The sequence below is a fragment of the Diceros bicornis genome, chromosome 4 (assembly GCF_020826845.1).
Source record: "Diceros bicornis minor isolate mBicDic1 chromosome 4, mDicBic1.mat.cur, whole genome shotgun sequence".
In the NCBI taxonomy this organism is placed as follows: domain Eukaryota; kingdom Metazoa; phylum Chordata; class Mammalia; order Perissodactyla; family Rhinocerotidae; genus Diceros; species Diceros bicornis.
In genome coordinates this window covers 9,260,175-9,332,263 of record NC_080743.1, presented here as the reverse complement: position 1 = coordinate 9,332,263, position 72,089 = coordinate 9,260,175, and the positions used below count along the sequence as shown (strand labels likewise).

General features: G+C 38.6%; 1 protein-coding gene across 1 annotated transcript; it reads left to right on the top strand.

Moving 5' to 3' along the window:
* The first annotated feature begins 20,578 nt into the window (after positions 1 to 20,578).
* Positions 20,579 to 50,437, top strand: PTGER3 (prostaglandin E receptor 3). Its single transcript, XM_058537072.1, has 2 exons — positions 20,579 to 21,533; positions 49,880 to 50,437. Exons 1-2 carry the CDS (start codon positions 20,640 to 20,642, stop codon positions 50,147 to 50,149), a joined length of 1,164 nt encoding a protein of 387 aa, XP_058393055.1. The 5' UTR covers positions 20,579 to 20,639; the 3' UTR covers positions 50,150 to 50,437.
* The last annotated feature ends 21,652 nt before the right edge of the window (positions 50,438 to 72,089 follow it).

Sequence of the window (72,089 nt, the reverse complement as noted above, 5' to 3'; positions counted from 1 at the left end):
TCCGTTTATTTTATTTATTTATTTATTTTTTTGTGAGAAAGATTAGCCCCGAGCTAACATCCATGCCAATGCTCCTCTTTTTGCTGGGGAGACTGGCCCTGGGCTAACATCCGTGCCCATCTTCCTCTACTTTATGTGGCACACCGACACAGCATGGCCTGACAAGCAGTCCATTGGTGCGTGGCCAGGATCCGAACCCGGGCTGCCAGCAATGGAGTGCATGCACTTAACCACTGCGCCACAGGGCCGGCCCTGTATCTCCCTTTAAATGTCAGTCAGTTTCACCATAGCTAAATTCTCAAACTATCTGTTCACCAAAACCAGTATTATATTTCACATCGGTAAACAGCATTATCAGTAACTTGGGTATACTCTTAGATTTCTCTTTTGCGACTCCACTCCAAACAAAATCTGATTTACCTGGAATTGATCTGTCTCTTAACCCTCAAACCCGCACTGCTCCATTACTGCTGCCACTGCTTTGGTGTGTACACTAAGACATTGCAGTAGTCTGCTAAGTGGTCATCTGGCCTTCAGTCCTGTATGGCATATAGTAGGTTTTCCATAGTATGTGCTAAATGAATTTGTATCACCAAGCAGTGATCCTTTCATCACTTTGGTACCAGAATGGTCTTGTTAACAAACAATTCTGTTCATGTCATTTCTTTGCTTAAAATCTTTCAGTGCCTTTCCATGGCTTGCAGAATTAAACTAAAATCCTTTTATATGTCATAAAAAGATCAGGATTTTTTTTTAAGTATTCACACCTTCCTTTCCCCTACCCCCCACTCCCCACCTCCAGCTTACTTGGGCACACAGCCTGCATACAGTAGCCACATGAGCTATGCTGAACTACTTGTGATAGATTTTTATCGTTGTATAAGTTTTCTATGCCTAGAATGCCCTGCACACCCCACTGCCATCCCTTTCTCACTTGGTCTTCATGACTCAATTCAGACCACTAGGATGCCATCCCTGGTTCCTCTTGAGTTTCCATAGGAATTAGGTGAATTTCTTGAAAGGCCTTGTCTTTCCCCAATATTCCTAACCTGTAGAACAGTCTCTGTCGTTATAGCAAGCACTCAGTGTTTGACAACTGTTAGTTTTTTAAGAGGTTTCGATCCATTGTGTTTTTCCCAATACTAAAAAGAATAAATGCTTATTCTTTACTGGAAAACGTTTTTTGACTGCTGGAGAAGTTTTTATTCTGAAGTTACATATTTGCAAGATAGAATAGAATGAAAGCCAGTTATCAAACTTAAGTCGTAAGAAGAAACTTTTTTTTCTATTCTTTAATAATTCCATTTCTTCACAAGCTGAAAGAGGTTTGGAGTTATCAGTCCAGCTATGCTTCAGTGTAGTATAGAATCTCTAGAAATTGCATGTAAATTGTTCATTGTCCTCAGTGTTCTTTTTAAAGTATGCCAACCTGTGTTTATTGCAAACAACTAAGATAGGGTTGGAAACAAAGATCAGCCTCACCAGCATACATTTTGAAATCTCCAAGGACAGAAGCACTAAAAGTTATTACACTGGAAGTAAGACTTTCGGTCAATTTTTAATTTATTCATAACATGCCTCTGCAACAATATTAACCTAAGTAACTTCACTATGAATTGGTAAGTTGAGTTCCTTTAGAGTGTGTGACCCTTGAACTAAGTGCAATGGGGTGCATCGTTTGCAAAATCAGCAATGAATTACAAAATAGTTAGCCTCACTATTCTGGTGTAGCAGCAGATAATAGAGTTCAAAATGGTTCAGTGTATATTAAAATACTGTCATAAATCTACTTAGGTCTTTAGAACAATAGGCATATTATGCATATTTGGTTTAGTTATAACCAAATTTAGTGAGTATAGTTGTATTAAGGCTTTAAAAGCTTTTATAGAAGAAAATAGCGTTGAATATATTATTGCTTGATAACTACACCAGTGGAGTACATTATATTGGCAAAAATGATTTGGGCATTTATGTGGACTTATATATACATAGCACTAGCTTTTAGGAGGAACATGCATATTATATTAATTCTTAATGACATTATTACCTCTGTAATCTACCAGCTCAAACCTGCTGAAAATGTTGCCTTTTCAACAAATCAATTTTGAGCAGGGAAAATAAATCATCTGTATACTTGTAGTTTGAAAGATGTGGCTATTAGAACTCCAGAAGAGTTTTAATATTATACTAGTGACCGTGTTCAGAGAATAGGAAATATTTGCACCTTTGATATGGTGGGTTGCAGCTGCAAGATTGTATTGACCCTATATCACACTTAAAATTGTCATTGTTATTGATTAGAATCATTAGAATCACCAAAAAGGAAAGGTCAGAAAGTGGTTAGTTCATTCTCTACCATCGATGAAGACCGCATCAGTACTTCTCAGGCTGTGTACCTGGTGCTCCAGAACCTGGAGTACTAAAACCCTAGGATGGGGAAGTGGTGAGAGAAGATTGGGACATTTCACTTGTAATAGTTATATTTTTATATTTTCCCCAAATTGGTGATAGAAATGGGTTTGAATTCAGGCTTTTCATAAAGCAATGTCTATCAAGGTCTAACTAAGGCAGGTACCTGACCCATGATAAACTACGTTTTGAAGCAAATGATGACTGGCATGGGAAATACAACATGTTGGAGCTGTGAGTTTGGTAAACCAATTGGAAAGTAGCAAACCTCTGATGCCTCTACGTTTGAAAGACTTTATATGTCAGGAAGTGGGGAAGAAAAGGAAATGTCAAAATTTATTATAGGTAATTTAGATAGTAAAAAGTTGCAGGGATTACAAAGACGTATTTAACACACTGAACATTTTTGGCAAATCATTGCGTTGCGTGTCAGTGCCATTTTGATTGCTGGGGCTTTTGGAATCAATATGGTGTCTTCATTATTGTCAAATCTTTTTTTCATCGTTTAATGAGTTCATACAGGCCTTTTACGGGTAATTGGCAGTATTAACATTTAGAACATACTAAAGAATTATTTTTATTCAATTAACAAATGTTTGTTGAGTCTACTGCATGCTAAGCAGTGAACTAGTTGATTAAATGGTGAAACGGCAAAGTATTCTAGTGGATGTTACATTGAAGCAAGTATTTATAAAATAATTACAAATTTTGCTTAATACTACGAAAAAAATAAAAAGTAGGGGTGGGTGTAAACTACATTAGATAGGGTGGTGAGTAGGAGACCTAAAAGTCAGGCAAATTATTCTTGTGAGCATAATTTTTAAAACATCTGTGCCAGAGTTGCTTGAGTCTGAAGCTGGTGTACGGCTTAATGAGAAAATGGCATAAGATAAAGTTGAGGTAGAGGCCTTATCAGGCAAGACTTAGAGGCATAGAAAGGAATTTGAATTGTATTCTACCAGTTGGAGAATAATGAAAGGTTTGAAGTAGTTAGTTTTAATATAAACAAATTTGGCTGCTTCTTGGAGAATAGATTAGAAAGTCGTACTTGATGGGAAGAGAAGATTTGTGAGAGAAGGCTTGCTTAAGCAGATTAAAGTTAATTTGTGTAATGGAAACAGTATAGCACTGAATTTGGGGGTAAATACATGACTAAAAGCGAAGTTTTGTGGGGTTTAAAATATGGAAGTAAAATTACAAAAATAACACAAGAGGAAGAAGGAGGCAAGTGATTTAAATCATAAGATTTGTTCCTCAAGAAATGGTAAAAGTTCTACTGTAAGATAGACGTTAATAGTGATGTCAAGGAAGCATATTTAATCTCTACAGTAACCACTAAACAGATACAACAGAAAGTTAATAGAAGAGAAAACTAGGATAATGAAAATTTATTACAAACAAGGTTTTCTTTTTTCCTTTTTTTTTATTGAGGTCGTAACAGTTTATAACATTTTGAAATTTCAGTTGTACATTATTATTTGTCAGTCACCATATAAATGCGTCCCTTCACCTCTTGTGCCCACCCCCAACCCCCTTCGCCCTGGTAACCACCAAACTGTTCTCTCTGTCCGTGTGTTAGTTTATTTTCCACATATGAGTGAAATCATACAGTGTTTGTCTTTCTCTGTCTAGCTTAGTTTGCTTAACATAATACTCTCAGGGTCCATCCATGTTGTTGTGAATGAGACGATTTTTGTCTTTTTTTATGGCTGGGTAGTATTGGATTGTATATATATACCTAACATCATCTTTATCCAATCGTCAGTCGATGGACACTTGGTTTGCTTCCACTTGGCTGTAGTGAGTAATGCTGCAGTGAACATAGGGGTGCATAAGTCTCTTTGGCTTGTTGATTTCAAGTTCTTTGGATAAATACCCAGTAGCGGGATAGCTGGATCATATGGTATTTCTATTTTTAATTTTTTGAGGAATCTCAAAAATTTGGATTTTCCATAGAAGCGGCATCAGTTTGCATTCCCACCAGCAGTGTGTGAGGATTCCCTTTTCTCCACAACCCCTCCAACATTTGTTATTTTTTGTCTTGGTGATTATAGTCATTCTCATGGGTGTAGGGTGATATCTTAATGTAGTTTTCATGTGCATTTCGCTGATAATTAGTAATGTTGAATATCTTTTCATGTGCCTGTTGGCCATCTGTATTTCTTCATTGGAGAAGTGTCTGTTCATTTCGTCTGCCTGTTTTTTGATGTGGTTGTTTGTTTTTTTGTTCAGTTGTGTGAGTTCTTTATATATTATGGAGATTAATCCCTTGTCGGATATATCATTTGCAAATATTTTCTCTCAGCTGGTGGGTTGTCTTTTCATTTTGATCCTGGTTTCCTTTGCCTTGCAGAAGCTCTTTAGTCTGATGAAGTCCTACTTTTTTATTTATTTATTTTTTTGTTTCCCTTGACCGAGTATACATGGAATTCGAAAAGATCCCTCTAAGGCCAATTTTAAAGAGTGTGCTGTGTATATTTTCTTCCAGGAGTTTTATAGTTTCACGTCTTACCTTCAAGTCTGATCCATTTTGAGTTAATATTTCTGTATTGTGAAAGATAATGGTCTACTTTCTTTCGCATGTGGCTGTGCAGTTTTCACAGCACCTTTTTTTTTTTTTTGTAAGGAAGGTTAGCCCTGAGCTAACACCTGTTGCCAGTCCTCCTCTTTTTGCTAAGGAAGATTGGCCCTGGGCTAACATCCATGCCCATCTTCTTTTGCTTTATATGTGGGATGCCTGCCACAGCATGGCTTGATAAGCGGTGCATAGATCCATGCCTGGGATCAGAACCTGCGAACCCTGGGCTGCCAAAGTGGAGCGTGCAAACTTAACCACTACACCACCAGGCTGACCCACAGCACCATTTATTGAAGAGATTTTCCTTTCTCCCTTGTATGTTATTAGCTCCTTTGTCGAATGTTAATTGTCCCTAGATGTGTGGTTCTGTTTCTGGGCTTTCACTTCTGTTCCATTGATCTGTGTGTCTGTTTTTGTACCACTACCATGCTGTTTTAATTATTATAGCTTTGTAGTGTATTTTGAAGTCACGGATTGTGATGCCCCCACCTTTGTTCTTTTTTCTCAAGATTGCTTTAGCTATTTGGGGTCTATTGTTGCCCCATTTGAATTTTAGGATTTTTTGTTCTATTTCCATGAAGAACGTGATTGGGATTGCATTGAATCTGTAGATTGCTTTAGGTAGTATGGGCATTTTAATTGTTTATTCTTCCACTCTTGTGCATGCGCTATCGTTCCATTTGTTTATGTCATCATCGATTTCTTTCAATAATGTCTTTAAGAGTTTTCATTGTATAGGTCTTCTACCTCCTTGGTTAAATTTATTGGTAGATATTTTATCTTTTTTGTTGTGATTGTAAATGCAATTGTATTCTTGAGCTCTGTTTCTGTTAGTTCGTTATTAGAGTATAGAAATGCAACTGATTTTTGTAAGTCGATTTTGCACTCTGCAACTTTGCTGTAGTTGTTGATTATTTCTAATAGTTTTCCAATGGGTTCTTTAGGGTTTTCTATATATAAACTCATGTTATCTGCAAACAGTGAGAGTTGCACTTCTTCCTTGCTTATTTGGATTCCTTTTATTCCTTTTTTTTGCCTAATTGCTCTGGCCAAAACCAGGATACTATGTTGAATATGAGTGGTGCGAGTGGGCACCCTTGTCTTGTTCCTGTTCTCAGAGGGGTGGCTTTCAGTTTTACCCTGTGGAGTATGATGTTGGCTTTGGGTTTGTCATAAATTGCCTTTATTATATTGAGGTACTTTCCTTCTTTATTGAGAGTTTTTATCATAAAGGTTTTGGCTCTTGTCAAATACTTTCTCTGCGTCTATTGAGATGATCCTGTGGTTTTTATTCCTCATTCTGTTAATGTGGTGTATCACATTGATTTGCAGATGTTGAACCATCCATGTGTCCCTGGTATAAATCCCACTTGATCGTGGTATATGATCTTTTTAACATATTGCTGTATTCAGTTTGCCAGTATGTTGTTGAGGATTTTTGCATCTATATTCATCAGTGATATTAGCCTGTAATTTTCCTTCTTTGTATTGTCCTTGTCTGGCTTTGTTATTAGGGTGATGTTGGCCTTGTAGAAATGTGTTAGGAAGTGTTCCATCTTCCTCTCTTTTTTGGAGCAGTTTGAGAAGGATAGGTATTAAATCTTTGAGTGTGTGGTAGAATTCTCCAGAGAAGCTATCCTGGACTTTTATTTTTGGGGAGGTTTTTGATTACTGTTTTAATCTCTTGTGATTGGTCTATTCAGATTCTCTGTTTCTTCTTGATTCAGTTTTGGGAGGTTGTTATGAGTCTAGGAATTTATCCATTTCTTTTATATTGTCTAGTTTGTTGGCATATAGTTTTTCATAGTATTCTCTTATAATCCTTTGTATTTCTGTGGTATCTGTTTTAATTCCTCCTCTTTGATTTCTAGTTTTATTTATTTGAGACTTCTTTCTTTTTTTCTTAGTCTGGCTAAGGGTTTGTCAGTTTTATTTATCTTCTCAAAGAACCAGCTCTTTGTTTCATTGATCCTTTCTACTGTTTTTTTTTTTTTTTTTTTTGGTTTTAGTTTTATCTTTTTCTGCTCAAATTTTTATTATTTCCCTCCTGCTGACTTTTGGCTTTGTTCTTCTTTTTCTGATTCTGTTAGGTGTAGTTTAAGATTGCTTATTTGAGATTTTTGTTGTTTGTTAAGGTGGGCCTGTATTGCTATGAATTTGCCTCTCCAGACTATTTTTGCTGCATCCTATATGAGTTGGTTTGGTGTATTTTCATTTCATTTGTCTCCAGATACTTTTTTTGATTTCTGCTTTAATTTCTTCAGTGATCCATTGGTTGTTCAGTAGCATGTTGTTTAGTCTCTTTAGTTGTTTTGTCACTTTCCTAGTTTTTCTCTTGTAGTTGATTTCTAGTTTCATAGCATTATGGTCAGAAAATATGCTTATTATGATTTAAATCTTCTTAAATTTATGGAGGCTTGCCTTGTTTCCCAACATATGGTCTATCCTTGAGAATGTTCTTTGTGAATGTGAATGTGTCTTCTGCTGTGTTTGGATGGAGTGCTCTATATATGTATATTAAGTCCATCTAGTCTCGTTGTTATTTAAGTCCACTATTCCCTTATTGATTCTCTGTTTGGATGATTTATCCATTAATGTTAATGGGGTATTAAAGTCCACTACTATTATTGTCTTGTTGGTAATATCTCCTTTTAGGTTTGTTAATAGTTGCTTTATGTACTTTGTTGCTCCTGTGTTGGGTGTATATATTTTTATAAGTGATATGTTTTCTTGGTGGAGTATCCTTTTTATCATTATATTTTGCCCCTCTTTGTCTCTCATTACGTGTTTTATTTTGAAGTCTGCTTTGTCTGACATAAGTAAGGCAACACCTTTCGTTTGCCATTAGCTTGGAGCATCATCTTCCATCCCTTCACTCTAAGCCTGTGTTTTTCTTTAGAGCTGAGATGTGTTTCCTAGAGGCAGCATATTGTTGGGTCTTGTTTTTTAATCACTCTGTGTCTTTCGATTGAAGAATTCAATCCATTTACATATAGAGTGATTATTGATATATCAGGGCTTAATGCTGCCAGTTTATTGCTTATTTTCCAGGTCTTCTGCATTTCCTGTGTTTCTCGTCCCCTGTGTTTCAGACTGCCAATTCAGTTTGCTACTTCTCTGTGATGGTTTTCTTAGTTTTTCTCTTATCATTTGTGTCTCTGTTCTGATTATTTGTTTAGTGGTTACCATGAGGTTTGTAAAAAAATCTCATAGATGAGATAGTCCATTTTCTGATAGCCTCCTATTTCCTTAGACTAGGTCGATTCCATGCCTGTCCTCTTCCTCTTCTAAGTTATTGTCACAACTTATTCCATCTTGTGTTGCGAGTTTGTGGTTAAAATGATGAGATTATATTTATTTTTGGTGTTTTCTTTCCCTTTATCTTTAATGTTATAATTAAGTGTTTGCTAACCTATTTTGATAGCAATTTTTCTGATTTTGTCTACCTGTTTTTCTTCTTGCTCAAGGCTTTGTATCCCCTTTCTCTTCTTTTTTCAGGTATGAGGGCCTTCTTGAGCATTTCTTGTAGTGGGCGTCTTGTGGTGATGAACTCCCTTAGCTTTTGTTTATCTGGGAAAGTTTTTATTTCTCCATCATATCTGAAGGATATTCTTGCTGGATAGAGTATTCCTGGCTAAAAGTTTTTGTCTTTCAGAATTTTGAATGTATCATTCCACTCTCTTCTAGGCTGTAAGATTTGTGCTGAGAAATCTCCTGAAAGCCTGATAGGAGTTCCTTTGTACATTATTTTCTTCCGCATTGCTGCCCTTAATACTTTTTCTTTGTCATTTTCTTTTGCCAGCTTTACTACTATATGCCTTGGAGAGAGTCTTTTTACATTGATATAGTTAGGAGATGTGTTGGCTTCATTCACTTCTATATCCAGCTCCTTCCCCAGGTTTGGCAAGTTCTCAGCTATTATTTGAACAAGCTCTCTGCTCCATTTTCCCTCTCTTGTCCCTCTAGAATACCTATGATCCCTAATTGCATTTCCTAATTGAGTCGGATATTTCTTGGAGAATTTCTTCATTTCTTTTTAGTCTTAGTTCTCTCTCCTCCTCCATCTGGAACATTTCTGCATTTCTGTCCTCTAGATTGCTAATTCTGTCCTCTATATTGTCAGCTCTGTTATTTAAAGACTCCAGATTTTTCTTTATCTCCTCCATTGTGTTTTTCATCTCCAACATTTCTGATTGGTTTTTCTTTATAGTTTCTATCTGTTTTGTGAAGAAGTTCCTGATTCCATTGAATTGCCTATCTGTATTTTCTTGTAACTCGTTGAGCTTTTTTATGATAACTGTATTGAATTCTCTGTCATTCAGATTATAAATTTCTGTGCCTTTACGATTGATTTCTGGGTGCCTGTCATTTTCCTTCTGGTCTGGAGATTTAATATATTTTTTCATACTGCTTGACGGCATGGATTTGTGTCTCCACATAGTGATAGTATCTGGTCACAGCTTCTACCTGCCATCACGGGCTGGGGGTCAAGAGCTATATATTCTGAGCCCGCCACAATCCCCAGCCTCTGTAGCTGCTGCTTTTCTAAGGAATACACAGGCAGGTGCTCTGGCTGACTGGCTGAGCTAGAATGCTGGGCAGGGGGAAGGGCACTTTCTTTCACCTGCCCAATATCAGGGGCTTCTCACTCTTCCCTCACTGTCTCCTCTCCTGGGGTGCCAGCTTGATGAAGACACCCCCACAATAGTTAAGTCACACCTCTATGTTCGGCTTTCCCCCAGGCTGTGAGGGAATCTGGAGAGTGACGGTGTTCTCGTGGAGAGCTGCTCCTATACCCCCCTCCTCTCAGAGCCACGCACGGTCCCATGGTCACTGCCGGGGAAGTCGAGGAGCTCTCCTTACCTCCTTCCACTTGCTCCAGGGCATCCAGCACCTCCACCTTCAGACGTATGGCTGCATGGGTCTCTCAGACATCTTTTGTGTTGTGTGAATGTCTTCTGTTGGTATATAAATGTCCTTTATGTTGTATCTTAGGGGGGAGGTTCTAAGGGGAGAGCTCACTCTACCTTGATGTGGATGTCACCTCACAAACAAGGTTTTCTTAAAAAGAAATTTAAAAAATAAGTGAAATACATCACTCCAGTTAAACTATATAAGTAAATAAAAATTGATTACACGTTCCAATTAAATTATAGATTACCATACTGGATTAAGATAAAATCACAAACCCCATTGTATCTTTATAAGATATACATTCAGAATGAGACCACAGGTTGAAAATAAGGTTGAAAAATTTGCCATGCAATATTAACCAATACGTAATGTGGCAATGTTAATATAAAATGCAACAAACTAAGCTAGTAAATATTAAAGAGGTACAGAGAAACAGTTCATAATGATTGAAGGGTCAATTTAACAGTAAGGTAATAATCATAAACCTGTATGTACCTAGTAATGTAGATAGAACTGAAAGGACAAATAGAGCTACATAGTTAGAAATCATGTACCTTTCTCAGAAAAAAAATGAGTATATAGAATATCTGAACAACACAACCAATTTGACCTAATAATTGTAAAACACTGCAGCCAACAACTGCACATGGAACATTTACACATAGAGTATGTTGATATATATTATTCTCAAAAGATTTCTATGACAGAAAATAAATTCTGTGACCACAGTGGAATTAAATTAGGAATCAATTACAAAACCAGAAAGTAAAAGTTTGGCATTAAGCATCTCTATGTGTCAGAGGAGAATTGACAATGAAAATTTTAAAAATTCTGAATGAATGATAATGAAAAAATTATCAGTGTCTGTGCTGTTCAGCTGAAGCAGTGCTTAGAGGGAAATGTGTAACTGAAATCATATTAGGAATAATGTTTAGCCAATCTAAGTTTCCATTTCAGCAATACAGAAAACATATCAAACACAAAGTAGAAAATGAGAAGTAATAAAAATAAGGGCAGAGAACTTAGGCTTCAAGCCAAGATTTACCCTTCCACTTGAAACAAACTAGACAAAATATTTTAAATAGCATTTTTCAGAACACTGGACATAAGGCCGTGGAGGACAGGAAAACAAGCAAGGCAAACCCTATTGAATGCTGCCACCCTACTCCCCTGAGTTTCTAAGACATATCATGGGAATTCCCTGGGTGGAGACATGTAATCTCCTTGAGAGGGAGCAAGGAGGACAGGAAGGGCAAGGCCGCTAAGGTTCATATGGAGAGTACCAGAGAGGAGAGGTGCATGCATGTGAAGATCCCTAGTGGGTCCTTCAAGGCTTCAGATAAGTCCTGATCAACACATGCCTTTAAGGGAACCACCACAAATGCAAGAAGCTCTTAAGAACCCCAAGCACAGAAACAAAAAAAATTACAGTATAACTGTTCATAATCAAATTGCTTAAAGTCTGTGATAAAGAGAAAAAAGCAGCCAGAGTAAATGATGTTAATACAGAACAGTGGTAAGAACGATGGCCAACACTGTCAGAAGCAGTGCAAACGAGAAGATGGTGCAATATCTTTAAAAGTACAGTCGCGCCGTATAACAACGTTTCACTCAACAATGGACCGCATATAGGACAGCTTTATAAGATCAGTCCCATAGAGCCTAGGTGTGTCATAGGATACACCATCTAGGTTTGTGTAAGTACATTCTATGATGTTCGCACAACAACAAAATTGCCTAATGACACATCCCAGAATGTCCTTGTTAAGCGACACATGACTACTAAAAAACATTATCAGCCTGCTATTCTGTATTCTATATAATCTTTCAAGAATATAGATGAAATACAAACTTTTTCAGCTACTCAAAAGCTGAAAGGATTCACCAAGAGAGCTCTAATACAAAAAATATTAAATGATGTTCTTTTGACAGAAGAAAACAGATAGAAATCTGGGTCTACACAAAGCAATAGCATGGAAAATGCTAACTGTGGGTAAATATAAAATAGTGTTTTTCTTACTATTTAAATCTTTTGAAAAGGTAATTGTTTAAAGCAAATATATATTATGAGACTTAAATGTACAAGTAAAATATACAGCAACAATAGCACAGATCAAGAGGGGAGAAATGGAAGTGTACTATTGTAAGGTTGTTATACACAAAGTGCACATATCTTGAAGGTTGTCTGATAATTTAAGGTATATACTGTAAACTCCAAAGCAAACACTGAAGATAACCAAGAGTTATACATAATAAGCTTATAAAGAAGGAAAAAGATAGAATCATAAATAATCCAAAAGAAGGCAGAGAAAGGAAAACAGGAAACAAATGGGACAAATAGCAAACAAATAGGATTGTAGGTTTAAACCCAACCGTATTGATGATCACGTTAAGTGTAAATGATCACCCCCAATTATAAAGCAGTGATTGTCACATTGCATAAATGGAGCAAGACCTATATGTTCTTAGAAGAAACCCATTGTAAACATAAAAATACAGATAGGTTAAAAGTGAAAGGATGGAAAAAGACTAATAATGCTAATCAAAATAAAATTGGACTGGTTATACTAATTCCAGAAGAGTAGATTTGAGAGCTAAGAATACTAGTGATAAAGAAGGTCATTTCATAATGACAAAGGACTCGATCGCAAAAGCATAACAATCTTAAATGTTTATTCATGTATTAGGCTTCAAAATATATGAAGCAAAAATTGATAGAACTGCATGGCAAAAATAGGGAAATTTCTACACCTCTCCATAATTGATACAACAATTAGAAATCAATAAGGATATAGAAGATTGGAAAAACACTATCAAAGAGCTTGACCTAATTGACATTTATAGAACACTGTACCAAACAAAGTACACATTCTTTTCAAGTACACGTGGAACATTTATGGAAATAGGCTATCCAGGGCACAAACAAGTATGTATTGTGGGATTCCATTCATATGAAGTTCAAGAACAGACATTTAGCTGTTGTGATAGAAGTCAAAATAGTGATTACCTCTTGGGGCACAGTGCTGGTTATTGATTGGGTTGGGGCACAAGAAACCTAGGTTGCTGGAATTCTATGTATCAATCTGGATAGTGGTTACAATTGTGTGTGTATATATGTTTAAAAAATCACTGATCTAGATATACAATTAAGATTTTTGCATTTCACTGAATGTTATCTCAAAATAGTACTCACCTAGAAATACAAATAATCTAGTAAAATAGAATAAGAAGATATGGAAAGAATACACACCTATATAACAATTTTAAAGAACTTTACTTTTAGAATAATTTTAGATATACAGAAAAGTGGCAAAGATAATACAGAGTTCCATTTGCCCCCCTCCAGTTTTTCACATTGTTAATATTTTACATTATCATAATACATTTGTAAAACCAAGAAACCAATATTTGCACGCTACTGTTAACTGAACTCCAGATTTTATTAGAATTTCACCAATTTTCCCACTAATGTCCTCTTTCCATTCCAGGATCCAGTATAGGGATAACTACATTGCATATAGTTGTGTCTCCCCATTCTCTTCTGGTCTACGACAATTTCTCATCCTTGTTTTTCAGGACCTTGACAGTCTTGAGGAGTATTGGCCAGGTACCCTGTCAAATGACTCTCATTTTGGGTTTATCTATTATTTTCTTTTTGTGATGAGACTGGGGTTATGGGGAAAGATGACTACAGGAGCGAAGTGCCCTTATCACACCATATCAGGAGATGCATAATATCCACATGATATTATGGTGGTGATAACCATCACTTGGTTAACAGTGTTTGCCAGATTTCTCCACTGTAAAATTACTATTTTTCCCTTTTCATACTATATTCTTTGGAAGTAAGTCACGAAGTGTAGCGTACCCTTAAGGGAGGAAGGGAGACTATGCTCCACTTCCTAGAAGGGGGAGTATCTAATATATTACATGGATTTGTCTCTTTCCCTTTTATTTACTCAATCGTATCAATTTGGACTTGTGTATGTGTATTTTATATTTAGGTTATAATTCAATACTACATTATTCATTTTGTTGCTCCAATTGTGCCAGTTTTGGCCATTGGGAATTCTTTCAAGTTGGCTCCTGTGTCCCTTTGACATGTCCCCATCCTTTTGTCTTTTGAGCACTTTAATTTCTGGTGTGCTAGATGTTCTAGTCTCATCTTGTATTTTCCCCGCCACAGCCATAAATCAGTCATTTCTCTAAGGAGCCCTGGTTGTTCTTATTGGAGAATGGTATGTGGAAACCAAGATCTGCGTGCTAGGCTATGTAGAAATTTAGTATGTGACAAAATGAGATTTCAATTAGGAGAAGAATTATGATTTACTTAATAAATGGTGCTAGCTATCCATATGATAATTCATCAAAAAAGAAGATAAACTTCCACCTCATTAACCATTTGCTAAAAAGTAAAAATTTAAATCTTTTTGGATTAAAGATATGTCTGTTAAAGCAAAAATTTCCAAAATGTAACTTGGGTATAGGAATTAAGAAGGCGAGACCTTCTTAACTTTAATAAGCAGGAATCTGCAAAACCATAAAGAAAAAGATGAACATTTTTCTGAATAAATTTTTTTACTTATGGTAATAGACATGACACAAAAACTTGCCTTTTTTAAGGCAAATAAGGTAGGAAAATGAGAAATAGGCAATATCTCTAACTATACAAAGAGCTCCTAGAAATTAATAGCATAATGATAATCCAATAGAAAATGTAGAAAGATCAATTAATAGAAGAGGAAGTTAATAGATATTTGAAAAGGGATTTAAATTCACTAGTAATTAGGGAAATCCAAATTAACAAGAAATATCTTTCACCCATCAGATAGTAAATATTTTAAATGCAGTAATATTCAGGGCTGGCAAACAGGAAAGCAGAAACTCATGTATTTTGAGTGGAAGTATCTTTGTAAGAGCATAGAGAAAAATCTGAAAGAATACACTTCAACCTGTTAATATTGGTTAACTTGGGAGTGAAAATAAGGAGAGGTAAGAGGATATTATTAACATTTAAAAACATATCTAAATGCTTTTTAAACTTTTTTGTTTAGCATAATTTGTTACGGTAAACATAAAATGATAAAATCAAGGCAATTAAAAATAATTGCAGTAGATTAGGTAAAAGATGGTAGTGACTTGAACCAGGGTGATAGCTGTGGAGATGGAGACAAGTGAATGTACATGAGGTATATTTTGGAATTAGAATTAATATTACTGGATGATGGATTGGAAGACAGAGATGATGGAAAAGGGAGAGTCAAGAATGGCCACTGGGTTTCTGGCTTGAGTAAGTGGATGGTAGTATTATATACTGAGATGGGAAAGACTCAGGTAGAACCAGGAGTGGGGAAGAAAATGTGAAGTTCCATTTGAACATACTGAGGTGTCTATGAGCTGTCCAGATAGGATGACAAATAGTCAATTGGATATATGAGGTTGGAGTCAAAGAAGTGTAGTCTGCAGATATAAATTTGGGAGTCATCAGTGTATAGTAGTCCACTTCTAAAAGATTTACAATGTAAAAATTAGTCCCACAAATATACACTCCAGTGTATTCAAGAATGTTATTATACCATTGCTTCCTATAGCAAAAATTATAAATAATCCAAACATTCGGAAAGAATTTGTTGGATTATTTTTGGTATTTAAGAAGAATGAAGAATTTCCATGCATACTCATAAAAAGAAATGATGACATGTTAAATGTTAAAAGCAAAAGACAAAAAACAAGTTGCAGGAGTACTTCTGGTAGTGATGGGAGGGTGAAGAAGTGACAAGGATTTTTCTCCTATTTTAATCTAGAAGATTTATAGTTTTAAGTTAAATGTAATTGTACTTAATCTATGATCCATTTTGTGTGTGGTGTGAGATAAGGTCTATGTCTGTTTTTATTCACATACAGGTATCCGGTTTTTCCAGTTACTTGTTGAAAAGCCTTTTCTCTATTAAATTACCTTAACACCTTTGCCAAAAATTAATTGAATTTGTATGGATGGATGGATGGATGTGTGTGTATACGTATCTTTGTATCTATATATCTGTATATCTATATCTGTGTATTTGTAGATCTCTATCTATATGTATCTACCTACATGTAGATCTGTAGATAGATAGATAGAGTATACTGTTGGATTAAACTGTATGTCTGTCTTTATGCCAATATCACACTGCTCTGCAGATAACGATTATAAAATCTAGTTAAAAATTTAAAAACCAATGTTACTGCAATAAACAAAAAATAAAAAAAATTAAAAAGTAATCATAAAATGAGAAAAAAAATTTAAAAACAACAACTATTTAAATTCATGGAAAGCATTCAGAAGCATACAGAAATCAGAGAAGAGATTCATCTCAAAAAACTGCAACTAAAAGGGTGTAAGAATTAAGACTTACTGACCTTTTAGACTAAGGTGATGCCCCACCCTCATGACTATGTCCCTGGGAAGCAGTAGTGGAAAAATCGCAGCCTTCTTGGCAAAAAGTGCCAGAGATTGGAGTTCAAGGCTGGAAAAGCCACTGCAAATTTAAATAGGAAATCCTCACAATGAGAACCACAGAAAGAATGTGCTAGAACTTCTGCCCAAATATACGTTTGATAGCCAAACTATGCATGAGTGAGAGAATCCCCCTGGAGCCTGGTGAAAAAGCAGGCAAAGAGCAGAGGACAGTCTAGTCTTAAAAGGTAGACCTACTCAAGACTGTATCTATGCCTTTGAGGCTTTTCTTAAAAGAGTGCATTTCTCACTGTGTGAAGCTCCGGTGGCAGAAAGCTGAAGCTTTACAAGCTTGAAGTATCAGGGCACAACCAAAGCTGGCAGAGCAGCTTGCAGTTAGAGGAGAATCCCTATAATTGAGGAAACCACAGAAGGGGTGATCCCCATCACTGACTGATCAGCGAATTTCGCAGGTATAGGGTAGATCAGTCCACAGGGAACCAAGCTAAAAGAGCAGCCAAGAGAAACCACGAGAACAGGGCAGAGATAGCAGCTGTGTGCCACAGGAGAGGAAATGTGGGCAGTTTGAATCCAGGCAAGTTAACTGCCAAACAGCACCCCCCCAAATCAATAATCTCCAGAAGAAAACAATGGAATCCACAGTCACTACAATATATTAACTATAATGTCCAGTTTTCAATTAAAAATTACTAGGCATGTAAAGACAACAGGAAGAAAAGTTTGGAGAAAAGGCAGTCAATAGAAAGGGACTAGTGTTCCCAGATGTTTGACTTAGCAAAGACTTCAAAGCATCTCCTTTATTTTGTTGAAATGGTAATTATATTGACTGATCTTTAAGTGTTAAATCTACCTGGAGTTCCTGAGATAAATCCCATTTGATATGAATACTTTCTACATATTTTTTTCCAGTTTTTCATGAAAACTGTACATAGTTTTTTAAAATGGGTTTCATGTAAGATCCTACTTCCATGGCAAGTCACAAAAGCCACTAAGATTAGCATTCTTTTGTCTATTTCAGATTTTAAAAAATCAAGAGTTTTGCACTAAAATGTAAACTCCATAAATGTAGAGACTTTTGTGTTTTTTTGGTATCCCTAACGACTAGTACAGCGTCTACTATAGAGTAGGTGCTCAATAAATATTGAATGAATGAATGACTAAAATATATGCTGAAATTAGCATTTGGCTCCATGGACTAAAAACTGCAAATATTTTAAGGTAATCAAGGGCCTTATGTGGAACTCGTTATTAATCTTGTTTTTGTATCTGTGTCTATTTTAAGATTTCTCAATAGAAATTCAATAGAAGTAAATAGAATGAATTCATCGTTAGCTAAATTTTGATATATGTTGTGAATTTAAAAATGTAAGATACAGGAGGGATACAAGTAAATTTGTGGATTAAAATCACTTCTAGGGGAGAATTTCGGTTAAAAATATATAATGAGTGGATATATACTTTAAATTTTTAAAAAACATATTTGGATATGTGGTCTTTCAATTATGTGACTCTATAATTTTAATCTTCCAGTGGTCTATTGATTAAGCAGATATGCCAGTTTGTGCACTAAAAGGAAAAAAAAAATGACCATAGTTATGTGTTAATAAGTAGACCCCTAGGAAAGATATCTGAGGTTCCCTACGCAAAGCACATTGTAATATAGAAATTCTCTTTAACATAGTGCACAGCATGTTATTAACCTTTTGGTCACTAGAGGGTGCTGGTGTTTCAGACCAACACAATTCAGACTATTATTGCTGTAACACCCAAAAGTGCCAACCAGAATCCAGCTGCTAGCATCCTATTGTGTGACTCCTCAGATCCGCCAGATCACTTGTTTACAAGGTGAACAGCTACAAAGCAGACAACTTAGAAATGCACGAAGCAAAACGCTGAAAGGAGGACAGTGTTACACCAACGATCTGAAATGCAACACATTTAGTGCATTGGTGTAGAGGTGTAAAGAGGCTGACATTAATTCTTCCATACTTCCATACATGTCCTGATGCTTGTTACTCCTGTGAAGTCCAATTGACTATGGCGTGCACTGCAATGGGGGAGGTAGAAGTTTCAAAGAAGTCAAATATTCATAAATAAAAATAATTTTTGATGTAACTGGAGAGAGATTAGCTTTGCTTTCTTTCCTGTATGAATCATGAAAAGGTCTTAAATTTTTAAATAAAATATATAATTACACTAGAATTTTATTGCTGAAAAATTATATTTGATATATATGTTCATCCAAATGCTTTGGATAAAGCTTATATCTCATATTATTTTAGTGTTCAAATGACGTTTTAGAAAACCACTTTCCCAATTATCGATTTGAGATTAATTAAAACTAATAAGACAAAATTTGGGGGCAAGATTTAAAAAGTAAACCACTTCACTATTCCTTCCTAGCTATTGTTCTCATTAGACATGACATTTTAAAAAAGAAATAAAATTCCACAGTGCAAAAAAATTTTAAATGACAGGAAAACACAAAATGAAATTAATGATGTTATTAATGTCTGGTGTTAAAATGGAGTTTAATTAAATTACGTTTGCTTTTTCTCCTTTAAAAACTATATAACCCTATAATGATATTTCTTCAAACTCATACAGCATGAAAACAGCACAGAAGGAAAGAATGCAGGGAAACTATTCCCTTCTCATCTCCTCCCACTCATTTACACCGGAAAAGGATATCAGCTAAGCTAGGACAGGCAAAGAAGCTGATGGTGCTTGCTCTGAACGTCAGTCCCAATGGTCTTCAGAGTGCTATACGATTAGGTCTAATTTCTTAAATATGAGGGAAAATGAAATGTGTAAATAATTTTTAAAATCCTTTCATTTCCTGGACAATGTGAAGAAGCAGAAGAACAGGCTCTCCCTAGATTTGGGGACAACTAGTCTTGCCGTTCGTTTTCACCCGCTGAGAGTGGTTATGGTACCCATGTAAAAACACTGTGATTCAAATAAGACGGCAGAGGCTGGAGAATTGCGAAAAGACCTTGGGCACATCCTTGAACTTCACGGAGCTTCCGTTACCTCGCGGTGAGAGGGGAGTAATAATAATAGCAACGGGACCTCGGAGGATCTCTGAAAAATATGGGAAAATGCTGTGAAAACACAAAATACTGGCGTAATAAAAGATGTCGCTAGGCAATTATGCCCATTTCCACTGAACGTGAAGGCCTGCAGAACATCTAAACGCAGTTTCTAGTCCTAATCCCATGAGAATGGGCGAGGGTGGCGCCCTCTCACTCCAGCTGTCTAGACTGGCAGCAGTGCGCTTCACTGTCTCCGACGTGCAAGTGACTGCCACCTGGCTCCAGCCACTTTTGCCCTAGCTGACTTTTTTTTTTTTTTTTTTTTGAGGAGGAGGTAGAATTTAAGTGTGTGTGGGGGGGCGGTAGTTGAGATTTCTTCATCTTTGAATTTGACCATCTGATTTTATTTTATTTCCCTGTACCTATTCCCTTAAGTCTCCGGGCACTATTAGTTTTATAGTTTCAGTGCGCCCTTGGGGACAGAGCAACTTGGCTGCTCATGACCATTCCAGAGCCCCGAAGTAAAAAGGGAAAAAGTTCACGCTCAGCTATATAAGGGAGTGTGGTTTGCCTCGATTGCTCAGGGACAGGTGAGTTACACTTGCCAGCGTTACAAAGGAGCTTCAGGAGGAGGATCTGGTCCCTGAATAAGCATCTCTGGATGGAGAAGGAGGGAGGGCGCCTTGGCAACTTGCCTGGGGTGTAGAAGTCCAGGGAGACATTTTAGCTCCCGCCCCCCACGACCCTCCTCTGTCAGAGAAACAGGAGGAGGCGCGGAGCCGGGCAGGACGTCCTGACAGGGCATCGGGTCCGGCCTGGAGCTGGGGCATTCGAGAGTCCTCCGAGGGGTTATCCCAGCCCCAGGCGGCCAGGGCAGCAGTCACACAACAGCCAAGAGAGGCGCTCAGCAGCTTCTCCATCCTCCTCCCACGGCGCGGATGCCCACACCCACGGGCGCCCCGCCCCCTCGGCCTTATAGAAGGACCAGGCACCTCGGCGCGCTCGCTCGGAGCTAGAGGCTTCCCGGAGCGACGGCGCGGCTGTCTGTGTGGCCCGAAAGCCCAGGGCCGCCGCGGCCGCCGCCAGGGTAGCGAAGTGAGGCGGCGGCTGCGCCCCGCATCATGGAGGGCAGCCCAGCCCCAGCCCCAGCCCGGGTCGCCACCGACCTCCGCCGCCGCCCGCGACCCATCTGCCAGCTCCCGCTGCTGCTCTTCGAGCGCTGTCCCCTCCTCACCTGGAAGCCAACATGAAGGAGACACGGGGCCACGGGAGCGCCCCTTTCTGCACCCGTCTCAACCACTCCTACCCGGGCATGTGGGCGCCCGAGCGCTCCGCCGAGACGCAGGGCAACCTCACGCGCCCCCCGGGGCCCGGGGAGGATTGCAGCTCGGTGTCCGTCGTTTTCCCGATCACCATGATGATCACCGGCTTCGTGGGCAACGCGCTGGCCATGCTGCTCGTGTCGCGGAGCTACCGGCGCCGGGAGAGCAAGCGCAAGAAGTCGTTCCTGCTGTGCATCGGCTGGCTCGCGCTCACCGACCTGGTCGGGCAGCTGCTCACCAGCCCGGTGGTCATCGTCGTGTACCTGTCCCAGCAGCGCTGGGAGCACCTCGACCCGTCGGGGAGGCTATGCACCTTCTTCGGGCTGACTATGACTGTCTTTGGGCTCTCCTCGCTCTTCATCGCCAGCGCCATGGCCGTCGAGCGGGCGCTGGCCATCCGGGCGCCGCACTGGTACGCGAGCCACATGAAGACGAGCGCCACCCGCGCCGTGCTGCTCGGTGTGTGGCTGGCCGTGCTCGCCTTCGCCCTGTTGCCGGTGCTGGGCGTGGGCCAGTACACCATCCAGTGGCCCGGGACGTGGTGCTTCATTAGCACCGGGGGAGGGGGCAACGGAACTAGCTCTCCGCGCAAGTGGGACAACCTTTTCTTCGCCTCCACCTTTGCCTTCCTGGGGCTCTCGTCGCTGGCCGTCACCTTCGCCTGCAACCTGGCCACCATTAAGGCCCTGGTGTCCCGCTGCCGGGCTAAGGCCACGGCGTCGCAGTCCAGCGCGCAGTGGGGCCGGATCACGACCGAGACGGCCATCCAGCTCATGGGGATCATGTGCGTGCTGTCGGTCTGCTGGTCGCCATTGCTGGTAGGTAGTTCTGGGGAGTTCTTGGGAGGTCGGGGAGGACGTGCGCGCCGGTCGGCAATGGAGACTTCTCCAAGGGGCAGCACCTGCAGGGGTGCGTTTGCAACCACTGAGCATGGGGGAGGCCGCTCTGCCCGCGCTATCTTGATTGCATTTTCAGAGTTGAGCTCCTCATTTGCTGAGGGCCTTCCAAGTTAGGCGTTAGGCGCGGGGTTATGCACACGTGGAGACCACAGGGCTGCTCACATTCTAATCGGAGAGTAAGAGGACACCCAGGTATCATCTCAGTGCTTGTGCAGAGAGAGAGGTTTCTCCTGGGTGCATTGGAAGCAGAATGGCGATGACTGCTGTAGCCTGGTGCTGTGGGTTTTCTCCTTATTTCAAATACCTCTGGCACGTTGAGGCGATTTTCAGTCTGCAGAAGTACTCTACCTGCGACCCACCGCGGACAGGCACAGCCCTCTTGCAGCTTCTGAGCCGCTGCGCGCTCCCCCAGGGCAGCCCGCGCTTAGCGTTCCTTGCAGGCTCACTCTGGACTGGAGGCAGGAGAGTGAAGACGCATCTTGCCATTCAGCCAGGCTCAGCCCTTTGGAATGGTGCTGTACCCTCTGGGAAGTGCTTGAAAGAGTCAGAGGGCCTGAGGCCTGGTAACTCCCTCTGACCAGCTTTTGCTTGCCTTTGTGGGAACCAGGCAGGGGCTGGGGGCTCACTCTGAGACAGGAGGGAGGGGGTTCTGTGCTTCCCAGCTCCTCACAGAGGGCACAGCGAGGAAGCAAGTGATGTTTCCACATGCTCCTTGTCTAACCCCCACTCTTACATCCTACTTTGGAGGTTTTCCTCAGTGGTACTTTTAGCTAGAGATTTCTCTGGGTAAGTGCTGTTTTCTAATTCCTGATGAATAGAAGCTTATTTAGGCCCCAAGCGGCCTGGCTTAAGAGGAGATAGGTTACAGAAAGAGCCACCTGGTCTCTGTGGCAGAGTTATAACAAATTATATATTGGACCTGGAAATTTTTTAGGCAGTTGTGAAAAACTTCTGAAACCCATGGGCACAGTTTTCAGAACTTACCCATGTATAGTTTAAGTGCACAGTTCAGTGTATTCAGTACATTGATGTTGTGTACTTCCTATGGTTTTGAATCCCCTGTATTTTAAAATAACACCATAGTTCCTTTTTCCCTCCCACTCTCCTCCTCTGGAAAGCAGATGTTCCAGAATACCTTTGTTTAACTAGTGCAGTATATTTAGAGCACAAGTCTTGGCTCAGAATCAGTGACATGTGGTGACAAGGAGAGTTATGTTAGGACATAACTGCCCACGAGTCACAGGATGGTCACAGCTCTGCGTTCCAGGAGCTAGAACTCAGGCTGATGTCATCACTGTGGCTTATCAAAACCAGCACCAATTTTAGACATAGTTACTTCTGTGGTTGAGGAATGGGGTGTGTAGGTGGCCGAACAGAAGGGGAAAAGACTTCTAAATAATGAATACTTTACTAAAGTGTGATAATTAACACAACTTTAAAGGCAAACAGAGTATCTGGATTTTTCACAACTGTCATTTGAGTCCCATGTCTTTGAGTTTACTCTATTACACTCTTTATGTCCTAGAAAAAATGTAATTAAACTGTATAAGTAAAATGCTTACTCATACAGTTAACCAGACTTATAGTTGTTGCTTTTTTGTTGTAAAGTGGAAGAGAACCTATGTAGTCTGTTTTTTATTTCAAAACTGATTCTAATACCAGGAGCGTGGTGGCCTTTGGAAGAATTTAAGTCAGTTCTGAAATGTAACCCGGGATGGCCAAACTCACTCTCTTAAGAAAGACTGTATTTGGATCTAGCCTTATTTCATTTCAATTAATAGCTACATTCAAAAAATATTTATTGGCTTGTAGCACTTTATCAGACACTGTATTGATTCAATTCCCATAAAAACATTAAACTTAAAATAAATTCAACATGTAATCATATTGGAGGAGAAATTCATGGTCTCCATGGTACTTTTTAAACTAAAGGAAATGGTTCTATCTTCTGTTTTGTGCACCATTGAGATTAAATCTCCAAATATCTTCAGAAAAATCTACAGGACAAAGTTGGGATTATTTCAAAGGAAAGAAACTGGCAAAACTGCTTTCTTAATAGGTTAGGGAATTGTTTGAATGAAAACACTAGAGCTTACTGAACAGAGTTTTCCATGTATTAACGTTGACACGAGAGAGTGTTTTTTACATTCTTTTTCTAACTGTGGGTAAAATATAGATTCCCATTAGCTTTTGTTGACTTGGGCATAGGATACTAATCTGATCTAATTTCCCAGAGTATATCTTGTCTTGGAACACTATCACAACTATAATATCCAATTGTTCCCACTGGAAAACTTAGAGGCGAGAAGCCATAATAAGAAAAAGTCCCACTGCTACAAGGTCCCACTACATAAACACTGACATTGAGGTTTGTCTGTGGTGCAAACAAAAGCTTTTTTACTTTTTCTTTTTCCCAGAAACTTTACAAAATACAATACAAGATGTGAAGTTAAGTGAGAACAGAGGGACACGAGGTCACCGTGAGAGATGAGCTACAATTCTCAGTCACTGTTTATGTGAGGCATCAAATTCTGTTGGAATCAGCCAGTTGACTCAGCAGTGCAATCTGTTTGACTTTTTATGATTATTATTATTTTATTTTTTATGAACGACATTCACCAAATAATCCACTTATTTGACATGACAGCCAAGTTTCCAGAAGCAGGAATAACCTTAGGGTGTTGTGCAGAGAAAGACATGAGTACATTTTGTTTTTTTGTAAACTGGCACTCCCCAAACAGGTAGAATGTGGCTAACACTGTAGCCATCTTAAAAAAAAAAAAAAAGCTAACTATCAACATTGTGAAAAGTGAGATATGAGGAACAGTTTCTCATCTACAACTTTGGAACTGGATAAAAGCAACCTCAGAAACTTTTGCCTCTAATCTTGAATCAGCAAATTCCCTGCTCAGTATCTGCAAATGCAAACAGAGATGTTTCCATTCAAGAAGATATTTCACCACGTGGATGTGATTTTTTTCTTAAATTTAAGGAATCACTGATGTATTTTGACAAATGAAATTTACCTCAAATATACTATATATGATAGATTATTTTACAGAAGTAATACTATTTTATAGTATAAAAAAGTATTATTCAATTGCTAATCTTCTCTGCCTATAAATTTCTGACATATTCAGGATGTTGCTCAGGGAAAATGCTTAAACGTGTGAATTGGCCTTATATGAAAAATCTTCTATAATTTATTTTCACCGGAATTGAAATTATTCAGAATTTTTTACATTTTTTTGAGTTTACTACAATATATGTTAGGCACTGTGGAAGGAATATTAAGTAGACTTATTAAAACTGGTCAAAGAGTTATAATCTGTTCAGGGAAGAAGGATTTCCACATTTATGAGTGAAACAATTAGACAACAATCCAAGAAAGGATGTAATTAATGCCTTTGGCTCTCAGAAGAAAGTTCATCTGAATTTACCAGAGCAGGCTTCTGGGAAAGGGTGGGCTGGCATAGCTTGACCTCACAGTTGGGAACGAGTGTGCCCAGGATCCCAGCCTGATGAGAAGAGAGCACACACCCTGGGACCATGGGAGGACTGGTTTGAGAAGGCTCCTGGGGCCAGGTGGAGGTGGTTAGGATGGAAGCAGGATGAGGTCTGCGTTCTTTTGCCAGTAAGCAGTAGAACCTCTATTTTGGGTTTTTGAATAGGGGAAGAAAGTTTTAAAAAGATTGTCAGGGCTGTAGTGTGTGGATAAATTTGGGCTGGAAAATGGGAAAGTGAAATCAGTTATAATTTGCTTTTGCAGGTCAGTTAGGGCCTTAGCGTGGAGACAGTAGGGAGAGATGAGTAACAGAAGGAAAGGTAAGAGAGAACTAATGCTATTTGAAATGGTCGAGTTAAGGAGTGATTGATTCATCAAACATTTCTTACACATCTACTGTGTCCTATTCACTGCAGTGAATATTTTCAAATACATTACCTCATTTAACTGCATCCTGCAAGATTGCCACTATTTTCTACATCATTCAGATGAAGAATATAAGTACAAAGAATATTAGAACCAGATTTCTAATTCAGAAACTTGGACTCTGAGTTTATTTTCAGTTTGTTGTTGTTTGTTTGTTTAGCTCAGATAGAAGCCAGAAATTCTAGTCCCAACAGTGGCCCTGGGCCAGTTGTGTATCCTCTTGTCTATAAAGTGCAGAGGTAGGACCAGTAGATAGCTAAGGTCTTTTTCCATTTATGTTATTCTCAGGTTCTCTTATTAGAGAGAATCATGATTCAATGAACCAGAAAGGGAAATGTGGAAAGGAGACTGTTAGCTGATGGTTTCTTTGTGAGAATGGGGGCCCCTGAGTGACTGGGCCTTTTGGACACAGCACACATGGTGATGGCGGATTATCTAAATGATATATCCAGAAACCAATATAACTTGAAGATTAATGAGATAGATCAGGGCTTAAAAAAATGCGGGTTTTTAAATTTTGAGTTTATCAGAGAGAGCCAAGAATTAAACAGTTCTTAACCCATCATATTTGAAGAAACTCAGATGGTCTAGAGTTGTAGCATAGCTGTGACTCATTGGCCTTTCTCTTTTGAAAAAGCTGTAAAGGTCAATAACTCAATTATGAAAGTTTCCACGGATTCCGTTTTCTGGGAATAACTCTCAGCAGTATGCACCGCACGCATCTGTAACTGACTGTGACTTGTCTGGGGGTGCTGTGGGTGGTGGTGAGGGATCCTGGGGGTCGTGCTTCAGTTTTCAGTTCTGGCCTCGCATGACAGAGAAGCAGGGAGGGAAGTCCACCCTAAAACTCTTCACATTTGTGCAGCATTTTTATAATCCACCAGTGTCCCATATTGTCTTATTCACGCCTCACAACTCTGAGATCGACTGCTGTAACGTGTCAAAGGCTGACTCTCCCATTTCCTTATCATAGAGGCAAGGAGGAAGTTTGTATCAACTCCTGCCATGCTTCTTGAGGATTATTAGATGACCTCTCATGTTCCCCTTTTCTCTAGAAAATTCCAACTTCCATGGATTAAAGAGGGTAACCAACGAAGGAGCCTGATATTTCTTGGGGTTCCCCTTATATCTTGTCCCCTAAGTGAATGTCAACATTTTACAGTAAACACAGTAATTCATTCTTATCCAGAAATGACAGTTGGACAGTGTGTGAGTTCTTTAATGAGAGGGACACACACACACACACACACACACACACACAGAAGTAACACTATGAAATGGAAATTCTCTGTGACTCTGCTCTCTTTGCTCAGAACACTTCTCTCTCCATTTTCCCACTTGTCACTTCACCGCTCAGTCATTCAACAATGGCTGCTGAGCAGTCACCCCTCTTGGATTGGCCGAGGTCTCAGGCTAGAAGTCACTTTGTCAGAGAAGCCTGCCTTGATCCTCTCTAGGCTTGGTCTGGAGCTCTTGGGCCCACAGCCCCTACCTTGCATTTCCCTGTCATAATCTGAGTCACATGTCATTGGACCTGTTGGTTCATTGACCTCCTGAGGGCGGGTACAGTATCTGTCCTGTGCGTTGTTTTTTCCCTAGGAACTATTGTAATTGTCTGCCATACAAGGTATGCCCAATACATGCTTATTGACTGAATATCTAAGCATGCAAATCAGAAGTCAGTGGCTGCTCCCAGTTACATAAGCAATTAATTGTGTGACCTTAGACCATCCACTTGATACTTCGTGAACTATTTTCTTTTCTTCTGTAAAATAAGAATAAAAACACCTACCCACCCCATTTCACAGGACTGTAATGAAAACAAAGATAAATGTATGTGAGAACAATTGGGAATATTTCTTCAATATTAGGAATACTGTGATGTTTACTAGATGATAATGTCGACTTATTGTGTTCAGATAGACCTTTTCCCCAGCAAACTAGAGGAAAGAGACAAGTGATGTTTCACAGCTTCATTAGTTATAGTTCACTGTTGAAAAAATGTGGTGGAAAATGTAACTCTTCAGAAAAAATAAAATAAAATAAGAAAAATGGTAAACCACACATGCATAAATTTTTACAAGGTGTTGTAATTCGTCCCTCCTGCCTTCCCCCTGCTACCATATCTCTTCTCCATTCTCTGGGCTCTGGAATCCTTCCCCCCTCACAGCTGCCAGTTAACTCTCTAAATCGAAAACATGCTGGCTCCCATATCCCCTTTCCTTTAAAGCTGGGGGAGTAACCACTCCCTCGTGCTCTGAAGACCTCTGCCACAGGTCTGGAATGTGTCCCCTGTCTTTCCAGTCGGGGACTTCTGCCTGCTGTTCTTGGTGTGCTCTGACCTGTCCTCATCTAAATGTTTGAGTTGAATTAATTGTGCATCTGGTTGTTGTTCTAGGTCAGATCATTCTACAAACTTCTTAAGGGTAGGGCCTGTGCCTTGGTTGTCCTCATCTCCCCACAGGTGATTGGCAAGAATCTCCACCACTGACTCACAGCCCAGAATTGCATTTACATGAGCCTGAAATCAGATCAAAGCATGAGAATCACAGAGTTGTAGACTGCCTCCCAGTTTGACCAAGTCCTGACAAGGTATTAATATTACTTGCAGTCTACAAATAACACAAAGTGTAACTTTGCCATCCGGTGGCCCTCCTGGACATTCTCTCAGGCAGCATTCATAGGAGGACATTGCAGTGGCTTATCTTGGCTCTTATTCAAAGTCTCTGTACTATTTTACCAGTACCGATTTTTACGATAGGCATTTGCAAGACCATTAATCTAAAAATGAAAGGTGGTGGCAAAGACGGAAGAGGAGGCTTGATTTTTCACACCTTAATTCTGTTACAAAAAAGGAAAATAGCTAATTTAGGTAAGAGTCATGTAATACAAGTACAGGCTAAATCCTACACCAAATAGCATTACTATTTTTAAAAAATCTTGGTGATACAAAACAAAAGGTCAAGTTGGAGGTGAAAGCCTATTTATTTTATGCAATTATTTATTTTTAAAAAATCAAGTGTAATTTTAAAAATACAGTCTTCATTAATCTTTGATATTTCCTAAAGCTAGATTTGATCTTTCTGTCCCTCTTTCTGAATACTTGATGTGTCATTTTCTATGGTCGAGAATATGCTGCTCTTGGTGTGATTCTTGAAAATTTGGAAAGAGAAGTACGTTGTTAGTGTTGAAAATGCCTAAAGAGAGATTGTAAAAGATAAGATGCCTTTTGGGGGATTCACCAGACAGTAAAGTGAAACTTGCATTGTGGTCGTGATGTGTGAAATTTCCCTGATAACGTCCTGCTAACAACTGCCTCGTCAGGTCAGGTAGAGCCTGCACATCAACAGTCCTAGGCACGAGGACAGTCAGCGATGAAGTGAGCCCTGACGGTGACCAACCCTCTCTGTCCCATGAGAAGAGAAAGGAGTGACTGAAGAAGCAGTGAGGGCCACAGAGAGGGTAAGGCACTGGACAGCAAGAGACCGGGGCTCGGTTTGGCTTTTCCACCACGTGACAGAAGTCACTTTATCTTTCTGGATTTCCCTTTCCTCATCAGTAAGATAAAACAACTATCGACTCTAACTTTCTTTTCGCTTCTGGCTTCCTGTGGCCCAAAATAGATAAAATCATCCCTGTTGCACATACTATATTAGATACGCGGGGACAACACCCAAAGCCTTCTTAGGGAAAAGCATAGACATGTATGCAAATAGACTAAGTAGATCACGCCTTCTTTTATACAATCGTTCTATAAATATTTATTGAGTGCTGCTGTGTGCCTGCTACTCTGCGCATGCTGGTGACGGAGCGGCATCTGGGGCTGACTCACATGGCTATACGTGTTGAGTAGTTGTAACTTTAGGGGGCACTGCTCACGTTGTATTCTATGTGAATGGCACTCCTTGTTGAGTGGTGTGCAGTCTGTGCCCTGATGGTAAGCCGAACAGAGGTGCGCTCTTCTTTCCTGAAGCTTTCAATCTACTAAGGTAAACAGACAGTGAATAAACCATCATTCCAATAAACAAATGTCACCAGTCTGATGTCACTGTCATTACAGTGGTTGCTCTCACTGTCACATGGTGCCACTGCTACAGATTGGCCTTGTCATCAGAAGGGCAGTGCTGGTCCACTGCTGCTGTGAGGCCCTGATGGAGCATGTCCCCATCCAGGCTGTAGTGGTCTGTGCTTGGGTGCCATCATTAGAGAGCACATTAATTCACACCCATAACTCTGGCCATAAAGCTCGGCAGGAATTCCCTGGAGCACAACCATGGTGCTGGAGTGTATGGACTCAGCGGGGCTGGCCTCAGGCCACGTGCTGTCTGGAACCAGCCCTCCATCTCTGGTCCTTAGGCTCTGGGACTCAGCTTGTACTCAGTTGTACTCAGATTCAGTTGTACTCGGGTCACCTCCTGACAAACTTGCCTTTCCCTTCCAATGAATTTTCTTTTAAGACTTTCCATGTTTCTTCCCTCTACTGAGTATAGCCAAAGTTACTCTGCTCCAGGTTTCTTGGTTTCAAACCTTGGGAGAAGAGGTTAGGTTTCTTGGCCTCTTTTTTTCCAGAAAGCGTGATGGTCTACTTCTTCCCCAAGTGAGCAGCAGTATATACCAGGAGTGAAGTGAGAATTTTCCTTTGTTATACCACACCAATTTCCACTCTGTACTCATTCTACATTTACCAAAGCAAAGTATTGATAATTCTGTAACATCTGTTCTGTTGTGACTTGCTCTGCTCACATACATCATTAAAACAATGGGCATGCTGTGAAGGCAAGAAAAAGGTTGTTTTCAGAGAGTATCAAAGGGGACCCCCTCTTGATGCATTGGTGTGGTGTGGGGATGGGTAAGGAGGGCCTTGCTGAGAAAATGTCATTAATGATGAATCTTGAAAGATGATACTTTGAGGAAGAAAGAGCAGTGTGTGAAGGCATCACTGTAGGAAAGAGCTGGAAGCATTAGAGGAACAGATGGATGGATTAGAGTGAGTAACAGCAGAGTGCCTTCAAGGTGACACCAGGGAGGTAGACAGGGCCAAACCATACAGAAACTTGTCATTTTTGTCTGGGAGTTTATATTTTTATCTTAAGTACAATGGAAAGCAACTAAAAGCTTTGAGTGAGGAATAATTTGATCTGCTTTCTACATGAAGAAGATCACTCAGACTGCCTTATGAATTAGAGAAGCAGGGCTCAGAGTCCCGGAGGACTGAGGGCAGGTGGAGATGTAGGGGTGTTAATAGGAAAACCTTTTCCTTAAGTTTTGCTTTAAAAGAAGGGAGGGACATAGCTTGGCACGGAATGGCTCGGGGGAGGGACTCTGTGCAGAAGCGCAGAGGAAAAGCTTGAGCCAGGTGTGCTGGGAATGGAAGCAAATCTGTTTTTGTTGAAGTACGTTTGAGAATGTTGAGAAATATTATGAGTCAAATAGGGATTGAGGGAGGACGGAGGGAGGCGCACACTGGTAGATCATCTTGAAGATTAGGGATAAGAATTTGCATTTCATCTTGGGCAAGTTGTATTGCTTTTCTACACTTCTGTTCCATATTTGTACAATAATGTACAAATAAAGGGTTCACATTATAACATCTCTTGGCTCATAAAGGTCATTTACTGAAACAACCCATCTAATGTTTAATCTCTTTCTAGAATATTCTTGGTGAAATTGTCCAAGCTTTGTTTAAGCACCTTTACTTGTAGGAAATTTCTTGCTTTTCAATGGACACAAAGAATTTTCTTAGAGCCAAACATTGTGCCAGGCTCTTTCTCACGAATAATTTTCTTTATATCTTACAACCACCCTGTGAGGTAGGCATTATTAGCTCCAATTTACAGACAATGAAGAAACTAAAGCTGACACAGGTTGAGCGATTCAATTGAGGTAACAGAGCTGCTAAGTCGTCAAGCTGGGATTCTGAGGCCAGGCCCTTCCCTCCAAGCCATGGTGCCTCATAGCCCAATCCATCCTGAGTTGTTCTTTCTATTAGAAAAATTTCACTTTCTTTATATTGATTGAATTGGAGTGGTGCTAATTCTAATCCTTGGTTTATATGGAACAATACTAAATTTAACTCAGGACATCTTTATTTATTTTTAAAGTTATATGATACTATACTTCCATATTAGATATCAAGGAGTTCCACTAAGTTTATGAGCAGCAAAGTAACATGAAATAATCTTGACAATGTCAGGAGCAGGAGCCATGATGTGTTCATTTGTTTAACTGACGCTTTATTGAATATTGGTTGTGTGCGAGGCTCTGTGCTACACCCTGACAGAACGATGGCATGGCCCTTGTCCCCAAGGAATGTGTTGTCTACCGAATGACTTCCTGGAGAAACCTGAGGTTCTGCCTCAAAAAAGCATTGTTATTTTCCCTTGCCAATTTTGAATATAGAAACAAAGCTGAGGACCATTTAGGACTCGTTTGTCTGTTCATGCATTCAGTGATTGTTTACCGAGGACCTAGTACGTGTCAGGCACTGTCCTAGGTTCTGGAAACACAGTGGTGAAATAGACTAACTAGTTTCCTGCTCTCAGGAAACTTGCATTCTAGTGGAAGGAGAAAGTCAATCAACAAATAAATAAACTAGAAGTCAGATTGTGATAAATACTGTCAAGAAAGTGAAGTAGCATGATGTGACAGAGGGAGACTGGGAAACTTTTGGAGATTGGGTTGTCAGGGAAAAGTACCTCTGAGAGGTAACGTTTAAGCAGAGACAAGGTATGAAAGATCTCCAGGAAGAGCATTCTAGGCAGAGGCAACAGCAAAGGCCCTCCCCTAGTGTGTTCAGGAGGTAGAAAGAAGACCAGTGTGGCTGAAGTGAAATGGAGGGGAAGAGTGGCGTGCTGTCAGTTGAGGTCAGAGATGGTGTTAGCGGCCAGATTGTGTAAGGCCGTACTAAGGAGTTTTGATATTATTTTAAGAGAACAATGGGAGGTTTGAAGCAGGGGAGTGACATTATTGGATTTATGTTTTTTGTGTTTCTTTTTTCTGAGCAAGATTCACTCTGAGCTAACATCTGTTGCCAATCTTTCTCTTTTTGTATGCTAGCCACCACCACAGCACGGCCAGTGACAGACAAGTGGTGTAGGTCCTTGCCCGGGAACCAAATACAGGCCACCAAAGCAGAGCATGCTGAACTTAACCCCTAGGCCACCAGGGCTGGCCCAGTTTATGTTTTCAAAAGATCTTTCTGGAAGCTGTGTGAATACTGGATTACAGAAAGGCAAGAGTGGGAGCGGGGCGACCAGGTAGAAGGTATTGGAGTTGTCCAGGTGAGAAATGATGACAGCTGGGAAAAGTGGATGTATTCACACAAAGCGTTTTGGAGACAGAGTTTATAAGACTGTCTGAAATTTCTATAATCCCTGTCCTATGACTCTGACAAGAAATAGGGTCCTCTCTTCCTCTCTGGGCCTTGGGTAGTGAGGTGGTTGTCTATCCACAAATGGCTTTCCATTTGGCTCCTTAAGAAGGAAGTAATTGCTCCAAGTTTACACAGCTAGTAATGGGCAGAATCAGGATTATGTTCTATCTAATGAGTGCTATTTTTTTATGAGACAAGGATCAGAATAGTCACACAGAGAAAGAGAAGTGAGCAAAGTTGGCTTATGAAATAATAAGATGTCATAAGAATCATGATCCCCAGAGGAAGATCCAGACCAAGCTGGAGCAAGTTAGCTTAAGCAAAAAAAAAAAAAGAGGGAGGAGATTGCTTGATTCACATAAATTGCAGAGGTGTCAAGAGTGGAGGTGGCCGTATGGAAGACCAAGGCCAGGACTCTCTCTTTCTGTATCTCTCACTTTGACTTCTTGCCATGTGTCAGAATCCCCAGATCACGCTCTGTTTCTGAGAAACCAACCTAAGACATGGCCTTGCAGCTCATTTGGCAGGTCCTGTGTTCTTTTTTTCAAAGCTTTTGGTTAATAGGTTTATATTTAGAGTCTGCATGCGGGGTTTTAATTTTGCTGTTATAGCAATATTTCAGTGAATATGTCATCTTGGAAGCACTGTTTCAACATATTTCTTCTTTCCTTCCTTCCTTCCTTATTATTTTTTTGCTTTGTGAATGCAAGAAACAGTTATACGTGACACAAAGTCTCAGGACCCCGCTTCATCCTCAAAGACTAATGTGAGTTTTATTAAGCTACGATTAAAGATTTGGGCTCAGAGAATTGTCCAGAAGTGAGTTAAGAGTGTAATGTGAGGTTTACAGTGGAACAGAGCTGGCTGTATAAGCCCCTGACCGCTCATGAATACTCTGTTAGCACCGTAGTGAGGCAACCAGAGAAGAAAAAAGTTCTTTGTTGATTTTTCCATAAAGGGTAAGTTGTAGTCTGTTTGATGTTAATCTGGCAATTTCTCTTTACAAATCCATAGGAGTGCTAACAGCCAACAGGCTGGGTGGCAGAACTGAATTTACTTAATGGTAGTAATTTCCTCCAAGAATAGACTAAGGATTTACCTGGATCCAGAAGTAAATTTCTTAATATTAACTTTTGTTCTATAAGACATTAGGGAACATTTTGAATTTTTTTTTTTCTCTAGCATCTATTTCTAATTAAATTGTGCTGCAGATCACTTTGAGGACGCATGGGAATGTCTTCTGACTTCAGAGTTCTTGTCTCCTCCCTATACGTGGTTCTTGGTCATGAACAACAGAATCCAACTCCAAGCACAAAGGGTGTATGGGAAAAGGATAGTAGGGGCTCACAGGGTCCATAGAAAGCTGGCAGGCCAGGTTTGGAAGACAGGCCGGACCCAGGTATTCTGGATGCTAAGCGTCAGGCCACACTGCCGTGATCCTGCTGCAGAGCAGTTTGCCACAGGCTGCTGGGGCGAGTCCCGCTTCTACAAGCTCCCTTCTTCCTTGTGTTACTCTCTCACGACCCAAAGTCCTGGGCCAAACCTGATTGCTGTAGTTTGGGTTTCTTTACCACCTGGCTATATCAAGGGGTCGCTAGAAGAAGGATCAGGCACCTGCAGCACCTTGCTTTTGAAGTAGGAGGTGATAGTGGGAAGTAAGTGCTAGGATTTCTCTCCCACCTGGAAAACATAGATAAAGTTCTTCAAAATTGGTGTATTCATAATAAAAGGTGGGGATTCGTTGTTACCATCTAATTCATTCTTAGAAACATTATGACTGTAATGTCGTATCTTTCAAGCTCTGTGTGTGTGTGCGCGCACGTGTGTGTGTTCATGTCACTTACTGGGGAGGTGGAGCAGCAGCAAGACTGGGGGAGAGGAAGCTGTGGGGACCCACAGAACAAAGGACATACTTACTGAACGCCTGCTAGGCCCGAGAACAAGAATTACTGTGTTAAGCCCTTTATATATATTATGTAATTTAATCTTCACAACAATTTGTCAACTTGGTATTTTTCATCTCCATCTTTCAGTTGCACATACTAAGATTCAAACGATGACACGACTTTCCTCAGTCATACTCCCAGAAATTGGTAAATGCTGGGCTTGTTTGTGTTGTAACGCTCTGTTTCATGTCGGTTGTCTCTTCTTTATTAGCTACTAAAACATTTTCAAATTACTTCATTGAAAATGTTGTATAAAAAAGAACAGGTCAACTGAGAAGAGTCAAAAATCACAGAAACTGGCTGGGTCAGATAATGACAGTGATTAAAGATTTCCTGCAGAATCTAAGTTGATTTGTTAATTGCATGGCCTTCTTCGGAGCTTGGCTTTCTAGAGAACATATTATGAAAATCCCTGTAGAAGGTGACAAGAATTTTTGCTTGTCCTACAACAATCTGTTAAAGGATTCCATTCACCACGATACCTACGATTTGGGAGGTGTTTTCTGGAAAGGTGCGGCGTCAGTTTCGTCCAGGTCTGTCGATCGATTCAGGCTTAGAACATTCACATGCAGTGGTAAAGTCTTACCAGGCAAACATTTTTCAGCTAATACGATTCGAAAATATTATTCTTTTCACCGAACTATTTATAAAACAAATAAAACTGTTTATTGAGTTCTCTTTGCTTAGTGGGAAAGTGTTTGACTACAGTCAAAATTAGAAAACTTGTTTTGACAGTTTTAAAACTTCCCACATGATACAGTGCAATTGGGATTCTCGCAAACCTGCTTTTATTATTTTTTCTTATAATTATGGAGAAGAGAAAGAGCTTTGGCAAACTTCAGTGTGTTCACAGTGACTCTCTAACATGGAATTCAGGCACGTTACTATCTAGCACCCTCTCACCCAGATTCATAGGTTTCAGATTCTTTAGTTTAATCCTTAGAATCCTGGATTTGGCCACACTTACTATTCACTTCCCATTCCTCCCCCAGCATCCTTATGTTCCCTCATAAAAATCAACGTGCAGTTCCTAGAATGATTCATACAATTTCACATTTAGAAGTATGAACTCTTTGTCTTTCAGAACTCTCCAGAAGCCTCTGCTATTTTAGGGAGCAGTGCTTCCCTGATCCTGGGGACTGATTTCAATGCCCCTGCTCTATACTCCATAGCTCCTGTGTAGACCTTTTTCACTTCATTATGCACAGTTATATTTACCATTGTCATAATATTTATTAGGCAGTGAGCATGATTTCCCACAGTAGACAAATGCTTCTTTTACAATAGGCACCGTGCTGAGCATTTCACAGACGTAATCTTGTTTCTTCTGTCAACAATACTCTGAGAGACTACTGTTATCTCGTTTTTCAGATGAGGAAACTGGTTTTGAGATGTTAAGTAACTTTCCCAAGGTCACAAAGCTAACAGAAATCAGAACTGACTTTTAAGTCCAGATTTGTCTGATTGTGTAGCCTATGCGATGAACTACTACACTATACGGCCCCCCCCTTGTTAGTATCCCTTTATTTGTCTGATTCCCTGTAAACTGCTCAGGAGTGGAGACCTGGACCTATTTGTCTATAAATCTTCGTGGCCCATAGCAGCCACTCAATAAATGACCGCGGAATGAATGAAGAAATGAAGTTGTAATAAAGTGCAAAGGGCACCAGGTCTGGAATCAGAAAATCAAGGTGTAAATCCTGGCCTTAAATTTGTACATATGTTACATGATTTTTAATCTTCACATAAATCCTTCAAGGTAGATGATATTGATCTCTTTATTTTATTTTTTACCTTCTGGGTAAGCAACTTACTTTAAGGCCCACACTTGGTAAGTGGTACTGAGCAAATCAAACCCAAGTGTTTTTGATATCACAGCCACAATCCAGCTTGTATCTAATGAATCATGGGTACTATTTATACAGTAAAACTTGTGAGCGTTTTTCAAAACATTAAACCTTTCCCTTTGTTACTTTTATTGTTTCCACATGGTTGTTAGTAATAGAAATTCTCATAAAGAATAAAAATCCCTTTAGGATAGACAAGGATGAAAGTCACATGGGTTTTGTGATGGTAGAGAGAAGTTAATTAGAAGCAGTGGGTAGAAGCATTAGAAAAGAGCTGCTCTAAGGTCTGGTGTCCAAAGAAGAGAAAACCAAAAAGCATGTTTGGGAAGCTGCCCTGGGGATAACCATTACACAATGAGGAATTTTAGCAACAATGGAGAAACACGATAAATAACAAAGAAAGAGAAAAACAATGCTTCAAAAGATGCTCAAAAGTTTCAGTATATTTATGCTGCCTTCAGTTATTAGAAATGGAATAATATAGTGGCTTCAGAAAAAAACACACAGCTGCAAATCCAGAGTTAGGGCAGCCTTCAGAGTTGGTTAATCCAGAAGCTCAGCATTGTCATCAAGGGCCGAGGCTTCCCCATCTTTTGCAGGCTGCAGCATTGGTCTCATCCCCTCTATGGCTTGTTCCCCTCGGGTGATAGGATGGTTGCTACTACATGCTTCCTCATTCACCTCTAGCAGGAGAAAGAAGCTGTATTTTTCTATGGCACTCTTCTAATAATGAAGAAACTTTTTCCCAGATGTCCTTAGGAAACTTCCTCTTGGATCTCATTGCCTAGTATGGGGTCACATCCTCCTCCCTGATCCAGACACATTCTGGTAGCTAGGGATGGGGTCAGCCTTGAAGCGCTTAGGATCCAGTGAAAATAGATGTGCTGATGAGAAGTGGAGACAGGAGGATGGATGCTGGGTAGGCAACCAATAGTGGACACTACAGTGATGATACCTATGCAGTTTAAGTGAGAGAATATGTGTGGGAGGCCCTCAAAAAGTATAAAGCACTAGACCTGCACTGTCCAGTGTGTAGCCACCAGCTACGCATGGTTATCAGATACTAGAAATGTGATTACTCCAAATTGAGATATTGTAAGTATAAAATACACGTAAGATTTTGAAGAGTATGTACAAAAAGAATGTAAAATATTTCAATAACTTTTATATTGATTACATGTTGCAATAATATTTAAGGTGTATTTGGTAAATTAAAAGATATTATTAATTTCTTTTTACTTAATAGTAAAAAGATATTACTATTTACTTTTCTGAAAATGTAGTTACTATAAAACTTAAAAGCGTATGTGTGGCTCACATTTGTGGCTTGAATTATATTTCTTTTGGACAGAACTGCATTAGACCAATGATTTTCCAACTGTTTTAGCTGGGGAAACTGTGTCAATAAGTCTCTTTAGAGAAATAGATAAAAACAGCTGTTCTGGTTCAATGGGGTGGGGAACTGGATATTTCCAAGTCCCAATAACATCTTCACTAATTCCTGCAAAACCATTCTTGAAAATACTAACATCAAATATGGATTTTAAAATGAAATTAACAAGAGTCTCTAAGATAGTAATAGGATTGATTTTATAATTATTTGCTTAAGATCTTCCCTGGAAGCTAAGTAGTGCAGTAAAAATTGCCTTCGTGGAGCTCACATGATAAGGAGAGAGGGAGCTAATGGATTCAGGTGTTGGGACCTGTTTATCTTCTCATGGGAGCCATAATCACGGAAACATGAAAAATAGGTTTCTTCCTCATGCTTGCTTTCTTCTGGTTCCTATTATTTACTTTGCTGTTGGACCAAACGGTATGAATCCAACTAAATTAACAGATGAGACAAAAGCAGCCTAAGGAGGGAAAACATAGAAGACGAACAGGTTATGCATTTCCATTTTCCTGAATCACGTATAATGTGAATTTAATGTTCTTCAAACTCCCCTCAAACTTGGTACAAAACTCTAAGTGCTAACCGTATTTACGTGATTTTGTAAAGTCTGATTGCCTAAGAATGAAAAGCAGGATCTTTTCAGAAGTGCACTTTGAAAAATAAAGTTTATCATTTGTAATGTAAATATCGCATGGCACTCATTGGTTTTCACCTGCCATCTACAGAGTTCATGAAAGGAGAGTGATGGTGAAGATGTATTACAGGCTGCTACATAAACCTTAATGGATGATGGGGTTACAAAGGGACCTGTGCCCCTTCTGGACACAGCAAGTTACCGTTCCGTGATACGTCATAGCCACGTTCTTCCTAAGTGGAATTCGTAAACTTAGGAGGTGACAACGAAGGATCTTTTATGCTTCCTTTTCTTATACTTCACATCTGAAGACTAATAATAACAAAAACAGTAACAACTAATACTTACATAGTACCTCCTGTAACTCGGACTCTGAGTATTTTACAGTTTACGATGTGCCTTCATAACTGTTAGCACAGCAAACCTGTGAGGTGAGTGGACTGCAGAGATCAGTGTCTTCAGTGCTGCTACTTGGTGTCTCTGAAGGAGAGAGAGTCACCAGAAAAGTTTGCTTGCAGCTTTTCCATTCACAAAAGCCCAGTAGTAAAAGTGCAGGTTAAATCTGGTTAACGCAGTTCTCTTTAGAAAGGTGAGGCATTGGAGGCCGAGCTTCCTGTCACGATCAGGAAATCACAGAAAGTTCTTAATGTCAAAGAGAAGGTGATGCCATCGTGGGCACCTTATGCCTCTCAAGTTGAGGATCTGGCATTGCACAATTACCTTGCCCCTATTTACAGTCAACAGAACAAGAGATTACTATAAAGAAAGCTGATGAATTTTACGAGGGTGTGTTTTGTACTGGGAAAAAGAAAATGAATTAGTAAAATGTCAGGAAGTTCCTATGCCAATACTGAATAGAAGCCTATCATTGGCAGCGAATTTTGCAAGTAAATTAAACTATTGATGTGTGAGGGGCGTTTTAAATATTTATTATAATATAGGTGTAATGTATGGTCTCATATTTATGGGCACGGATTCTACAAGCAAGGAGCACTAGACTTATATGTAACACTTTTATAGCAATAACAGAACTTTTGTTATACTACGTATTATAAATTTGATAATAAGTATCCTTATTAAAGACTGTGTTGATATGCAAGCCTTCTTTTGTTTTTGTCTTGAGCTTTATTTTTTTAAAAAGTTATTAAATAAATACACAATAGGAAATTCTTCCTTTCTTATAGATTCAATATGTTTTATTTGCAATATTTGCTTCTCCAGTTGATTCTACAGCCCGACTCTCCTACCTCTTTCTTCCAGTTACTGCATTTCAACATTCTACTTGAAATCATGAATGATAAGATGTGCTTAAAGTTTATTAGTACCCAAATTGAAGCTGTCATCCTGGCTGATTATAATAACACAAAGAAAAAGGAAAAGACCAGAGTCTTGAATAGGGATAAGTATTGGTGGGTTTGTCCATTAAGTGAACACTCTAGAATCCATTACCCCCAAAGGAGTAGGATACACTGTACTCTTCCTATAATTCATTCATTTGTTAATTCAAAAGGATTTATAAACCTACAATGTGATATATTCCAGGCGAGGTCCTTCTTGAGATATACCTGAAAGGATAGAAATAATCCCTACTCTTACAACAAATTTTATCCATTGGGAGAAACTGACAATTAAAAACAAGCAATAATGTAAAATGGGATGATAAAGGAAGTAGAGAATTCTAGGAGTCCATATTAAGACTTATTTACTAGGCTTATGGCAAAGGAAATGCCAGAAAAATTGATGTTTCAAGTCCACACAAAAATAAGTTGGAATTCGTCAAGTGAAGAAGAGCAGAGTGAGAGTTATATGACCTTGAGATCCACATTTATAAAAGTCCAGAAGCAAAAAGAACTGGCACTTTTAAAGAACTCAAAGATCAAGGTGATTGGAGTACAGATGTGAGGGTAAGGAACAATAAAGAATTTGGGCTAAAGAGCTCAACAAGGGCCAAGTGATGATGGCCCTTGAACGTCCGTTTAAAGGGTTTAGACTTATATTCAGGCAATGAGAAGATATTGAAGAACTTTTCAAAGTGGAGTAGCAGTCAAATTTTCATTTTAGGAACATCCTTTGTAAGCAGCATAGAGGGGCCTAGAGTGGAGGCTAACAAATCATATGATAGACTATTGTGGTAGTTCAGACAAGAGTCAAAGGTGGTCTGGGTTTAGGGTCAATGGGAGTGGAGATAAGAGAAGTGATAGATTAAAAAAATATTAGGAAGTTAATCGGAGACTTTGTGATTAATTGGATGTGAGATATAAGGCTTATGAGGTAGAATGGGGAGAGAAACAGAGAGAGCAAGACACAGAGAGAGAGAGATGAATCAAGGATAACAGGTTTCTGTTTTGTGAACTGGGTTCACTGAGATAGGGAAGATTAGTGGAGAAGCAGCTTTGAGGAAGAAGATAACCATTTCAGTTTTGAACCTATGGCATATGATGTGAGACGTCTAGGTAGAGCTGTGCTGTAGGCAGCTGGATTGATCAGTCTGGAGCCCAGAAAAGTGGTAGAACCTACAGCACATAGATGGGTTTTGAAGTCATTGAGGTGAAAGAGGTCACCCAATGAGTTTATGCACAGCAAGAAGGGGAGGCTACCTCCATTATTTGAGATAGGACTCAAAGATACTAACATTCTCAGGATGGATAGAGAAATGGGAGTTATAAAGGAGACCGCAAAGGAGCACTCAGAGAGGTAGCAGGAGAATTAGTAAAAAATCAGAGCAAATGGCAACTTGAATATTTGGAAATATTTGGGAAATGGCAACCTGAATCTTAGGGAAGAGAACGTTTCAAAAAACACTGATAAGTGACCAGTGGATTTCGAAACCGTGTTGATGGCTTGGGGACAGCCCTTCCTGAGGATCTGTGGGCACAAAAGCCAGACTGTAGCCTTGTTCCAGGTTGAGGAATAAATTTGAAGATAAGGAGGATAGACACCTCTTTGGAGAAGTTCAACTGTAACTTCTAGAGCAGTATATGTAGGGAGGAGAGAATTCCACGGAAGGTTTTATTTTCTCAAGGTAGGAGAAATTTAGATATATTAAAATGATAATGGGGAAAAGCCAAAGGTTAAAGATAAAAGAGGAAGGAGACAATTGAGAAAATAAGGCCTCTGACATTTATGATGCGTAGGATCCAGGACACAGAGTGTTAGTCTTAGATAGGAGACGGGACAGCCCTTCTGTTTGAACAAGAGGAAAGGAGGAACGGATGGATGGAAATGGAAAAGAGCTGCAGATGCTGAACTTGGTGGTAAGAAGGTGAGAGGCCCCCTAAACAGCTTGCTTCCTCTGTGAGGTGAATTAGGACAGTGGAAAATAATGTGAAATGGGCGCTGTGGTGAATGTAAGAGAGAGAGAGAGAGTGCATGAGTGCTGACTGGGGAATGAGATAAGGTTGGGGACCATGAAATCAAAGAGATGCCAAGCTGCCCATATTCACCCAGTGTCCATCTCAAGTACAAGATGTGTCTGTTTGGATCCCCCTGTGAGGTGAAGTCGCCCGGCAGCATAGATCCAAATGAGGTGTCATTTTGACATGACGCCAACTTAAATAAGAATGTATCATATCAGTTGGAACCACAATCATTGTCCTGCATTGTATACTGGCACAGGAAGGGATTTGCATGTCATGGCTGTACTGTCCATGAATCACAGAGGCCAGTAATTTACCACCAAACATCACATTCCCTTTAATAAGCCACAATGAATTTGATGATTAAGTTAAATGTTTTGATCAATTATAGAGTGTCAGACTGTTTACATATTAGTTGTGAAATTATGTACATATCGACTACCTAAGAATTCAAGCTAAAATGACCACATGATGGTTCTAGGATAGATTGTGACACTAACATTTTACCAATAAATTATTTAATAGGTTATTGTTCATACCCAAGCTTCCAACTACTTTAGATTTAATGTTTCTTTTCTAAGTGTGAAAATAACGTGTTTATTTTGGAGAATTTGGAAAGCAAAAATATAGAGAAGAAAATAGAAATCATCCTAACTCCCACCCAGAGATAAACACTTCTAGTATTTTTCTAAATATGAACACAGTTGTTTTTTTAATTGGATTATACTATGTAATAAACATTCATTTTGACTTTTCACATCCTGAACATTTTTTCATGTTATTAAATATTTTTCAAAAACATGATTTGAAATAGCAGCATTGGAATACATCTATATTATGCATTTTGCATTTATATTATGCAGATCAATGGATGTTCCATAATTTAAACAGTGCCCTGTTGTTGGCCGTTTAAGTTTTTCTTATTTTCTTTCATATTGAGGTGAATGTCCCTGCGCACAAAACTTAGTGCACATGTTTGATTTTTACCTTAACCGTTTAGTTGATCTTAATTGTCACTAATACTGTGTTTCTCTGAGTGGATGATAGTAGGATGGAGCATTTCGGGTTTAAATGAAACTATATTTTGGCAGAAAAAAAAACTATCTTAAATCTCAGCATTTTCCAGGATGAATGTTCTCTAAACCGTGATGAAGTCATATTGTCTAGATTTTCTCTTGACAGCTGAGATGCAAATGTTTGAAATATAATAAAGATACCTCTTCTGACATGTGTATCACAAAGCTAATCCATCATCTATCATCCAAGGAATGAATACTTTTGCAGAGTAGATTTTGCCTTCCTCCTTTCAGCTAGTATTTGAATATTTACTTAGTTACTAACATTTTTTGACTGTTCTAATAGAAAGATAAATATTTATCTAGACATAACATATGTGCCCAGCTATCCTGAGCCAAATCACACAGAGTTTACAATTCATACTAACTGAAAGGAGAGAGTAATTCTTAGGTACCAAATAAAGTGGTGCATGCTGCAGGCTTCTTTACAATTTTGAGTTCCCTTCTGTAGTGATTGATAATGGTTCTGTATTACCAAATATTTTTAAAGTGCAAATTTGAGGGTTGCTTTTTTTTTTCTCTGAAACCACTCTGTAAGGTAGAAATTTAAGGAAAGCAGTATTATAGATAATACGTTTGTTTCCTTGCGGGATTCCCCTAAGCATCCACTGTGCTCCTGTCTGAGCATTAGAGCATTCCCTTCTGAAGCATATGCAGTAGTGCAATGGCCCGGGGCTTGGGAAGAGATATTCTGTATAAACTGAAGGCATTAATTGTCCTTATTGCATTTTAATTTTTGCAACTGCACTACTAGATGGAGAAGATATTCGGGAAGCATGTATTAATCATGTTTTAGAGAAGGAATAAATTAAGATCTCAAGTTAGGCAACTGGTCCCCAAACTAGAAGCTGAGCTGAGTCAGATTTATGGCAGGTCATAAACTCTCTGTCAGTAAGTTTGCCTAAGTCAGCTACTTCTAAAGAAATCTCCCCCTAAAGCTGCACGAATCTAGTCCCTTGTCCTCTTTCACTGTCCACTCTCTTCCTTTGGGGAGAAATTTTCCTCTCTTCTCTAGTCACCAAGAAACACCTTTGGGGTTTTCCTGAGAAGGAATTTTGTCTTTTGTTCCACATTTTTTACTTTTCAGTTTTTTTTTCTTTTTCAAATTAAATCCTTATTCATTTTCCAGCTTTGCCACAGAATTCATCAGGAAAAAACCTAACCATAGAAGTATGTGTGAGAGACCATCCAGTCCAGCCCCACTGTTTACTAGTGAGTTTAACAGAGCACAGAGTAAATGACTTGCCTAAAGTCACAAATGGTGGCAGAGCCAGCAGTAGAATTGACTCCTGATTCTTAGTCCATTGCTGTTTTGAAAAATTTTGTAAAGTTACATAGTAGTAAAGATGAAATAACACAACTTCTAGTAATTTTTTTTAATATATATGAGCTGTTCATTTCCAGATTTTTCTGATTAGATAAGGCAGGAGGAGCTTCTGTGACAGTAGAGTTTAGAATGCTGAGATGTTTGGCAACCTGAGAATAGAATTGTAACCAGACTGGAAAGACTGCAAATATTTCTTAAATCCACAGTGAAGCTTCTTCCCATGACAATCCTTCAAATTATGTAATTAAGTTGTTTAAGGGCCCCGACTGGTTTCAGTGTATTCTAATGTAGTACATTTGTCAAACTATTGAGGGAATTTCCAGTAGAGCAGGCTTTTCTCCCACAGCCTAACGACAGAGGATTATGGAAAACAAAACATGATAGATAAAAATTGGCTGTGCGGAAAGTTCTCTTACATTAGGAATAAACTGGAAATGCATAAAAGTCACATATTATTATTATTATTCCCTCCTCCACAAGTTTAATTTTTCTGGGTTTACTTATTTGTCATCTTCAATAGATATTTATGGCCTATAACCCAAGGCAATTTTGAACCAAGAGGCAAGTACTAAAGATTTTTAAATGTGTAATTATAAATCCTGCTGCAATAAAATAAAATCCAAATGTAAAATATTCAAAACAGTCTCCCTGGTTAGTGCTTTGAACATTTAAAAGATCATTATCTCTGGGGAAGGGACAAAGCATTTTTTTCCTTTAGATGGAGCAAAGTCATCGCCCTTGACACCAGGCAGGGATGGAGAATTTAGGGGTCGTTGATATAGTTGTGTTCTTGCTTATCGTGGGTACACAAAGACCTCTCTATTCCTGCTGATAACCAGAGAGGGGGAGGCCTGGGAGAGTCACATGGAACCTGTTCAGCCAGAATTGGTCTCACCGCTCCCTGGACCAGCCCATTACCGGAGTGTTCAGAAGGAGCAATCGTGCAGAGTATACGTGTTGTTGCTGAATAAATAGCCTCCGCACTGGCCAAGCATCCTGCTTTTGTTTGTCCCTTCTCCCTTGTATAGGGAGTAGAATTGGACTAATAGGAATAATCAATTCTATGAGACACCTACATATTCATGCCAAAGATTTTCTCCCAAAGTCTGAACGTCTAAAAAATATTTGCAAAAATTGTAATCGCTGGTAAGCTCCTTAAATATAGGGAAGTCAACAGATGGATGCTAACTTGCATTTATGTTGAAAATTCGATGAGGATTTTGGAGTCCTACTTCCATCCCTGCTGCCATTTGGAAATGGCAATGTCATGCTCACTGCCTCTAATTCCAATTATCTTCATATTGCACATCTCATGATTTCTGGGAAAAGCTCGAGTGTCTCTCCCAGTGGGCCAGCTATTGCTTGCAGAGCTTGGTTTCATAATTTCATCATCACTGCATTGTCAATAGTAAATTACAGAAATTACAGTGGACTAACCAATCTACAGCATATGAAACCTATATTAGCCTAATAAAATAATTTTAAATTATTAACCTCATAAAAATTAATTGTAAAATAATCAAAGAGGACTGTTTAAAGTGACTGAAATTCCATTTTAATAAGTATTTTTGTGATTTTTCCTGCTTATAAAAAGTTGGAGAAACATGATACTTTATTTTATAAAAGAAAATGAAAATGTAACTTAAGTGAGTTTTTAGGTCGTTCTAGACCAGGCCCAGAACACTTCCTGGAAGATGGTAAGTGGTCAAATATATCTAATTATTGGATGAGGTGAGGGGCTGATACAGCTAGATAAAACCTTTCCCATAGTTTATAAAAAGAAGAAAAAAAGAATTAATAGGCACATGTTTTTCTTAAAGGCAACTAAATTGAAAATATGTTATACCTTTTAGTCAAACACGCTGAAATATAACTGATGTCATTAGAATAACAGGAATTTATTTTTACGTGTTACAAATTTAGAAATTTAGATAATTTAGACAGGAGTTAGGATGAAGTTTTCTTTTACTTTATTCATAAGTTTCCTAAGGAAGTGAACAAAGTAAGCAAACTTGTTAGGATGTCTTATCTGTGAGAGAGAAGGAATCATTTTCAAGTTTGTACCTCCCCATCCCCTCTCCACATCTGTTGAGACTCACTCTGTGGATGTATTAGTTTTCTACTGTAGCTCTCTAACAAAATACTCTAACTTGGTGGCTTAAAACAACACGGATTTCTCTTATAGTTCTGTAGGTCAGAAGCCTGACATGGGTCTCACTGGGCTAATGTCAAGGTGTCCACAGCTTCTTTCTGGAAGCTCTGAAGAAAATCAGAGACTCGTTTCCTTGCTTTTTTCAGTTTCTAGAGGCCATCTACATTCCTTAATTCGTGGTTCCCTTCCTCCATCTTCAAAACCAGCAACATTGCACTTCTCTGACCATTCTTCTGAAGACATGTCTCCCTCTGACCATGGCTAGACAAGGTGCTCAGATTTTAATGCCCCTTGTGATTCCATGGAGCCCACCCAGATAATCCAGGAGAATCACCCTTCTCAAGGCCCTTAATGTTAGTCACATCTGCAAAGTCCTTTTGGCCATGTGAGACAACATACTCACAGGTTCCAGGGCCTGGGACGTGGACATCTCTGGGGGCCATTCTGCCTACCACAGTGGGAGGTGGTGTTCAGTTCACAGGACTGTTAGCCAGCTTCAGAAGGTACCAATGTAGATATATTTATTTTAAATAAATTTGGTGTATAATAATTCATATTTATTAATGAAGGGAATAATCATCAATTTCCTTTAAATGGAAGACTTTCCTAAGTTGTTTGAAATGTTCTTTTATACATAAAATTTTTTAAATAATCTGATGATTATTAATAGTAAATTATTGTTTAATACTAATAATTCCATTGCCTTCCACAAGTCTATGTATTTTATATAATTTAATTGTAATAACAATATAACTTTATTTACATAATACTATCCTATATTCTGTTCTTTTCACTTAATTTTTATATATACTATTATGCAAACAGGCCACATTTTATTAAGCCTTACTCCTGAAATTAGAGAGTTATGTGTTTACCTTTTCTTGCTAGAACAGATAATACTTCACTGAACATTCACTTATTTGTATAGCTGTTTTTTGCTTTTATTGAATAAATCCCTTGGCAAAAATTCCTTTGGAAGAAATTACAGAGTCAGAATATACGGCTGTCTGCTGGTTGCCTACCTCTTCCCTTCTTATTTGTTTATAGAACCATAATTTTGTTCAGGTATTGGGTCGCTATGTGGTCAAGGACCATGGGTTAAGCCCCAGGGGATGGGTTTGTCCTATAAGCCAAACCTGGAAATTTCCATCTCCTTTGCCAGTGATTGGTTTAGAAGTTACGTGTGGCTCAACTCTGTCCAACAAAACCACGTTGAAGTTTCTGTGGCTGGTGGGGGTTTGATCGGAGCTGGGATTTATGCTGAATCTGTGGTGTGTTGATATCTATCTGTACCAGCTGGGTGTCTGTTATCACTATAAATCTGATGAGAGAAGGAGCTGAACTAGGGTGAGATTGGAACAAGAGCAAAAGGCATTGCAGAGAACGAGGCAAAAGAAGGATTCAGAGACGACTCTGACGTGTTGAGCCAGGGTGACTGTGTAAGAATGAAAGTGCCATTGTTGGGATTGTAGGTTTGTGGTTCGGGGCAGTGTTTTGGATGCTCAAGGATATTGACTTCAATTTGGGATATGTGACCTGAGGACAGAACATCCAAATAAGTGTGGGCCTCCCGAGAGACGTTGGGTTCAATAGAAATGCACTGGGAGCAACAAATGCAAGCCACATAGATAATTTTATATTTTTTAGTAGCGACATTTTTAAAAAAGTTAAAAGAAACAAGTGATGTTAATTTTAGTAATATGTTTTATTTAACACAATATATAAAAAATTTTATCATTTCATTATATGAATCATTACATACTCCAACATCTCAGTTTGCTCTGGCCACATGTCAAGTGCTTAATAGCTGTGCACATCTAGAAAGACGAATTTAGGAGCCAGTTATAAAGCAGCACCTTTATTTGCTTTCAAATGTGAACCCATGTTTGGATTGTTCCAGCTTTTTTTGCTATTATGAGCAACGCTGTAATGAATAGGTATATACACAGCTCCTGGGGCAGGAATTCAGGACTGTGCATTCCTAGGACTAGGACTGCTAGGTGGGAGCAGGTGAAATAGTGCCCAGTTGTTTTCCAAGGTGGTTGGTTGTTCCAGTTCACACCCCTGCTAAAAGAGTCCTTATTGCTCCATATCCTCACCAACAATTGGAAAAGCTGCATTTCTTCATTCTTGTCAAACTAGTGGGTATAAACGGTTTCGTATTTTGTCTTAATTTGCATTTTTCTGATGATTAATGAGCTTGAATATCTTTTCAGATGCATATCAACCTTCATTTTTTTCTTCTGTGGAAATCACAAATATTTATTCATGCAAATATAAATATGTTTATATTATATGTTATATATGTCATACAATATTATATTCATATATATGTCATATGATATATTCATTCATAAATATTTATTGAGCACTATCTGCTAAATATTAGTCTAGGTACTGAGAATATACTAGTGGGGAATAAAATAGTCCTGAATCCTGCCCTCCTGGAGTTTACATTCTGGCAGGATGTGTGTGTGGTCAGGGGCGGGGGGGGCGGGGTGCGGAGAGAAAAAAAGTAAAATATCATGTCATGTGGTGTTAGTGAACCTGAGTTTAAGTCTGGCTCAGCCATTTTACGTCATTAAACCTTGGTTTCTGCAATTGTAAAAGGGAGACAGCAATAATATCTATCTTATATTGTTTATTAAATACATATGAGAACTTGACACAGTGCCTAGAAAACTGTAAGAATTCAGAAGATGCTAATGGATTTAGCATTATTTATTAATTATATAAATTATATATAATATATTATATATAAATGGGTTTATTAATTATATAAATATTATTATTATTTTCCCCTTTATTGCTTCTACATTTTCTGCATTAATTTTTTTCAGTTAGAACTACTGAAGTTTAAGATTAAATGTGTTTTGGTTCTGTTGAAGTGTTGGCTCTCATTTGGCTGTTGATCTATTGGCGTTTTCTGCAACAAGACAGATGACTTTGGCCAATTTGGAGATGTGTTATTTTCAAACTTCTTAAATCCCAAGGACCAAGAGCCTGAGAACATGCACTTTTTAAAAAGCTGCATCATATCAATTAGCAAAAATGTGGGTATTTGATATGTATAATTCAGGGCTGTATTCTGTGAGTATAAATGTTGCTTGAATTAATCATTTCAATCCAACCACCAATTTATTGTAAACTGACCATGTGCAAAGTACTGTGTAGAGGAGATGCATATGACCTTACTAATCTTTGGAACAATTATTTGTCCCTCTTTCTTAGATAATGATGTTGAAGATGATCTTCAATCAGACATCAGTTGAGCACTGCAAGATGCAAACAGAGAAGCAGAAAGAATGCAACTTCTTCTTAATAGCTGTTCGCCTGGCGTCACTGAACCAGATCTTGGATCCCTGGGTTTATCTGCTGCTAAGAAAGATCCTTCTTCGAAAGTTTTGCCAGGTAGCAAATGCTGTCTCCAGCTGCTCTAATGATGGACAGAAAGGGCAGCCTATCTCATTGTCCAATGAAATAATACAGACAGGAGCATGAAAGAAAACACTTAATCAACTTGCATGTTCACAGCTTTGGGCAACAAACAGCCCTAAACCTTACTGTGAATTTAGGCATCTCTGGCATGCTGCTGTTGATGCATTGAAGGAGAATTTTTGATATAAGTCTACATGCTCTCAGAAGCATAGATAATCCCCTATGTGCCAAAAGTATTGAAACACAAAGGAAAATATATTAATAACAGTCTAGTGTTTTGGGTCTCTGCCATTTGTAGCTGAATAAGTGATTATGAGATGAAAACATGTTTTATAAATGGTCTTGGTCTGTGGTGGGGATGGGTGGGATAGTGAATATCCCGGTATGCTGACTACACCGGGAATTTAATGCATAGATCATCGAAGACAAGGCAATGGTTTGTTTTTGTTCAGAGACCTTGGTCTTCTGTGTTCTCTTTAGCTCTCTCTTTCTCTCTGTGTCACTCTTTTTCCCTTTACATTTTTAAAAAAGTTGAATTAGGATTAAAAAAATGTATAACGTACTCACAATATTCATTGGTACTGATGTTGTCTAAATATTGCAGAATATTTAAATTAGCTGTTAACCTTATGAAGTTTAAGTTTGGTTGGGTTGGTTGGGTTAGTAATTAGGTTTACTCATTATCTGAATAAGAGCCAATGCCACTTACTTCAGATGTGGCAGCTTTTGTACCTACCCACATTGCTAAATGTTCCTCCTTTTGAATACACTTATAATTCCTACAAGCCTGAGAAGATTCTTGAAACTGATCTTGAGAGTCAGTGAAGTGATTTTTTCCAAATGCTATTTAAGGACTGATTTAAGCACTAAATATAGGTATGCTGGTTAATTATCTTCCCTGATTTTTCCACCAAAAGTATTCTCTGAACTTTTGGATATTTAAATACTAACTCTCATTCTAAGACCAATAAATATTTTGAAGGTTCCATAAAGACTTTCCATAGTCTGGCCTATTTATAGATTAAGAAAATTAATAATTTTGACCTGCTCCCAGTGCTTTCTCTGCCCTCTCCTCAAAGTTGCTCTATCTAAATATTTCTTATTAAAATGTTCTTCTTATAGCCTACATGTATACAAACCTTGATAGATAAACTTAATATCTTTGTGGCACAAGTAGATCACTGCATTAAGTTTTGAAAATTGCACTTTAAAAAAAAATCTCCCCGACAAACACAACAATCTTTTAAGTTACACCTGCCTGCACAAAATGATCTTCATATTCTTTAGAGCGTTCATTTTATAAACTCATTAACATTTTCTCTTGAAGATTTTAATTTGCAGTTCACTTTATCGTTTTCCTAGTTTTAAAAAATTTTAGATTTATTTATCCTTCTTTATGGAAACTAGATTTTTCTTTGTGTTTAGTAGGCATCTGGGGAGGAATTAATTTTAAGAGGTACAATATATCTATTAGATTAATATGTACACCAGCCTAGGTCAATCAGAAAGAAGCAATTTAAATGGCCATGTCAAATTTAGTGGAAAAACAAGATCTGCTGAGGGTGCTTATGTAATTCATGATGGTTCTGCTAATCTAGGTTTTGGAAAAAATTGTGATAAATAACCTATACTAAAACTCTATTGTTAAATGTCTCTATGTCATAGAATTGGATTATCCCACAGGTTACCTCATGGGTGATGACATAAAACTACCTACTTTTTTGCAGGAAAAAAGTGCATTTAAATGACTATTATAATAAAGAGGCTTTACCTCTTGAGTGGCCTCTGACCCCCGGTTGTAATCAGATAGACACACATGCGGTGTGGACTCGTGTGCTGTGAGGGTGATGGGGTTATTCCTCTAGCACCTAGTATAGCACTTGGAATAGAGACAGTGTTCACTAAATGTTTGTTCCATGAGTGAATGGATAAATGTCGGCCAGAACCGAGTGCCCATTGGTGAGGCCCCCACCATGTGGTTGCCGTGCTTCATGTTGTTACAGTCCATCAAGCTGATAAAGTGAGTAATCTCTGCTTATTTAATTATAGAAATTCTAATTTATCTTTAAATGTGTCATGTCATATTGCTGTACAACAAAGTGCTTTCTTTGTATTAATAATTTAAGAAACTGATATTTCCAAACGGCAATGGAGATTACTGTCAAAGAAATACAACTCTTCATCAAACTACAGAAGTATGTCCAGACAAAACAGCCTGAAACTTATCCTTAACTACAAAATTAATTCCTGCCCAGGGATACAGGGTAGGAGTGGAAGAAGGGCAGTTTTTGAACAAGCTTGAAAAGGAGGTGGAAAAAAAAGAATTGTGTAAATGGCATGTGTTTTGTTCTCTAGGCAACCACTCGTTAGTACAGGGAAAACCCGATAAGAAATATGAATCCCAAATCATATGAGCCTTTGGATGGCAGTTGAAGATAGACTTCAGAGATGTTGTTCAGAGGCCCTAGATGTGGTTAGGAAGTGGACGTCTAAATTCACTGCAGAAGAGAATATCCGTTTCCAAGTTTAAGTTCGTTGGCCATTAAGTTCACTCTCGTATACTTAGTTTATCCATGCATGTATCTGAGCAGGAAAAAAATGCATGCGTAAATTATGACAATTCCAAAACTTTGCAGTATTAGTTAAAATAATAATAATAATAAAGGCCTAAGAAACCACATAGAAAGACGTGAAAGCAAAGTAGAAATATGTGTAAAACCAGTTATAGTAGATTTTAAAAAGCTGTCCTGATTTTCTGAGCAACGAATTTATACAGATCTGCTGTGTAATAGAAGAGAGTGATGATATGCAATCCAATAAGAGCAGTTTACTGTCAAATAAAATGGGTACGGTGGATATCTTAAAAATATTTTAAATTGAAGAAATAAAATTTCTTATCTCAAGATTTACCAAATTTATCTATTGCTGTATTTCAAGACATTTTAAGTAAATGTAAATGTTTAATCACGCCAGATTTAAATGACTATGAATTAAAAAGTGCACATATATTTCTACTGAACACTTCTTTTTTATATAAAAGATCTCTCAACCATGTTACAGAAAAAAGTTGCAGAAGCTCATGTAAAAGTTACCTGTAAAAGACCCTGTGACCATGCTGGCAGTGAGTAATAGGCAAACTAAAAATTCTAAAACAGTATTTTACAACGGTGCTCAGCATTCTAATATTAGATTTTCAAGTGAATAGGCTTTTTATTTATTTAATACTTTTTATATTTTTGTTGGTTTTGAGCCCAAATTAGTAATTTGCTTTCAGTCTTCCCCACAACAACAATCATTTAGTAGTTCTTTTGTATTGGGATTGAGTCAGAGACAGAAAAGAGAAAAATTTCGTTCTTTGACATTTTAAGCACATATATTGCCTACTAATTTTCATACTTTAACCCCAAAGGCTTCTCTTGAAATATACAAGATACTGGGAGATGAGGGACACAGAGAGGCTGCAGAGTTTTTATTGCTACAAACGTACTGAAAGCTTAATATGGAATAATTAACATTTCTATGATTCACCTATATAAAAAGTTTAGACCATCGACCATGCCAAATCTTCACAGCTGCTTGTTTATTGCTGGTTTTGTGCTTGTATATGTCTCAAAATCTCTAACTAAGGTCTAAATAAATGTACAGAATTGTTCAAAGTATGAGATGACATCATTTTAAAAATGAAGAAGATTCAATACTGTGGCTAAGTCCATCCGACTGTTCTCTGAGCTGCAATAAAATGCTGGTAAGAGGTGACCTACCTCTGTGATGTTTCATAACACAGGTTGTGTTTGTCCAATTTACGGACTTTGAAAATCAGTCTAAGACTCACATGCACATTTGTTAAGAAGCTGATATCAGTTCGGTATTCTACGACAACTAACAGGTGGAGATTACATATGGAGCATGAAACAGAGAATTAGGGAACATTTTTAAATTAAAACTCTATTATATGGGTATCATTTATCTAGATACTAATTTCATGTGAAAGTTCATATTCATCTGAATTACTCCCACCTAAAAAATGCATTAATGATGAATTTGTATCTATGGTTATCAAGTAAAATCTTTCACATGTCTTTCCTGAATGCCTTTTTTGATTGAGTTTATCTTGAATAAAACTGAAGAAAGTAAAGAGTAGTACAGGGTGACTTTGTTCTCAAAGTAATAAAGGGAAAACTGAGACTGTATATATCTATGAAGGACTTCAGCAAGTCTAGAATTAAGGCATTTTTTCAAGAAGAGATCAACAATTAGTTTTTAAGTCAGATGGAAGGATATCCTCAAAACATGCTGCTTAACGTTTCTTTTCTCACTCACCCCTGTTCTCTACTCTTTTAAGAAATGAAAGAGCACAGAATTCTTATTTTATATCTTCTCTATTTTATAATTCCTAAAATGAGGATTCTATTTAAAGCCTTATAATTTATACAAGTTGAGTTGTAAGCCATTACATTACGATATCATAAGCCGAGTACATTTTGACGCTATAGAAATACAGTTCAAACAGACATATACCATATTCATTTATATATCACATATTTTCTTTATTGAGAATGAAAATTTTATTTTCAGAAGTTTTACATCCATCAGTTTTATGTCATAAGCAGCCCAAATATCTCCTGGATTAAATATTTATTCATTAGGAATGAGACTGTTCTTCCCAGCCCCTTGCCTCCAACTTGCTTATCCATTTTATCACAGAGTTAGAAAATAACAGAAATATTTACTGTTGGTGAAGCTGGAATTGTTCTTACGAGGAGAGAGAACAACTTCATATTTCTAATATGATAATGCCCTAATATATGAAACTGATCTCAGTCCTTTTTTTAATAAGTGTGCTTTGATGAAACAATTTTATTATGGTGTAAAGAGAGGAAGGAAAGAGGTGACCATCAGGAACAAATCAGCCTTTTCAAGCTTTTTGAGCATTTTGGAGATGATTCCATCTCTAAAGTTATTTTCGTATGTGCAGTTTTTAAATTGTCTTGTCAGTTGCTTTAGAATTAGAATATTTTGGCCTTTTAATTACAGTGAATCAGATATCTAGCCAAAAGCTAGCCAATCACCAAACTTTAGTAGTTATTTGAGAATAGTTTCGGGCCGGCCCCGTGGCTTAGCGTTTAAGTGCGCACGCTCCGCTACTGGCAGCCTGGGTTCAGATCCCGGGCGCGCGCTGATGCACCGCTTCTCTGGCCATGCTGAGGCCGCGTCCCACATACAGCGACTAGAAGGATGTGCACCTATGACATACAACTATCTAGTGGGGCTTTGGGGAGAAAAAAAAACGAGGAAGATTGGCAATAGATGTTAGCTCAGAGCCGGTCTTCCTCAGCAAAAAGAGGAGGATTAGCACGGATGTTAGCTCAGGGCTGATCTTCCTCACAAAACAAAACAAAAAAGATCACTTAAAAAAAAAAAAAAGAAAATAGTTTCTTTATATAGTTTTCAGTTTCTTTAGAAATCAAAGCTGTAATGTTAAGCTGAGAAAAAAGCATATGACTTACTGATACACTTCAATGTTCTTTCAACTTTTGAAAGGATGCTTAATGTGGAATAGGTATGGAGGGTGGGGTAAGAACATAGAAAGATGTGAAGAGAAACCCTTACATTTCCAACTTGTTAAAATTCTTCATCCTCTTAGGCCATTCCACAGAAGCAAAGAGAGGAAGGGAGCTTGTTTATCTTTACACATTGGAGCATCAGTAGGACAAAGTGAGCAGTGGCCAGTGCTCTTCTCTGCGAGAGCTGGTCGTCACTGAGTGCTAAACTCTCTTCCTTCCATATATGTGTATATGAAATATATATGAGTATTTTACCTTTTCCCTCTTCTTTTATTAAATGTTTTTGTACAAATAACACAAAGTTGAACATTTCTTTAAGCAAACAAATTAAAAGTAGACACTGATGATCTTGATCTGTTTACAACCAATGAATGTCAGTACTATTTACATGGTGTATCTAAGTAAGAACTGAAATCATTGGAACTTCAATCAATATCGTAAAGTGCAGTATAGAAAGCATACATTTCTCCACCTCTCCCACTCAGCGTCCCGTCCCTGCACACTTGGTTAAATGGGAAGCTATACTTTTTGTCACCTCTATGTAAATTTTTTTGGGAGTTTTCTTGAGTGTATTTAAACACATCTTCCAGTATATTTTAAAGGCTGGTCTTCAATATTGTGGAGACAAGGAATAAAAGAGACTGTGAAAAGTACATCAAAATTTTAATGGCATTCAAGTCGTAGCTAGTCTGTGTATTTAATAAATGTATGTTATTTATGTTGTGTTTGTCAATGGAAAATAAAGTTGAATATTCTGAAATGTCCCTGTCTTTTTTTCCTGACGCCAACATATGTCAGGAATATTTTATTTACAATTGTATTAAGTATTTTGCTGAAATCCTATTTGACATGCTTTCTCAAATAACAGCACAACGTAACATGCAACAATCATGGTATCTGGAACAATTAAATCATTTTGTTTTTTATTCCATAATCATGTACAGTACAAATTATCATTAATTTTTTATAAATTTGAGAGGTGCTCTTTTCTCATTTTCAACATGATACCTATTCATGTTATAATCTCAGATCTTTTGTTTTTAATACAAAAGTGTGGTTATAAATTATTCTAGACTTAGTTCTTTCTCTTTTTTTGTGGATTCTAGTGTAATTACAGGCAGCCATCAAAAGAATTGTCCTGGCTTGTAGTCGGACCCTCTGACAGAGTTGTACCTGGGTACTGGTGTGAGCTGATTGCTGGTGGGGACAAATGTGCCCCTTCAGTCACTCTACCTCTGGCTTCCTCAGTGAAGCGAGAAGTTCTGTAGAATAGAGACTGCGAGGCTGAGCTCATTGAAAGTAGCATGTCGAGCTTGCCCTCCTTCCTCCTAAGAAAGGTATTTAGGGAGAGTTCTGTCCTTGGCGTCTCCCATGGGATCCTAGGCTCCCGACCAGACCTTCTGGTCTCTACAGTCTTTGCTCTGTAGCATCTCAGGTAAACATCATTATGGCCACCTTCTGATAGGCCAGAAATATCCGCCACAATGTTGTGAACCTACAGGCCATGAAATGAGACAATGCCCAGTTTCATGTCCTTGGAGGACGTGGGGTCAGACATCCTTAGATATTCTTGGGGGTCATTGTGCTCACCTACAACAGTCTTGAGTAAATCCAGTTTGAAGAGTGGGTACTCAGAATCCAAGCCAGTTCCCCAGGCTTGTTCTCTCCTTTATCATATGTTTGTGGTGTACCTATTATGTGGATTCTGGTAGGTGCTAAGACACAGGACTACAAAAACAACAACAACAACACTGCTTTCAATGCATTTCTAATCTAGTAGGGGAATAGGAAATAGCCTGGTCAGAGCTGTGATTAGAGGAGGCATATAGTACCACGAGAGCATATGGGGCGGGTGACACCAAAGTAGGAAATAGTTTCCCGTACCACATGACATCTGCATTTTGGAGAAAGGAGTGAGTGTTAACTGAGAAGGGGAGGGCATTTTAGGATACTGTTTCACTTCACTCTGCCCAAAATTATAATTTTTAAGGCATTCAGACTGACTAACTTCTAGTGGCCCTGTGAGAAGTTGAGGTTGAATAGCGCGGATCTCCATCACCTCTCAGAAGGGGCCAAAGTATTAGGGCAGGATCTCTCCTCCTCCGCACACTGAGACTGAACATTCTTTGTGGCGGGGGCTGGCCTGTGATGGTGGGCTGTTTAGCAGCCTCCCTGGCCTCTACCACTAGATGCCAGTAATACCTCCTTAGTTGCGACAATCAAAAATGTCCCCAGACATTGCCAAATATACCAGGCCAGATGCTATGTGTCTGAGAGTTTGCAGGACAAACAAGGCCATCAGTGGGATCTTGGTGTGTTCTGGCGTTTCCTGAGGCAGTGGGCACTAGAAGGCCAGGTTGTATCTGACTGCACAAAAATGTGGCACTCCCACTGTGACAATGCCTGGATCATGACCAGTGCTGATCCTCTTCCGTAATCATATACACCTATTCACAAAGGAAGAGGTGCGACTTCTTAGAAAATATCATCTTTCTGTTGATGCATCCAATCCCTATTTTGTTCTTGATGAGAGGGCTTAGAGTTGTATGTCTCTCAAAAAGACATCTAGAGTTAGTCTGTTTCTCCCAGGATTTTTAAAAATCGGTTATAATTCCTCTTAAATGAGTTCACGTTTCCAGACACGTGCCTAGTGGGAGAGAGCTAATTTACCAAACTCTGTCTTTAATGGGATTTTTGTGTATTTGGCCCGTGTAACAAAGCTGCGGCAGCTTTATTTAACCTGAAAGATGATTTTTTATCAAAGAGCAGTCAAATTTTGGGCGAATGTCTCTTTATTAGCCTGTGCCTTTCTGAGTTCACGCCAGTATGCGGTAACTCAAATACAGAGCGATCACCATGCATTTTGACAACAGAGTTCAAGTCACGATCTCTATAACTCACACTTAAACTCTGGTTTGTATGGAATGGGAAGTTGAAAAACCCCAAATCTGACCAAAAAATAAAATTAGAACAAGAGTACTCATTAGCCTATTGTAAATTCTGAGGCCAAGTAAGAAGGTATATGGATAATCAGTGTTTATACCTAACAGTCTCATGCGATTTTTAAAAAGAAGACTTTGAATAAAATATACAAATATAATATATATAATATAATATGTTGTTTGAATCTGATTTTGTAAAGAATTTTGGAAAAAATTAATTCAGAAACCATTACTACCAAGTGAGGTCTTTTAAAATTAGATTTAACAAGATTGTACCCGTTGGAATACTGGCTGTTAATCACTTTGGGATCAGAGACCCCTCTGATAATCCTATGAGAGATGTCGATTCCCTCCTCACAGAAAGCACAGAGAATTTTTATCCAGTGTCAGAGATTATACAACGCTCCTGAAGTCTGTCCATAGCTGTCTTTGAAATTTATGGACACAGGTTAAGAATTCTCACTGTGAGAGAGTCTTTATGATTCAAGGAACCTCACAAGTTTCCATGTTTGGTTAGAAAACTAAAACTTAAAACTGGAGCTAAGTCAACATAATTACTTCCCTGTGAATGCCCAAATGCCTTGACATCTCACTATATGCCCATAATAGTAAATCAACACCATCGGGGTCGAATTATTAAAAGGAACTGAATTCATTTTAAAAACTTGCCATCACGTGGGGCAAAGAAACAACACAATCCTAACCAGAAGAGGAACAATATGGGCTACTTACCAAAAATAGGTTGAAAACTGAAAGGACTATTAAAAAAGAAATTACAAGTTATCCAATGATGCCTTTGCCTTATAACAAAGAGCTGACCCCACAAGAGAGATTTAAAATGAAGCTATCCAAAAGCCAATAAAAAGAAAATATCAACCCACCTGAAAAATGCAATCTCCTATACACAAACAAGCTACACGGTTAGCCTGTATCTTTATGTTCCCTTCTGTTATGTAACTTTGTGTTAATGTTACAATATATGGGTACACATATATATTTACACTTCTGCATGCGCTACATCTGTGCTTTGCTATTTAGAGTGAAAGCAGCAAGGATGACGTTATTGATGGATCCTTTCAATGAGAATGCAAGGCATACACTTACAGGCCTTCTTACAAATGTAAAATTAATGATGCTTTAAGCCAAGACTTAAAGCTATTAGTGGAATGCTCTATTGATGTTTATAGTTTGTATCGCTGTAGTGGGAAAAGTCTGGAGCAATTAATGACATTTATCTTTGCATTTTTCTTGGCTTATTGAGGAAGGTGGAAATGAGACCTTAGAGCACTGAAGCATTTGTCTGTTGGAAACAACTCTGATGACAAAGCATCCTACATTCTGGATGTGTGTACTTGAATTGGACAGTTGTACAAGGTGTGCATGAAGTTGTAAGTTGATTTCCATGAGTCAGTGGTTGGAGTCTTCTCCTGAGAAGATCCACGAAAAGCCATTTTTAGAGGAAAAGCAAGCGCACTTTGTTATCTATGTTTAACATTCCTTGACCATTTAAATTTTTTTTGCCTAGCATCTTTGAAAATTGTGATGACAAAATTAGTTTTTACATGAAAATTTTTTGAGAAACAATATTGATTTATTACCAAGCTCTGAAGGGGAACCACTGCCTTAAATGTTTTGCAGTCCTGATTAGATATGCACGGCGTTTCTCCTTACCTCAGATTTTTCTCCCACCATGGACATTTTGACTATTCCTGCTACTATCGCTTCAGCGTTAATTATCCTTGAAAGCTGAAATAATTAGTCGATTAATTTTATTAATTAATATTTGACCACTACTGAGATTGTATATTCAATTTTAAATGTTTTAAAGTATTTTTAAAACAAAGTCATTTCACCAAAACGCTCTCTAAAGTTTTGTGGGTCATAATAAAAGAGAACTTCGAACATTGGACAAGGAGTCAGAAAACTTATGTCCAATTATCTGATTTGCTATTCACTGGTTGTTTGCCCTTGATAATTTAGTAAACTGCTCTGAACTTGAATTTTCTCATCATTACAGGATTGTTAGGATTAAATAAGACAATGAGGAATAAGGACACTTTTGAAAGCACTATGCAAGTAGTTAATGGTTAACATTATTTTATTATCCTCAGTCATTAATGGAATAACACTAAAAATTAATTATGATTTCCTCATCTCAAACAACTGGAGTACAGTCTTGCTAACTTAGTACTGAGCATTCACCGGAACACACAGGTGACCCTGGAAGACTGGTTGCCTTCCCACCAAGGCACTTGGGAAAGATACATGGTGTCTTAAATTTAGTTGCCTCTTCCGTACAATCAGGGGCTCGTGTATTTTTGTGATACCTTCTAACTGAAAAACCATGATTCTCCTTTCTCTCTGGAATATCATGCAGCTCATCTTGTCAGCTAAACACAGACATGTTTTTCTCCTACTGAATCTTGAAAAACGGCTCATAGTAAACCTCTAGAAGACATAGACAGCAAGGACCATAAAAATGTTCTGTTCCTTTTTTCTCTAAAAAGAATTTTTAGGTTCCCATCCTCTTTCTCCTATGAGATTGTTCTCTTACCAAATTGCAAGATCCTTGAATCCAAGGGCCATACCTTCCATTTGTTAAGTTTTTCTGCCTCCTTTCCCTCTGCTCCTCATACAAACTACCGATTCCTAGCATTTTAGTTGTTAGATGATAGGTCTTATTTACTTCTTTATTTTTGGCCCAGGAAATACCCTCACAAAGATTAGATCGTGTAGATTTCCATACACTTGGGCTTATCAATATGCGTGTGTGTGTCTGCGTATTATATCACAAATGTGTATTTCTTTTCTCAAATAAGTTTTATTTTTTAATCACAGTATTATGTGCCTCCCTTTAAACAGTCAAATAGTGCTAAAAGGCTTATCATGAAACCCACACTCCTTATTCTAGCCCTCCCCCACCACCCTGCTCTCCAGACGTCATTACTTTCAGCTTTTTTTCAACATTTCTTCTGTCATATACCATCATGTTTCTAAATAACATACTTATGTTGCTGTTTCTTGCTTCACCAACTTTAGACATTAAATGTTGATTTTCTGTTTTGCCGGATTTAGCTCTCTCCTCACCCATTCTCCCACTATAGTTACAACACAATTTTTATTAAATCAGTGTTCAGTGTTTGCTTTTCTGTGACAGTATAAATATCCTTTGCTGCTGAATCATTCGTACTATGATCACGTTCCCTTTCTTGGACATATTTTTCTTTTTTCTAGAGCTAAGAACTTATCAAGTTAAATTTATTTGCTTTCTTTATGCCAATGACTAAATCTTAACGGTTTTCCATGTGCCCAAACCTATCTGATAATCTTCATCCCCTTTAGAGCCCAGCATTTTCCTAGCTTTCTCTGCTATTCATCCTCTGGCCTCTCTTTTATTAGATACTTTGTCTCCTGAATCCTATGTTTTCCTCTTTCTTGAGTTATTCACTCATTTTGACCACACTGGCTTTAAAAATGGGCTTTTTAATAGAAAAAAAATGTAAGGAACCAAACTCCTAGAAAAGGAAAGAGAATGGTTTTAAATAAACATGATCACTAACAATATTAGCAATAATAACAATAGTGGCAGATACCATTTTATGAGCACCTATGGTTTACATATGTTATCAAATTCTCCTGCTAGTGCCACAAGGCAGGTGTCATTATCACCACTTTCCAGATGAGAAGACTGAGGCACGGGGGGTGGGGGAGTCAATCACTTGGCCAAGTCCACAGAGTTAGTGAGAAGTGAAGCTGGGGTTCATACCTGGTTTCTGGTTAGAATATAATCATCGTGTGATCTCTGAGCAAACAATTACTACTGTGATTATTTTCTGAAGCTTCAAGTTTTTCTTTGAAGGCTCCTCTAAGACCCCATGGAAGAAAGGCTTTGACTCCACTAGGATGACTGCGCATTTGCAAACAGCCAGAAACAATTTGGGGCAGCAGTTAGGAGGCAGCCTTTCCAACAGTACTGATTAGATTCAGCAGATGAGATTCTCAGCCAAAATGTCCAAGTCTGAATGTCCAGTCTGGGTGTGTGCACACTCCTGCAGACGTCTAGACCCTTCCTCATTAGATGCAGGCCCACTTCACAGTGGAGATAACACGGGCCCGTTGGCAGCAGATGGCTGCTCGGAAAGGCTGCACTTTGGTTTCCTGCCCAGGCCTGGGGGTTTTGCAGAAAGCTCAGAGTTTATCACGATTTGGTTTAAAAAGTATTACAGCTCTTTCAGCATTTCTATTTTTTGTTTCTTTTTTTCCTTTTCTTTTCACACTTCCTCTCCTGCTTATAAGGTAACTCGAGAGCAGGCTTACTGAGAAGCCCAGTTACAGAGGGACTCCTGGGACAATTTGTAAAATTCAGGACAGAAGAGACGGGGAGTAGGCCTTTTGTCAGCAGTGAAACCATTCTGTTTATCATCTCCCCCTGCTTAATTTTGAACTTTGCTCTAACTTCTTCCTGCAAAATACAGTGCAATTTCAGAGTGGCTTATCTTTAAGAAAGAGAAAAACTCCTCTCTCTTGTTTTTGAGTCTTTCCTCTTCTTCCCTTTCTTCCCTTGTTGTTTGTGTTGTGAAGTCAATTCCGACTCCTGTATCAGACAATGATCCACTGCTATTTACAGGATTTTCATGGCCAGTTTTTTGGAAGTGGGTGGCCAGGTCCTTCTTCCGAGTCTGGAAGCTCCACTGAAACATGTCCCATGCTGGTATACTGGTGGCATAGCTTTCAGCATCACAGCAACACTGTAGCCACCACATGACCACCACACGACAACCACAGAAGCAGACGGGTGGTGTAGTTCCCTGACCAGGGGAAGAACCTGGGTCTCGGTGGCGAGCGCCGTATCTGAACCACTAGACTACGAGTGCTGGTTTCTTCCCTTTTTGCTAGCCTGCAAAATCTATTTGGCGTGTCTGACATTTTATTCATTCACCAGTTTTCTCTTCAACTGGCTGCTCTGATTTCTGTAGAACTGGTCAGATTAGAATGGTGCAGAATATTTTGCTCAAGGGAATAAAATCCCGACATCTCCAAAACACAGATTGTGTTGTTATCGCTAAATGGATTTAAAAGGCAACTCACCCATAGTTCTATAACTTGAAAAATTGGTCATCTTGGAGTTTATTTTTGGTGTCATTTTGCACATTATCTTTTGGCTACCTTAATATAATTGCAACAATAGTCAACAGTTCTCAGGTATCTCAGGAGTCAATTAACGTTTATTCAGAATGGGTTCAACTCAATTACATGTAAATCTTTACTTAAGAAAATTTTTTTTATTAACCTGGAGTTAATTAAACCAAATCAAATGAGTCATTGCTTAGGGCAAATGTTTGAAGGATAAATTCCCTTCTGCCTGCCAACTTCGATGTAATTTGCATTAGAAACGGAGCCTGGAGATCTTCATAATGGTTTGTTAATAGTAATATAATTTTAAAATGATGTAGTAATTTATGAACCTCATTTCATGAGAATACGTTTAATAAGAGAATGGATTCAGAAAACCATTAAAATAGCAATGAATGATTACATTGCCTGAAGTTTCTTAAAGGGAAACACCATTCTCTGTTTCATTGGATGGAGAATGGTGCACTCAAATTTAGGGGATCTTTCTCATTTGCCCAACACAACCATTTGGAAGAGAGAGAGGGATATCCTTGGAGAAAGTCAAGAGGCAACTAGGATACCAACTAGATTAGTAGGATCTTCTTTTAGATGAGAAGTATCATGGTCAGATTACCTTCAGGGCTATGAAAGTATGTGTTTTAGAGTCAGACTTGGGATCAAATCTTAGGTTAATAGCTGTGGAACTTGAAAGTAATTCCTTAAACTAAGATTTTTGTATCATTATATGAAGAATTGGAATTTTTGCACTTACTTTGTAGGATATCTGTGAGGATTAAATATGTAAATATTCCAGAAGAGTGGTGGGTACAATAAATATGCAGGGCACATTGGTATTGGTGTTGTATTAGTAGTGGTAATAGTAGTCACAGTAACAATACTGATTGCTTGAAGAATATATAAACCATATTGGTAATGCGGAAAAAGACATCCCAATTTCTGTATTCATTTGTTAATATTATTTTGGGAGATGCAAACATACAGCATTGTGTTTGAGAGGATGGGAACTAATATTAGACTAAATTTGGCGGCACATCCGAGTTCTATTAGTTGATTAATAGGCTGACCTTAATCAAGCTAACTTAACCTTTCTAAACCTTAGTTTCTTTAACTGTAAATTAAGATAATAATTTTGTTTAAAGTTAACAAATCTATTGCAAGCATTCAATGACACAATGCATGCAAATGCTTACCTAGTGCCTGACACATAACAAGCACCCAATAAATGTATATTATAAATTATTATCATTAATATTAAAATCAAGCTCCAAAGACTTAAGTTGGCCCAGTTTCCAACTGAGGCTGAATACATTCACAAGCATACAAATTTTATCCAATCTTCACAAGACTTAGGGTAACAAAATAAGGATGTTGTTCAACTCCACAGGAAGCAGAAGAACTAATAAAAAACTAAAGAAATTTAATTAAGTTTCTTTCTGGCTTGAGCGTATATCTTTGTGAGATAAGAAAATGGTTCCAGTAGCACAGAAGTGGTATTTTGTTTTATTTATTTATTTATTTTTTAGTTTTATTGAGATATAATTGGCATGGAATGTTGCATTAGTTTTAATTGTACAACACAATGATTTGACATATGTATATATTGCAAAATGATTACCACAAGAAGTCTAGTTAACATCTATCACCTTGCATAGTTACAAATTTTTTTCTTGTGATGAAAACTTTTAAGATTACTCTCTTAGCAACTTTTTTTTTTTTTTTTATGAGGAGATCGGCCCTGTGCTGCCAATCCTCCTCATTTTTTGCTGAGGAAGACTGGCCCTGGGCTAACATCTGTGCCCATCTTCCTCCACTTTATATGGGACGCCGCCACAGCATGGCTTGCCAAGCAGTGTGTCGGTGTGTGCCCGGGATCCGAACCAGCAAACCCTGGGCTGCCGTAGTGGAGCACGCGCACTTAACCGCTTGCACCGCTGGGCTGGCCCCTCTTAGCAACTTTTAAATGTAAATACAGTATTATTAACTATGGTCACTATGCTGTTCATTACATCTTTAGAACTTATTTGTCTTATAATGGGAAGTTTGTACCTACTGACCCCCTTCACTTATTTTCCCCACCCCCTGCCTCTGGCAACTGCCTGTCTGTTTTCTGTTTTATGAGTTTGGTTTTTTAGATTCCACATATGAATGAGATCATACAGTATTTGTTTTTCTCTGTCTGACCTATTTCACTAAGCATAATGCTCTCAAAGTCTGTCCATGTTGCTGCAAGTGGCAGGATTTACATCTTTTTTATGGCTGAGTAATATTTCATTATATATATAATATTTTCTTTATCCACTCATCTGTTCACAGACACTTAGATTGTTTCCATGTCATGGCTATTGTAAATAATGCCACCATGAACATGGGGGTGCAGCTATCTTTTCAAGATAGTGAGTTTGTTTCCTTCAGATATACACCCAGAAGTGGAATTGCTAGATCATACGGTAGTTCTATTTTTAATTTTTTGAGGAAGCCAGAAGAGAAATTTTGAAAAGTCCCTGTGACAACTTCCTCAAGTGAGACCCAGGAAAAATAAATAATAAGGCATATAGGCAGAGAAGTGAATCTCAGGATGACAGTTCTTGTCTGAAAGGCAACAAATAAGATCTTGTCAAACTGCTTAATGCTTTCTCATCACTATCTGACATAGACTAATGTAACATATGCCCACCACCTCAGTTCCCAATCTGTAAGGAACCATGGGGATGATGATTTCTAGTTCATAAGATGGCTGTAAACACTAGAAGAGATAGTGTATGCAAATCCCTTGGTATACCTGCCAGGTTCCATCCTCCTCCTCCTCCTCCTCCTCCTCCTCCTCCTCATCATCATCATTGTCATCATTTCATGTGCAAAATTCTCATAGATTTAACAAGGTTCGGGCAGAACAATAATTTATTTCTGGGTAACTTAAGGTCATTTATTTTTCTCTAGCTGTAGAATTTTTGGACTGTGAAGCATTTGGGAAAAATACTGTAAAAAAACACATGAAATCAGTTTAAATTAGGATGGAAGTGATCTTTTTTCCTCCTAGTACTTAGAATGAGAGCAGTAACAAGTTGGTCCTTAGAAGAACTGTTACTTCCGTGGTGATGACTATGTCTCCAAGAAAGAAGTGAGAATAAGACTATTTGTGTTGGATTTTGATAGATTTTGATCACTGATTAAATGAATAATTGCTTTATTTATTTAGTCACTCACACAACTGTAATGAGACCCTACCATATGGGTCTAGGTCCTGGAGAGACTGAGGTTTATCACACACAGGTTCCAGATTTAAAATTCTCGGGCCAGCCCAGTGGCGTAGCGTCTAAGTTCGTGCTCTCCGCTTTGGTGGCCTGGGGTTCGCGGGTTCAGATCCTGGGCACGGACCTACTCACTGCTCGTCAAGCCATGCTGAGGTGGCGTCCCACGTGGAAGAACTGGAAGGACCTACAACTAGAATATACAACTTTGCACTGGGGCTTTGGGGAGAAAAAAGAAAAAGAGGAAGATTGGCAACAGATGTTAGCTCAGGGCCAATCTAGGCCCCCCCACTCACCCAAAAAAAGTGGCTTTCTCAGGGGAGTTTAAAAAAAATATATTCTCTGATTCTTCAAGAAGAAGTATCAATTTTCATTCATTATGTTTAAGACTTAAATATTTTTCCGGAAGTATAAATGGCTTTACTTTTGATTCTAATTAGAATATATATTCATATATAAAATTCAAGCAATGCAGAACACAAAAACCAAAGAAAAATTCCCTATATTCCACCACTCAAAGTTAACCATTGTAAATGTTTTGATTAACATCCTTTCAAATATTTGTCTTTGCAAGTTTCCTCTCGAATCTGGCTGCATGTAAGAACCAAGGTGAGATTCTCTCAAAAGTTCGAAGGAGTGTGACATGAAATACAGATTTATGCCATATGCCCTGAGGGTTACACTAAGATTTACAGGAAGAAACTACAGAGAGAAAGATTTTGACCTAATCCAAAGGGAAACCAAATCCATGTGGTCTGAGGTGGAAAGGCCAACCTGATGAGTTTCCTATTGCTGCAAGTCTTCAAGCAAATACTAGGAAACCAGGAGGGAGTTTGCTGTAGATGGAAGGAATACAAATGTCTTCTTTAAGGCTTCTTCCAGCTCAGCATTTTATGCATCAAATCAGTCACGAAATGGCTACAATATTTGAAATGGTGTGAAAAAGAAATCTGTCTGGATTAACTGTTGAGCTCCGTGCTCTGCTTCAAATCCCTTCGTATGTGGTTTATATTCTGTCTCATGTGACACCAACTGCATTGTTGCTGACCTAATCTCAAAACTAGTCTTTCAAGGTCTCTGCACTTATCTTATCAGTTTTCAACATTTTTTGACAACTCTACTCAGAAAAACAGAAAAAATGTCTTTAGAAAGAGCAACGACAATTATTCTCTGTAGTGAAATCAGAATATCTGGTGGAGGCCAGCCCCGTGGCTTAGCGGTTAAGTGCACACGCTCCGCTACTGGCGGCCCGGGTTCGGATCCCGGGCGCGCACCAACGCACCGCTTCTCCGGCCATGCTGAGGCCGCATTCCACACACAGCAACTAGAAGGATGTGCAGTTATGACATGCAACTATCTAGTGGGGCTTTGGAGGAAAAAAAGGGGGGAGGATTGGCAATAGATGTTAGCTCAGAGCCGGTCTTCCTCAGCAAAAAGAGGAGGATTGGCATGGATGTTAGCTCAGGGCTGATCTTCCTCAAAAAAAAAAAAAAAAGAATATCTAGTGGCCATTATTATCAACGACTTTATTAGCTGGAGTATCTGATCATCCTCATAGAACACGAAAGGCTGCCAAGAATATGAATTTGGTCAAACTCAGCTTATTATCTACTCTGATCATTTTTTACTATGTCTAAAACATATATTTTAGGAGAATAAACCCAGCATTAATAATATTCATCAAATTTTTGTACATTACCAACCTTATTTAGAACTTGTTTTTTTTAGTTTCATGACCAAGAGAAAAGAGAAATATACTTTAAAATATAGAAAGGAATGATTCAGGAGATGTTTAGGGAAGCTTTTAAAATTTGAAATAACTGTAAGGAACCAGTACCATTACAAAATAAGGAGGTTTTTTTTTTTAATTAACAGAAGAATTATTCTTAAAGAAAACATGGTTTTATTTCAGAGGATGGGACAGAATAGGTCATGTTCTCCAGTTAAATCAAGCCTAAAGGAAACATAATACATATTTATTCAACACGATCCTTAACAGGGTTAGAAATAGTTACATCTCTTTTGAAGCACAGAATCAGACACTGGCATCCTTGTCGAAAGTGCTGAAATTGCTCCCTGAAGACATCACTTCAGTCTGCCACCACGACCTGCGAGGTTGATAATAACATCAGTGGGAAGGCAGTGGGTAGCCTTACAGAAAGAGTTGGGGGTTTAAAAATGTAGACTTGCAGCCTGGTTCTTGACTTACTAGCTGTGCGACTGGGCAGTTTTTAAATTTCTTTCTGCCTCTTTACTCATCTATAAGTTGGAGATGATACATATCTCACAGGGTGGTGAAAGGAAATAACATAATACATGTACAGCACAGTAGGGACTCAATCACTTATAGCCAGTATTAACATTAAATAACACTACTTGCTTTTACAAAAATGCATTTATGCTACTATCAGGAGTAATATTAGCTGTAATTGCAATAACAATACAGTAGTCCCTCCTTATCCATAGTTTTGCTTTCTGCAGTTTTGACCCATGGGCAACCGTGGTCCAAAAATATTAAATGGAAAATTCCATAAATAAACTATCCATAAGTTTTAATTTGTGCACTGTTTTGAGTAGCATGATGAAATCTTGAGCCGTCCCACTCGGTCCCACCTGAGATGTGAATCATCCCTTTGTCCAGCAGATCCGTGCTGTATACACTACTCACCCATTAGTCACTTAGTAGCCCTCTTGGTTATCAGATCAACTATCGTGGTATCACAGTGCTTGTACTTAATAATGTCCCCCAAATCAACTTTATTATTAGTTATCGTTAATCTCTTATTGTACCTAACTTATAAATTAAAATTTATCATAGGTATGTGTGTATAGGAAAAAACATAGTACTGTCATGTACTACATAACGATGTTTTGGTCAATGATAGACAGTGCAAATGATGGTGGTCCCATAAGATTAGTATCATATAGCCTAGGTGTGTAGTAGGCTAGACCATCTAGGTTTGTGTAAGTGCTGTAGGGGAGGAAGAGATTTTCCTTTGCTCCCCTAGGTTCCTCTGGCTGGTCTATGAATTAAGTTGACATGAGACAGATTAACAGGAGAAAAGCAAACAAAGGTTTAATAACATGTATACGTGGGAGAAACTCAGGAGAACCAGGTACTCACCAAAATGGCTGAAGCCCTCACCTTAAATACCATGCTCAGCAAAAGACAAAAGAAGATGTTGGGGCTGGGGAAAGTCAGGGACTTCAAAGGGAAGGAAGGCAATTCACAGGTAAATGAAAACGAGCAAATGCTTGGAAAACAAGTGTTTCGCCACACAGAAACAGAACACAGAGGGCCCAACAAACAGGCTTTTCTAGGTTCGTCCCTGTCTGCCACCTAGTTCATGTTATGCTAAGGTGATGGCTCAGCTTCCTGAGACAGGTGGGTTTTTTTTGTGTGTGTGTGAAGAAGATTGGCCCTGAGCTAACATCTGTTGCCAGTCTTCCTATTTTTGCTTGAGGAAGATTGTCATTGAGCTAACATCTGTGCCAATCTTTCTCTACTTTACATTACTTTCCAACATACTGTTGCAGCACGGCTGATGAGCGGTGCATAGGTCCGAGCCTGGGATCCGAACCTGATAATCCTGGGCCGTCAAAGCGGAGCGTGCAAACTGAACCACTACACCAACTGAGCTGGCCCCCTGAAGCAAGTTTTTTTAATTTGAATTCATTAAGGTAGTTAAGGAGGAGGTAACAAGAAAAACTTTTAGAGTCTTTTGTTTCTTAATCAACCTAAAATAATCTTCATGTTAAAGAGACACATTTTGGGGTGGCAAATTTTGTTCCCCTTCAGTACATTCTGTGATGTTAGCACAATGACAAAATTGCCTAATGAGGCATTTCTCAGAACGTGTTCCAGTAGCTAAGCAACGCATGATTGTGTATGTAGGGTTCAGTACTATCATGGTTTCAGGCATCCACTGGGGGTATTGGAATGTATCCCTTGTGGATAAGGGGGAACTACTGTAAAATAATACTAATAATCAACACTTATAGAATTTTTTTTATAATTTCTAAGGCATTTTAACATCTGTAGTTTTATTTGATCAAACTTTTTAGGTAGGTAGGGAAGTGTTATCATTATTCCCATTTTATAGGTAAAAAACTAAGACTAAGTGGGTACAAACTTGTAGTTATGAAGTAAATAAGTCACGGGGATGGAATTACAGCATGGTGATCTTAGTTAATAATGCTGTATTTATCTTTGAATGTTGCTAAGAGAGTAGATCTTAAAAGTTTTCATCACAAGAAAAAAAATTGTCACTGTGTGGTGATGGATGCTAACTAGGCTGATTGTGGTAACCATTTCACAATATACACTAATATTGAATCGTTATGTTGTACATCTGAAACTAATATAATATTCTATGTCAATTATATCTCAAAAAAAAAAAGACTAGATGTAGCATTTGGACTTTGGAGTTAAACTTCAGCTCAACTACCACCTCCACACTTGCCTTGGAGTGGGTTTCTTACCCAGTCTAAGCCTCTCGTTTGGAGGGTGAGAAGAGTAGCAGTGTCCTGGAAAATCTTTGATGTTCCTCAGTATCCATCGTACGCAGCCCGAATGCTTTCACTTATCCGAAGCTCTCAGTGAGCTGGTCCCAACCTACCTCTCCAGGTTCATCTGGCAACGCTGAACCCCAGCCTTTGGGAATCCTTTCCCCAAACACATTATGGACTTTCATGATTCTCTTCCTACTATTTTATTTGCTTGAATGTTCTTCCTTTTAGTGGAGAAAATTCTACTCATTCATTAAGGCCGAGCTCAAATGACACCTACTCTTAGAATTCTTTCCTAATGCCTGATTTAGAATGAGTAACTCCCTCTTCTGTGCATCCCTAACACCTTATTTATGCCTCTGTGATTACTTCCCACTGCCTGACTTGTGTTTGAGTTGGCTGTGTAAGCTTCTAGCTCCCCTGCTGGACTGTCGGCTCCTTGAGTGAGAAACCACATCTTCTTAATCTCAGTGTCCCAGACCCTCCCATTTCCTCTCCTCCCCAGACTCCCTGCCTCCAAGCCAGGAAACACTTTGAAATGTAGACACATAGTAGACATAGAAATATCTTTTAAATTGATTTTAATGACTTTGGTATAAATAGTACG

Excerpts from the sequence above, each read along its gene's own strand:
- PTGER3 (XM_058537072.1), top strand. The coding sequence starts at position 20,640 with ATGAAGGAGACACGGGGCCACGGGAGCGCCCCTTTCTGCACCCGTCTC. Across the intron at positions 21,534-49,879 it reads TCTGCTGGTCGCCATTGCTG|ATAATGATGTTGAAGATGAT; the intron begins GTAGGTAGTTCT and ends CCTCTTTCTTAG.